Genomic DNA, 72,089 nt, shown 5'->3' on the forward strand with positions numbered 1-72,089 from the left:
CCAGAGTGACACCGTATTTAAAATTTTAATGGACAGTCGTAATGAGAATCTTAGACTCATCAGAAGCTCTCGAATTACGAGGCTAGGTGGCTGGATCGGCAGAGTGTGGCGCTTAGTTTTGAAGGTCTTCAGTTCGAGGCTCGAAGCCGACAAATATTTTTATATGTATATTTTTTTCCTTTTTTTTTTAAAATTTATTTTATCCAGATTTCTCCATCATTCCCAGAAATAAATTGAATAATTCCAAATCATATACGTCAAAAATAGAATTTAATATAAAATATTTCTATATTTATTCGAAATTTTACGAGTCTTCACGCACATGCGCAGAATTCATTCGTATTCTTAGCATTGTGCATTTAGACCAGAGTGACACCGTATTTAAAATTTTAATGGACAGTCGTAATGAGAATCTTAGACTCATCAGAAGCTCTCGAATTACGAGGCTAGGTGGTTGGATCGGCAGAGTGTGGCGCTTAGTTTTGAAGGTCTTCAGTTCGAGGCTCGAAGCCGACAAATATTTTTATATATATTTTTTTTTTTCCTTTTTTTTAAAAATTTATTTTAGCCAGATTTCTCCATCATTCCCAGAAATAAATTGAATAATTCCAAATCATATACGTCAAAAATAGAATTTAATATAAAATATTTCTATATTTATTCGAAATTTTACGAGTCTTCACGCACATGCGCAGAATTCATTCGTATTCTTAGCATTCTGCATTTAGACCAGAGTGACACCGTATTTAAAATTTTAATGGACAGTCGTAATGAGAATCTTAGACTCATCAGAAGCTCTCGAATTACGAGGCTAGGTGGCTGGATCGGCAGAGTGTGGCGTTTAGTTTTGAAGGTCTTCAGTTCGAGGCTCGAAGCCGACAAATATTTTTATATGTATATTTTTTTCCTTTTTTTTTTAAATTTATTTTAGCCAGATTTCTCCATCATTCCCAGAAATAAATTGAATAATTCCAAATCATATACTTCAAAAATAGAATTTAATATAAAATATTTCTATATTTATTCGAAATTTTACGAGTCTTCACGCACATGCGCAGAATTCATTCGTATTCTTAGCATTGTGCATTTAGACCAGAGTGACACCGTATTTAAAATTTTAATGGACAGTCGTAATGAGAATCTTAGACTCATCAGAAGCTCTCGAATTACGAGGCTAGGTGGCTGGATCGGCAGAGTGTGGCGTTTAGTTTTGAAGGTCTTCAGTTCGAGGCTCGAAGCCGACAAATATTTTTATATGTATATTTTTTTCCTTTTTTTTTAAAAAATTTATTTTAGCCAGATTTCTCCATCATTCCCAGAAATAAATTGAATAATTCCAAATCATATACGTCAAAAATAGAATTTAATATAAAATATTTCTATATTTATTCGAAATTTTACGAGTCTTCACGCACATGCCCAGAATTCATTCGTATTCTTAGCATTGTGCATTTAGACCAGAGTGACACCGTATTTAAAATTTTAATGGACAGTCGTAATGAGAATCTTAGACTCATCAGAAGCTCTCGAATTACGAGGCTAGGTGGCTGGATCGGCAGAGTGTGGCGCTTAGTTTTGAAGGTCTTCAGTTCGAGGCTCGAAGCCGACAAATATTTTTATATGTATATTTTTTTCCTTTTTTTTTTTTAAATTTATTTTATCCAGATTTCTCCATCATTCCCAGAAATAAATTGAATAATTCCAAATCATATACTTCAAAAATAGAATTTAATATAAAATATTTCTATATTTATTCGAAATTTTACGAGTCTTCACGCACATGCGCAGAATTCATTCGTATTCTTAGCATTCTGCATTTAGACCAGAGTGACACCGTATTTAAAATTTTAATGGACAGTCGTAATGAGAATCTTAGACTCATCAGAAGCTCTCGAATTACGAGGCTAGGTGGCTGGATCGGCAGAGTGTGGCGTTTAGTTTTGAAGGTCTTCAGTTCGAGGCTCGAAGCCGACAAATATTTTTATATGTATATTTTTTTCCTTTTTTTTTTTAAATTTATTTTAGCCAGATTTCTCCATCATTCCCAGAAATAAATTGAATAATTCCAAATCATATACGTCAAAAATAGAATTTAATATAAAATATTTCTATATTTATTCGAAATTTTACGAGTCTTCACGCACATGCGCAGAATTCATTCGTATTCTTAGCATTGTGCATTTAGACCAGAGTGACACCGTATTTAAAATTTTAATGGACAGTCGTAATGAGAATCTTAGACTCATCAGAAGCTCTCGAATTACGAGGCTAGGTGGCTGGATCGGCAGAGTGTGGCGCTTAGTTTTGAAGGTCTTCAGTTCGAGGCTCGAAGCCGACAAATATTTTTATATGTATATTTTTTTCCTTTTTTTTTTAAATTTATTTTATCCAGATTTCTCCATCATTCCCAGAAATAAATTGAATAATTCCAAATCATATACGTCAAAAATAGAATTTAATATAAAATATTTCTATATTTATTCGAAATTTTACGAGTCTTCACGCACATGCGCAGAATTCATTCGTATTCTTAGCATTGTGCATTTAGACCAGAGTGACACCGTATTTAAAATTTTAATGGACAGTCGTAATGAGAATCTTAGACTCATCAGAAGCTCTCGAATTACGAGGCTAGGTGGTTGGATCGGCAGAGTGTGGCGCTTAGTTTTGAAGGTCTTCAGTTCGAGGCTCGAAGCCGACAAATATTTTTATATATATTTTTTTTTTTCCTTTTTTTTTAAAAATTTATTTTAGCCAGATTTCTCCATCATTCCCAGAAATAAATTGAATAATTCCAAATCATATACGTCAAAAATAGAATTTAATATAAAATATTTCTATATTTATTCGAAATTTTACGAGTCTTCACGCACATGCGCAGAATTCATTCGTATTCTTAGCATTCTGCATTTAGACCAGAGTGACACCGTATTTAAAATTTTAATGGACAGTCGTAATGAGAATCTTAGACTCATCAGAAGCTCTCGAATTACGAGGCTAGGTGGCTGGATCGGCAGAGTGTGGCGTTTAGTTTTGAAGGTCTTCAGTTCGAGGCTCGAAGCCGACAAATATTTTTATATGTATATTTTTTTCCTTTTTTTTTTAAATTTATTTTAGCCAGATTTCTCCATCATTCCCAGAAATAAATTGAATAATTCCAAATCATATACTTCAAAAATAGAATTTAATATAAAATATTTCTATATTTATTCGAAATTTTACGAGTCTTCACGCACATGCGCAGAATTCATTCGTATTCTTAGCATTGTGCATTTAGACCAGAGTGACACCGTATTTAAAATTTTAATGGACAGTCGTAATGAGAATCTTAGACTCATCAGAAGCTCTCGAATTACGAGGCTAGGTGGCTGGATCGGCAGAGTGTGGCGTTTAGTTTTGAAGGTCTTCAGTTCGAGGCTCGAAGCCGACAAATATTTTTATATGTATATTTTTTTCCTTTTTTTTTTAAAAATTTATTTTAGCCAGATTTCTCCATCATTCCCAGAAATAAATTGAATAATTCCAAATCATATACGTCAAAAATAGAATTTAATATAAAATATTTCTATATTTATTCGAAATTTTACGAGTCTTCACGCACATGCCCAGAATTCATTCGTATTCTTAGCATTGTGCATTTAGACCAGAGTGACACCGTATTTAAAATTTTAATGGACAGTCGTAATGAGAATCTTAGACTCATCAGAAGCTCTCGAATTACGAGGCTAGGTGGCTGGATCGGCAGAGTGTGGCGCTTAGTTTTGAAGGTCTTCAGTTCGAGGCTCGAAGCCGACAAATATTTTTATATGTATATTTTTTTCCTTTTTTTTTTTAAATTTATTTTATCCAGATTTCTCCATCATTCCCAGAAATAAATTGAATAATTCCAAATCATATACGTCAAAAATAGAATTTAATATAAAATATTTCTATATTTATTCGAAATTTTACGAGTCTTCACGCACATGCGCAGAATTCATTCGTATTCTTAGCATTGTGCATTTAGACCAGAGTGACACCGTATTTAAAATTTTAATGGACAGTCGTAATGAGAATCTTAGACTCATCAGAAGCTCTCGAATTACGAGGCTAGGTGGTTGGATCGGCAGAGTGTGGCGCTTAGTTTTGAAGGTCTTCAGTTCGAGGCTCGAAGCCGACAAATATTTTTATATATATATTTTTTTCCTTTTTATTAAAAAATTTATTTTAGCCAGATTTCTCCATCATTCCCAGAAATAAATTGAATAATTCCAAATCATATACGTCAAAAATAGAATTTAATATAAAATATTTCTATATTTATTCGAAATTTTACGAGTCTTCACGCACATGCGCAGAATTCATTCGTATTCTTAGCATTGTGCATTTAGACCAGAGTGACACCGTATTTAAAATTTTAATGGACAGTCGTAATGAGAATCTTAGACTCATCAGAAGCTCTCGAATTACGAGGCTAGGTGGCTGGATCGGCAGAGTGTGGCGCTTAGTTTTGAAGGTCTTCAGTTCGAGTCTCGAAGCCGACAAATATTTTTATATGTATATTTTTTTCCTTTTTTTTTTAAAATTTATTTTAGCCAGATTTCTCCATCATTCCCAGAAATAAATTGAATAATTCCAAATCATATACGTCAAAAATAGAATTTAATATAAAATATTTCTATATTTATTCGAAATTTTACGAGTCTTCACGCACATGCGCAGAATTCATTCGTATTCTTAGCATTGCGCATTTAGACCAGAGTGACACCGTATTTAAAATTTTAATGGACAGTCGTAATGAGAATCTTAGACTCATCAGAAGCTCTCGAATTACGAGGCTAGGTGGCTGGATCGGCAGAGTGTGGCGCTTAGTTTTGAAGGTCTTCAGTTCGAGGCTCGAAGCCGACAAATATTTTTATATGTATATTTTTTTCCTTTTTTTTTAAATTTATTTTAGCCAGATTTCTCCATCATTCCCTGAAATAAATTGAATAATTCCAAATCATATACGTCAAAAATAGAATTTAATATAAAATATTTCTATATTTATTCGAAATTTTACGAGTCTTCACGCACATGCGCAGAATTCATTCGTATTCTTAGCATTGCGCATTTAGACGAGAGTGACACCGTATTTAAAATTTTAATGGACAGTCGTAATGAGAATCTTAGACTCATCAGAAGCTCTCGAATTACGAGGCTAGGTGGCTGGATCGGCAGAGTGTGGCGCTTAGTTTTGAAGGTCTTCAGTTCGAGGCTCGAAGCCGACAAATATTTTTATATGTATATTTTTTTCCTTTTTTTTTTTTAAATTTATTTTAGCCAGATTTCTCCATCATTCCCAGAAATAAATTGAATAATTCCAAATCATATACGTCAAAAATAGAATTTAATATAAAATATTTCTATATTTATTCGAAATTTTACGAGTCTTCACGCACATGCGCAGAATTCATTCGTATTCTTAGCATTGTGCATTTAGACCAGAGTGACACCGTATTTAAAATTTTAATGGACAGTCGTAATGAGAATCTTAGACTCATCAGAAGCTCTCGAATTACGAGGCTAGGTGGCTGGATCGGCAGAGTGTGGCGTTTAGTTTTGAAGGTCTTCAGTTCGAGGCTCGAAGCCGACAAATATTTTTATATGTATATTTTTTTCCTTTTTTTTTTAAATTTATTTTAGCCAGATTTCTCCATCATTCCCAGAAATAAATTGAATAATTCCAAATCATATACTTCAAAAATAGAATTTAATATAAAATATTTCTATATTTATTCGAAATTTTACGAGTCTTCACGCACATGCGCAGAATTCATTCGTATTCTTAGCATTGTGCATTTAGACCAGAGTGACACCGTATTTAAAATTTTAATGGACAGTCGTAATGAGAATCTTAGACTCATCAGAAGCTCTCGAATTACGAGGCTAGGTGGCTGGATCGGCAGAGTGTGGCGTTTAGTTTTGAAGGTCTTCAGTTCGAGGCTCGAAGCCGACAAATATTTTTATATGTATATTTTTTTCCTTTTTTTTTTTTAAATTTATTTTAGCCAGATTTCTCCATCATTCCCAGAAATAAATTGAATAATTCCAAATCATATACGTCAAAAATAGAATTTAATATAAAATATTTCTATATTTATTCGAAATTTTACGAGTCTTCACGCACATGCGCAGAATTCATTCGTATTCTTAGCATTGTGCATTTAGACCAGAGTGACACCGTATTTAAAATTTTAATGGACAGTCGTAATGAGAATCTTAGACTCATCAGAAGCTCTCGAATTACGAGGCTAGGTGGCTGGATCGGCAGAGTGTGGCGCTTAGTTTTGAAGGTCTTCAGTTCGAGGCTCGAAGCCGACAAATATTTTTATATGTATATTTTTTTCCTTTTTTTTTTAAATTTATTTTATCCAGATTTCTCCATCATTCCCAGAAATAAATTGAATAATTCCAAATCATATACGTCAAAAATAGAATTTAATATAAAATATTTCTATATTTATTCGAAATTTTACGAGTCTTCACGCACATGCGCAGAATTCATTCGTATTCTTAGCATTGTGCATTTAGACCAGAGTGACACCGTATTTAAAATTTTAATGGACAGTCGTAATGAGAATCTTAGACTCATCAGAAGCTCTCGAATTACGAGGCTAGGTGGTTGGATCGGCAGAGTGTGGCGCTTAGTTTTGAAGGTCTTCAGTTCGAGGCTCGAAGCCGACAAATATTTTTATATATATATTTTTTTCCTTTTTATTAAAAAATTTATTTTAGCCAGATTTCTCCATCATTCCCAGAAATAAATTGAATAATTCCAAATCATATACGTCAAAAATAGAATTTAATATAAAATATTTCTATATTTATTCGAAATTTTACGAGTCTTCACGCACATGCGCAGAATTCATTCGTATTCTTAGCATTGTGCATTTAGACCAGAGTGACACCGTATTTAAAATTTTAATGGACAGTCGTAATGAGAATCTTAGACTCATCAGAAGCTCTCGAATTACGAGGCTAGGTGGCTGGATCGGCAGAGTGTGGCGCTTAGTTTTGAAGGTCTTCAGTTCGAGTCTCGAAGCCGACAAATATTTTTATATGTATATTTTTTTCCTTTTTTTTTAAAATTTATTTTAGCCAGATTTCTCCATCATTCCCAGAAATAAATTGAATAATTCCAAATCATATACGTCAAAAATAGAATTTAATATAAAATATTTCTATATTTATTCGAAATTTTACGAGTCTTCACGCACATGCGCAGAATTCATTCGTATTCTTAGCATTGCGCATTTAGACCAGAGTGACACCGTATTTAAAATTTTAATGGACAGTCGTAATGAGAATCTTAGACTCATCAGAAGCTCTCGAATTACGAGGCTAGGTGGCTGGATCGGCAGAGTGTGGCGCTTAGTTTTGAAGGTCTTCAGTTCGAGGCTCGAAGCCGACAAATATTTTTATATGTATATTTTTTTCCTTTTTTTTTTAAATTTATTTTAGCCAGATTTCTCCATCATTCCCTGAAATAAATTGAATAATTCCAAATCATATACGTCAAAAATAGAATTTAATATAAAATATTTCTATATTTATTCGAAATTTTACGAGTCTTCACGCACATGCGCAGAATTCATTCGTATTCTTAGCATTGCGCATTTAGACCAGAGTGACACCGTATTTAAAATTTTAATGGACAGTCGTAATGAGAATCTTAGACTCATCAGAAGCTCTCGAATTACGAGGCTAGGTGGCTGGATCGGCAGAGTGTGGCGCTTAGTTTTGAAGGTCTTCAGTTCGAGGCTCGAAGCCGACAAATATTTTTATATGTATATTTTTTTCCTTTTTTTTTTTTAAATTTATTTTAGCCAGATTTCTCCATCATTCCCAGAAATAAATTGAATAATTCCAAATCATATACGTCAAAAATAGAATTTAATATAAAATATTTCTATATTTATTCGAAATTTTACGAGTCTTCACGCACATGCGCAGAATTCATTCGTATTCTTAGCATTGTGCATTTAGACCAGAGTGACACCGTATTTAAAATTTTAATGGACAGTCGTAATGAGAATCTTAGACTCATCAGAAGCTCTCGAATTACGAGGCTAGGTGGCTGGATCGGCAGAGTGTGGCGTTTAGTTTTGAAGGTCTTCAGTTCGAGGCTCGAAGCCGACAAATATTTTTATATGTATATTTTTTTCCTTTTTTTTTTAAATTTATTTTAGCCAGATTTCTCCATCATTCCCAGAAATAAATTGAATAATTCCAAATCATATACTTCAAAAATAGAATTTAATATAAAATATTTCTATATTTATTCGAAATTTTACGAGTCTTCACGCACATGCGCAGAATTCATTCGTATTCTTAGCATTGTGCATTTAGACCAGAGTGACACCGTATTTAAAATTTTAATGGACAGTCGTAATGAGAATCTTAGACTCATCAGAAGCTCTCGAATTACGAGGCTAGGTGGCTGGATCGGCAGAGTGTGGCGTTTAGTTTTGAAGGTCTTCAGTTCGAGGCTCGAAGCCGACAAATATTTTTATATGTATATTTTTTTCCTTTTTTTTTTTAAATTTATTTTAGCCAGATTTCTCCATCATTCCCAGAAATAAATTGAATAATTCCAAATCATATACGTCAAAAATAGAATTTAATATAAAATATTTCTATATTTATTCGAAATTTTACGAGTCTTCACGCACATGCGCAGAATTCATTCGTATTCTTAGCATTGTGCATTTAGACCAGAGTGACACCGTATTTAAAATTTTAATGGACAGTCGTAATGAGAATCTTAGACTCATCAGAAGCTCTCGAATTACGAGGCTAGGTGGCTGGATCGGCAGAGTGTGGCGCTTAGTTTTGAAGGTCTTCAGTTCGAGGCTCGAAGCCGACAAATATTTTTATATGTATATTTTTTTCCTTTTTTTTTTAAATTTATTTTAGCCAGATTTCTCCATCATTCCCAGAAATAAATTGAATAATTCCAAATCATATACGTCAAAAATAGAATTTAATATAAAATATTTCTATATTTATTCGAAATTTTACGAGTCTTCACGCACATGCGCAGAATTCATTCGTATTCTTAGCATTGTGCATTTAGACCAGAGTGACACCGTATTTAAAATTTTAATGGACAGTCGTAATGAGAATCTTAGACTCATCAGAAGCTCTCGAATTACGAGGCTAGGTGGTTGGATCGGCAGAGTGTGGCGCTTAGTTTTGAAGGTCTTCAGTTCGAGGCTCGAAGCCGACAAATATTTTTATATATATATTTTTTTCCTTTTTATTAAAAAATTTATTTTAGCCAGATTTCTCCATCATTCCCAGAAATAAATTGAATAATTCCAAATCATATACGTCAAAAATAGAATTTAATATAAAATATTTCTATATTTATTCGAAATTTTACGAGTCTTCACGCACATGCGCAGAATTCATTCGTATTCTTAGCATTGTGCATTTAGACCAGAGTGACACCGTATTTAAAATTTTAATGGACAGTCGTAATGAGAATCTTAGACTCATCAGAAGCTCTCGAATTACGAGGCTAGGTGGTTGGATCGGCAGAGTGTGGCGCTTAGTTTTGAAGGTCTTCAGTTCGAGGCTCGAAGCCGACAAATATTTTTATATATATATTTTTTTCCTTTTTATTAAAAAATTTATTTTAGCCAGATTTCTCCATCATTCCCAGAAATAAATTGAATAATTCCAAATCATATACGTCAAAAATAGAATTTAATATAAAATATTTCTATATTTATTCGAAATTTTACGAGTCTTCACGCACATGCGCAGAATTCATTCGTATTCTTAGCATTGTGCATTTAGACCAGAGTGACACCGTATTTAAAATTTTAATGGACAGTCGTAATGAGAATCTTAGACTCATCAGAAGCTCTCGAATTACGAGGCTAGGTGGCTGGATCGGCAGAGTGTGGCGCTTAGTTTTGAAGGTCTTCAGTTCGAGTCTCGAAGCCGACAAATATTTTTATATGTATATTTTTTTCCTTTTTTTTTTAAATTTATTTTAGCCAGATTTCTCCATCATTCCCAGAAATAAATTGAATAATTCCAAATCATATACGTCAAAAATAGAATTTAATATAAAATATTTCTATATTTATTCGAAATTTTACGAGTCTTCACGCACATGCGCAGAATTCATTCGTATTCTTAGCATTGCGCATTTAGACCAGAGTGACACCGTATTTAAAATTTTAATGGACAGTCGTAATGAGAATCTTAGACTCATCAGAAGGTCTCGAATTACGAGGCTAGGTGGCTGGATCGGCAGAGTGTGGCGCTTAGTTTTGAAGGTCTTCAGTTCGAGGCTCGAAGCCGACAAATATTTTTATATGTATATTTTTTTCCTTTTTTTTTTAAATTTATTTTAGCCAGATTTCTCCATCATTCCCTGAAATAAATTGAATAATTCCAAATCATATACGTCAAAAATAGAATTTAATATAAAATATTTCTATATTTATTCGAAATTTTACGAGTCTTCACGCACATGCGCAGAATTCATTCGTATTCTTAGCATTGCGCATTTAGACCAGAGTGACACCGTATTTAAAATTTTAATGGACAGTCGTAATGAGAATCTTAGACTCATCAGAAGCTCTCGAATTACGAGGCTAGGTGGCTGGATCGGCAGAGTGTGGCGCTTAGTTTTGAAGGTCTTCAGTTCGAGGCTCGAAGCCGACAAATATTTTTATATGTATATTTTTTTCCTTTTTTTTTTTTAATTTATTTTAGCCAGATTTCTCTATCATTCCCAGAAATAAATTGAATAATTCCAAATCATATACGTCAAAAATAGAATTTAATATAAAATATTTCTATATTTATTCGAAATTTTACGAGTCTTCACGCACATGCGCAGAATTCATTCGTATTCTTAGCATTGTGCATTTAGACCAGAGTGACACCGTATTTAAAATTTTAATGGACAGTCGTAATGAGAATCTTAGACTCATCAGAAGCTCTCGAATTACGAGGCTAGGTGGCTGGATCGGCAGAGTGTGGCGTTTAGTTTTGAAGGTCTTCAGTTCGAGGCTCGAAGCCGACAAATATTTTTATATGTATATTTTTTTCCTTTTTTTTTAAAATTTATTTTAGCCAGATTTCTCCATCATTCCCAGAAATAAATTGAATAATTCCAAATCATATACGTCAAAAATAGAATTTAATATAAAATATTTCTATATTTATTCGAAATTTTACGAGTCTTCACGCACATGCGCAGAATTCATTCGTATTCTTAGCATTGTGCATTTAGACCAGAGTGACACCGTATTTAAAATTTTAATGGACAGTCGTAATGAGAATCTTAGACTCATCAGAAGCTCTCGAATTACGAGGCTAGGTGGCTGGATCGGCAGAGTGTGGCGTTTAGTTTTGAAGGTCTTCAGTTCGAGGCTCGAAGCCGACAAATATTTTTATATGTATATTTTTTTCCTTTTTTTTTAAAATTTATTTTAGCCAGATTTCTCCATCATTCCCAGAAATAAATTGAATAATTCCAAATCATATACGTCAAAAATAGAATTTAATATAAAATATTTCTATATTTATTCGAAATTTTACGAGTCTTCACGCACATGCGCAGAATTCATTCGTATTCTTAGCATTGTGCATTTAGACCAGAGTGACACCGTATTTAAAATTTTAATGGACAGTCGTAATGAGAATCTTAGACTCATCAGAAGCTCTCGAATTACGAGGCTAGGTGGCTGGATCGGCAGAGTGTGGCGCTTAGTTTTGAAGGTCTTCAGTTCGAGGCTCGAAGCCGACAAATATTTTTATATGTATATTTTTTTCCTTTTTTTTTTTAAATTTATTTTAGCCAGATTTCTCCATCATTCCCAGAAATAAATTGAATAATTCCAAATCATATACGTCAAAAATAGAATTTAATATAAAATATTTCTATATTTATTCGAAATTTTACGAGTCTTCACGCACATGCGCAGAATTCATTCGTATTCTTAGCATTGTGCATTTAGACCAGAGTGACACCGTATTTAAAATTTTAATGGACAGTCGTAATGAGAATCTTAGACTCATCAGAAGCTCTCGAATTACGAGGCTAGGTGGTTGGATCGGCAGAGTGTGGCGCTTAGTTTTGAAGGTCTTCAGTTCGAGGCTCGAAGCCGACAAATATTTTTATATATATTTTTTTTTCCTTTTTTTTAAAAAATTTATTTTAGCCAGATTTCTCCATCATTCCCAGAAATAAATTGAATAATTCCAAATCATATACGTCAAAAATAGAATTTAATATAAAATATTTCTATATTTATTCGAAATTTTACGAGTCTTCACGCACATGCGCAGAATTCATTCGTATTCTTAGCATTGTGCATTTAGACCAGAGTGACACCGTATTTAAAATTTTAATGGACAGTCGTAATGAGAATCTTAGACTCATCAGAAGCTCTCGAATTACGAGGCTAGGTGGCTGGATCGGCAGAGTGTGGCGTTTAGTTTTGAAGGTCTTCAGTTCGAGGCTCGAAGCCGACAAATATTTTTATATGTATATTTTTTTCCTTTTTTTTTTTAAATTTATTTTAGCCAGATTTCTCCATCATTCCCAGAAATAAATTGAATAATTCCAAATCATATACGTCAAAAATAGATTTTAATATAAAATATTTCTATATTTATTCGAAATTTTACGAGTCTTCACGCACATGCGCAGAATTCATTCGTATTCTTAGCATTGTGCATTTAGACCAGAGTGACACCGTATTTAAAATTTTAATGGACAGTCGTAATGAGAATCTTAGACTCATCAGAAGCTCTCGAATTACGAGGCTAGGTGGCTGGATCGGCAGAGTGTGGCGCTTAGTTTTGAAGGTCTTCAGTTCGAGGCTCGAAGCCGACAAATATTTTTATATATATATTTTTTTTTTCCTTTTTTTTAAAAAATTTATTTTAGCCAGATTTCTCCATCATTCCCAGAAATAAATTGAATAATTCCAAATCATATACGTCAAAAATAGAATTTAATATAAAATATTTCTATATTTATTCGAAATTTTACGAGTCTTCACGCACATGCGCAGAATTCATTCGTATTCTTAGCATTGTGCATTTAGACCAGAGTGACACCGTATTTAAAATTTTAATGGACAGTCGTAATGAGAATCTTAGACTCATCAGAAGCTCTCGAATTACGAGGCTAGGTGGCTGGATCGGCAGAGTGTGGCGCTTAGTTTTGAAGGTCTTCAGTTCGAGGCTCGAAGCCGACAAATATTTTTATATGTATATTTTTTTCCTTTTTTTTTTAAATTTATTTTAGCCAGATTTCTCCATCATTCCCTGAAATAAATTGAATAATTCCAAATCATATACGTCAAAAATAGAATTTAATATAAAATATTTCTATATTTATTCGAAATTTTACGAGTCTTCACGCACATGCGCAGAATTCATTCGTATTCTTAGCATTGTGCATTTAGACCAGAGTGACACCGTATTTAAAATTTTAATGGACAGTCGTAATGAGAATCTTAGACTCATCAGAAGCTCTCGAATTACGAGGCTAGGTGGTTGGATCGGCAGAGTGTGGCGCTTAGTTTTGAAGGTCTTCAGTTCGAGGCTCGAAGCCGACAAATATTTTTATATATATTTTTTTTTCCTTTTTTTTAAAAAATTTATTTTAGCCAGATTTCTCCATCATTCCCAGAAATAAATTGAATAATTCCAAATCATATACGTCAAAAATAGAATTTAATATAAAATATTTCTATATTTATTCGAAATTTTACGAGTCTTCACGCACATGCGCAGAATTCATTCGTATTCTTAGCATTGTGCATTTAGACCAGAGTGACACCGTATTTAAAATTTTAATGGACAGTCGTAATGAGAATCTTAGACTCATCAGAAGCTCTCGAATTACGAGGCTAGGTGGCTGGATCGGCAGAGTGTGGCGTTTAGTTTTGAAGGTCTTCAGTTCGAGGCTCGAAGCCGACAAATATTTTTATATGTATATTTTTTTCCTTTTTTTTTTTAAATTTATTTTAGCCAGATTTCTCCATCATTCCCAGAAATAAATTGAATAATTCCAAATCATATACGTCAAAAATAGATTTTAATATAAAATATTTCTATATTTATTCGAAATTTTACGAGTCTTCACGCACATGCGCAGAATTCATTCGTATTCTTAGCATTGTGCATTTAGACCAGAGTGACACCGTATTTAAAATTTTAATGGACAGTCGTAATGAGAATCTTAGACTCATCAGAAGCTCTCGAATTACGAGGCTAGGTGGCTGGATCGGCAGAGTGTGGCGCTTAGTTTTGAAGGTCTTCAGTTCGAGGCTCGAAGCCGACAAATATTTTTATATATATATTTTTTTTTTCCTTTTTTTTAAAAAATTTATTTTAGCCAGATTTCTCCATCATTCCCAGAAATAAATTGAATAATTCCAAATCATATACGTCAAAAATAGAATTTAATATAAAATATTTCTATATTTATTCGAAATTTTACGAGTCTTCACGCACATGCGCAGAATTCATTCGTATTCTTAGCATTGTGCATTTAGACCAGAGTGACACCGTATTTAAAATTTTAATGGACAGTCGTAATGAGAATCTTAGACTCATCAGAAGCTCTCGAATTACGAGGCTAGGTGGCTGGATCGGCAGAGTGTGGCGCTTAGTTTTGAAGGTCTTCAGTTCGAGGCTCGAAGCCGACAAATATTTTTATATGTATATTTTTTTCCTTTTTTTTTTAAATTTATTTTAGCCAGATTTCTCCATCATTCCCTGAAATAAATTGAATAATTCCAAATCATATACGTCAAAAATAGAATTTAATATAAAATATTTCTATATTTATTCGAAATTTTACGAGTCTTCACGCACATGCGCAGAATTCATTCGTATTCTTAGCATTGCGCATTTAGACCAGAGTGACACCGTATTTAAAATTTTAATGGACAGTCGTAATGAGAATCTTAGACTCATCAGAAGCTCTCGAATTACGAGGCTAGGTGGCTGGATCGGCAGAGTGTGGCGCTTAGTTTTGAAGGTCTTCAGTTCGAGGCTCGAAGCCGACAAATATTTTTATATGTATATTTTTTTCCTTTTTTTTTTTAAATTTATTTTAGCCAGATTTCTCCATCATTCCCAGAAATAAATTGAATAATTCCAAATCATATACGTCAAAAATAGAATTTAATATAAAATATTTCTATATTTATTCGAAATTTTACGAGTCTTCACGCACATGCGCAGAATTCATTCGTATTCTTAGCATTGTGCATTTAGACCAGAGTGACACCGTATTTAAAATTTTAATGGACAGTCGTAATGAGAATCTTAGACTCATTAGAAGCTCTCGAATTACGAGGCTAGGTGGCTGGATCGGCAGAGTGTGGCGTTTAGTTTTGAAGGTCTTCAGTTCGAGGCTCGAAGCCGACAAATATTTTTATATGTATATTTTTTTCCTTTTTTTTTTAAATTTATTTTAGCCAGATTTCTCCATCATTCCCAGAAATAAATTGAATAATTCCAAATCATATACTTCAAAAATAGAATTTAATATAAAATATTTCTATATTTATTCGAAATTTTACGAGTCTTCACGCACATGCGCAGAATTCATTCGTATTCTTAGCATTGTGCATTTAGACCAGAGTGACACCGTATTTAAAATTTTAATGGACAGTCGTAATGAGAATCTTAGACTCATCAGAAGCTCTCGAATTACGAGGCTAGGTGGCTGGATCGGCAGAGTGTGGCGTTTAGTTTTGAAGGTCTTCAGTTCGAGGCTCGAAGCCGACAAATATTTTTATATGTATATTTTTTTCCTTTTTTTTTTAAATTTATTTTAGCCAGATTTCTCCATCATTCCCAGAAATAAATTGAATAATTCCAAATCATATACGTCAAAAATAGAATTTAATATAAAATATTTCTATATTTATTCGAAATTTTACGAGTCTTCACGCACATGCGCAGAATTCATTCGTATTCTTAGCATTGTGCATTTAGACCAGAGTGACACCGTATTTAAAATTTTAATGGACAGTCGTAATGAGAATCTTAGACTCATCAGAAGCTCTCGAATTACGAGGCTAGGTGGCTGGATCGGCAGAGTGTGGCGCTTAGTTTTGAAGGTCTTCAGTTCGAGGCTCGAAGCCGACAAATATTTTTATATGTATATTTTTTTCCTTTTTTTTTTAAATTTATTTTAGCCAGATTTCTCCATCATTCCCAGAAATAAATTGAATAATTCCAAATCATATACGTCAAAAATAGAATTTAATATAAAATATTTCTATATTTATTCGAAATTTTACGAGTCTTCACGCACATGCGCAGAATTCATTCGTATTCTTAGCATTGTGCATTTAGACCAGAGTGACACCGTATTTAAAATTTTAATGGACAGTCGTAATGAGAATCTTAGACTCATCAGAAGCTCTCGAATTACGAGGCTAGGTGGTTGGATCGGCAGAGTGTGGCGCTTAGTTTTGAAGGTCTTCAGTTCGAGGCTCGAAGCCGACAAATATTTTTATATATATTTTTTTTTCCTTTTTTTGAAAAAATTTATTTTAGCCAGATTTCTCCATCATTCCCAGAAATAAATTGAATAATTCCAAATCATATACGTCAAAAATAGAATTTAATATAAAATATTTCTATATTTATTCGAAATTTTACGAGTCTTCACGCACATGCGCAGAATTCATTCGTATTCTTAGCATTGTGCATTTAGACCAGAGTGACACCGTATTTAAAATTTTAATGGACAGTCGTAATGAGAATCTTAGACTCATCAGAAGCTCTCGAATTACGAGGCTAGGTGGCTGGATCGGCAGAGTGTGGCGTTTAGTTTTGAAGGTCTTCAGTTCGAGGCTCGAAGCCGACAAATATTTTTATATGTATATTTTTTTCCTTTTTTTTTTTAAATTTATTTTAGCCAGATTTCTCCATCATTCCCAGAAATAAATTGAATAATTCCAAATCATATACGTCAAAAATAGATTTTAATATAAAATATTTCTATATTTATTCGAAATTTTACGAGTCTTCACGCACATGCGCAGAATTCATTCGTATTCTTAGCATTGTGCATTTAGACCAGAGTGACACCGTATTTAAAATTTTAATGGACAGTCGTAATGAGAATCTTAGACTCATCAGAAGCTCTCGAATTACGAGGCTAGGTGGCTGGATCGGCAGAGTGTGGCGTTTAGTTTTGAAGGTCTTCAGTTCGAGGCTCGAAGCCGACAAATATTTTTATATGTATATTTTTTTCCTTTTTTTTTAAAATTTATTTTAGCCAGATTTCTCCATCATTCCCAGAAATAAATTGAATAATTCCAAATCATATACGTCAAAAATAGAATTTAATATAAAATATTTCTATATTTATTCGAAATTTTACGAGTCTTCACGCACATGCGCAGAATTCATTCGTATTCTTAGCATTGTGCATTTAGACCAGAGTGACACCGTATTTAAAATTTTAATGGACAGTCGTAATGAGAATCTTAGACTCATCAGAAGCTCTCGAATTACGAGGCTAGGTGGCTGGATCGGCAGAGTGTGGCGCTTAGTTTTGAAGGTCTTCAGTTCGAGGCTCGAAGCCGACAAATATTTTTATATGTATATTTTTTTCCTTTTTTTTTTAAATTTATTTTAGCCAGATTTCTCCATCATTCCCAGAAATAAATTGAATAATTCCAAATCATATACGTCAAAAATAGAATTTAATATAAAATATTTCTATATTTATTCGAAATTTTACGAGTCTTCACGCACATGCGCAGAATTCATTCGTATTCTTAGCATTGTGCATTTAGACCAGAGTGACACCGTATTTAAAATTTTAATGGACAGTCGTAATGAGAATCTTAGACTCATCAGAAGCTCTCGAATTACGAGGCTAGGTGGTTGGATCGGCAGAGTGTGGCGCTTAGTTTTGAAGGTCTTCAGTTCGAGGCTCGAAGCCGACAAATATTTTTATATATATTTTTTTTTCCTTTTTTTGAAAAAATTTATTTTAGCCAGATTTCTCCATCATTCCCAGAAATAAATTGAATAATTCCAAATCATATACGTCAAAAATAGAATTTAATATAAAATATTTCTATATTTATTCGAAATTTTACGAGTCTTCACGCACATGCGCAGAATTCATTCGTATTCTTAGCATTGTGCATTTAGACCAGAGTGACACCGTATTTAAAATTTTAATGGACAGTCGTAATGAGAATCTTAGACTCATCAGAAGCTCTCGAATTACGAGGCTAGGTGGCTGGATCGGCAGAGTGTGGCGTTTAGTTTTGAAGGTCTTCAGTTCGAGGCTCGAAGCCGACAAATATTTTTATATGTATATTTTTTTCCTTTTTTTTTTTAAATTTATTTTAGCCAGATTTCTCCATCATTCCCAGAAATAAATTGAATAATTCCAAATCATATACGTCAAAAATAGATTTTAATATAAAATATTTCTATATTTATTCGAAATTTTACGAGTCTTCACGCACATGCGCAGAATTCATTCGTATTCTTAGCATTGTGCATTTAGACCAGAGTGACACCGTATTTAAAATTTTAATGGACAGTCGTAATGAGAATCTTAGACTCATCAGAAGCTCTCGAATTACGAGGCTAGGTGGCTGGATCGGCAGAGTGTGGCGCTTAGTTTTGAAGGTCTTCAGTTCGAGGCTCGAAGCCGACAAATATTTTTATATGTATATTTTTTTCCTTTTTTTTTTTAAATTTATTTTAGCCAGATTTCTCCATCATTCCCAGAAATAAATTGAATAATTCCAAATCATATACGTCAAAAATAGAATTTAATATAAAATATTTCTATATTTATTCGAAATTTTACGAGTCTTCACGCACATGCGCAGAATTCATTCGTATTCTTAGCATTGTGCATTTAGACCAGAGTGACACCGTATTTAAAATTTTAATGGACATTCGTAATGAGAATCTTAGACTCATCAGAAGCTCTCGAATTACGAGGCTAGGTGGTTGGAACGGCAGAGTGTGGCGCTTAGTTTTGAAGGTCTTCAGTTCGAGGCTCGAAGCCGACAAATATTTTTATATATATATTTTTTTTTTCTTTTTTTTAAAAAATTTATTTTAGCCAGATTTCTCCATCATTCCCAGAAATAAATTGAATAATTCCAAATCATATACGTCAAAAATAGAATTTAATATAAAATATTTCTATATTTATTCGAAATTTTACGAGTCTTCACGCACATGCGCAGAATTCATTCGTATTCTTAGCATTGTGCATTTAGACCAGAGTGACACCGTATTTAAAATTTTAATGGACAGTCGTAATGAGAATCTTAGACTCATCAGAAGCTCTCGAATTACGAGGCTAGGTGGCTGGATCGGCAGAGTGTGGCGCTTAGTTTTGAAGGTCTTCAGTTCGAGGCTCGAAGCCGACAAATATTTTTATATGTATATTTTTTTCCTTTTTTTTTTAAATTTATTTTAGCCAGATTTCTCCATCATTCCCTGAAATAAATTGAATAATTCCAAATCATATACGTCAAAAATAGAATTTAATATAAAATATTTCTATATTTATTCGAAATTTTACGAGTCTTCACGCACATGCGCAGAATTCATTCGTATTCTTAGCATTGCGCATTTAGACCAGAGTGACACCGTATTTAAAATTTTAATGGACAGTCGTAATGAGAATCTTAGACTCATCAGAAGCTCTCGAATTACGAGGCTAGGTGGCTGGATCGGCAGAGTGTGGCGCTTAGTTTTGAAGGTCTTCAGTTCGAGGCTCGAAGCCGACAAATATTTTTATATGTATATTTTTTTCCTTTTTTTTTTTAAATTTATTTTAGCCAGATTTCTCCATCATTCCCAGAAATAAATTGAATAATTCCAAATCATATACGTCAAAAATAGAATTTAATATAAAATATTTCTATATTTATTCGAAATTTTACGAGTCTTCACGCACATGCGCAGAATTCATTCGTATTCTTAGCATTGTGCATTTAGACCAGAGTGACACCGTATTTAAAATTTTAATGGACAGTCGTAATGAGAATCTTAGACTCATCAGAAGCTCTCGAATTATGAGGCTAGGTGGCTGGATCGGCAGAGTGTGGCGTTTAGTTTTGAAGGTCTTCAGTTCGAGGCTCGAAGCCGACAAATATTTTTATATGTATATTTTTTTCCTTTTTTTTTTAAATTTATTTTAGCCAGATTTCTCCACCATTCCCAGAAATAAATTGAATAATTCCAAATCATATACTTCAAAAATAGAATTTAATATAAAATATTTCTATATTTATTCGAAATTTTACGAGTCTTCACGCACATGCGCAGAATTCATTCGTATTCTTAGCATTGTGCATTTAGACCAGAGTGACACCGTATTTAAAATTTTAATGGACAGTCGTAATGAGAACTTAGACTCATCAGAAGCTCTCGAATTACGAGGCTAGGTGGCTGGATCGGCAGAGTGTGGCGTTTAGTTTTGAAGGTCTTCAGTTCGAGGCTCGAAGCCGACAAATATTTTGATATGTATATTTTTTTCCTTTTTTTTTAAAAAATTTATTTTAGCCAGATTTCTCCATCATTCCCAGAAATAAATTGAATAATTCCAAATCATATACGTCAAAAATAGAATTTAATATAAAATATTTCTATATTTATTCGAAATTTTACGAGTCTTCACGCACATGCGCAGAATTCATTCGTATTCTTAGCATTGTGCATTTAGACCAGAGTGACACCGTATTTAAAATTTTAATGGACAGTCGTAATGAGAATCTTAGACTCATCAGAAGCTCTCGAATTACGAGGCTAGGTGGCTGGATCGGCAGAGTGTGGCGCTTAGTTTTGAAGGTCTTCAGTTAGAGGCTCGAAGCCGACAAATATTTTTATATGTATATTTTTTTCCTTTTTTTTTTTAAATTTATTTTAGCCAGATTTCTCCATCATTCCCAGAAATAAATTGAATAATTCCAAATCATATACGTCAAAAATAGAATTTAATATAAAATATTTCTATATTTATTCGAAATTTTACGAGTCTTCACGCACATGCGCAGAATTCATTCGTATTCTTAGCATTGTGCATTTAGACCAGAGTGACACCGTATTTAAAATTTTAATGGACAGTCGTAATGAGAATCTTAGACTCATCAGAAGCTCTCGAATTACGAGGCTAGGTGGTTGGATCGGCAGAGTGTGGCGCTTAGTTTTGAAGGTCTTCAGTTCGAGGCTCGAAGCCGACAAATATTTTTATATATATTTTTTTTTTTCCTTTTTTTTAAAAAATTTATTTTAGCCAGATTTCTCCATCATTCCCAGAAATAAATTGAATAATTCCAAATCATATACGTCAAAAATAGAATTTAATATAAAATATTTCTATATTTATTCGAAATTTTACGAGTCTTCACGCACATGCGCAGAATTCATTCGTATTCTTAGCATTGTGCATTTAGACCAGAGTGACACCGTATTTAAAATTTTAATGGACAGTCGTAATGAGAATCTTAGACTCATCAGAAGCTCTCGAATTACGAGGCTAGGTGGCTGGATCGGCAGAGTGTGGCGTTTAGTTTTGAAGGTCTTCAGTTCGAGGCTCGAAGCCGACAAATATTTTTATATGTATATTTTTTTCCTTTTTTTTTTAAATTTATTTTAGCCAGATTTCTCCACCATTCCCAGAAATAAATTGAATAATTCCAAATCATATACTTCAAAAATAGAATTTAATATAAAATATTTCTATATTTATTCGAAATTTTACGAGTCTTCACGCACATGCGCAGAATTCATTCGTATTCTTAGCATTGTGCATTTAGACCAGAGTGACACCGTATTTAAAATTTTAGTGGACAGTCGTAATGAGAACTTAGACTCATCAGAAGCTCTCGAATTACGAGGCTAGGTGGCTGGATCGGCAGAGTGTGGCGTTTAGTTTTGAAGGTCTTCAGTTCGAGGCTCGAAGCCGACAAATATTTTGATATGTATATTTTTTTCCTTTTTTTTTTAAAAATTTATTTTAGCCAGATTTCTCCATCATTCCCAGAAATAAATTGAATAATTCCAAATCATATACGTCAAAAATAGAATTTAATATAAAATATTTCTATATTTATTCGAAATTTTACGAGTCTTCACGCACATGCGCAGAATTCATTCGTATTCTTAGCATTGTGCATTTAGACCAGAGTGACACCGTATTTAAAATTTTAATGGACAGTCGTAATGAGAATCTTAGACTCATCAGAAGCTCTCGAATTACGAGGCTAGGTGGCTGGATCGGCAGAGTGTGACGCTTAGTTTTGAAGGTCTTCAGTTCGAGGCTCGAAGCCGACAAATATTTTTATATGTATATTTTTTTCCTTTTTTTTTTAAATTTATTTTATCCAGATTTCTCCATCATTCCCAGAAATAAATTGAATAATTCCAAATCATATACGTCAAAAATAGAATTTAATATAAAATATTTCTATATTTATTCGAAATTTTACGAGTCTTCACGCACATGCGCAGAATTCATTCGTATTCTTAGCATTGTGCATTTAGACCAGAGTGACACCGTATTTAAAATTTTAATGGACAGTCGTAATGAGAATCTTAGACTCATCAGAAGCTCTCGAATTACGAGGCTAGGTGGTTGGATCGGCAGAGTGTGGCGCTTAGTTTTGAATGTCTTCAGTTCGAGGCTCGAAGCCGACAAATATTTTTATATATATATTTTTTTCCTTTTTATTAAAAAATTTATTTTAGCCAGATTTCTCCATCATTCCCAGAAATAAATTGAATAATTCCAAATCATATACGTCAAAAATAGAATTTAATATAAAATATTTCTATATTTATTCGAAATTTTACGAGTCTTCACGCACAAGCGCAGAATTCATTCGTATTCTTAGCATTGCGCATTTAGACCAGAGTGACACAGTATTTAAAATTTTAATGGACAGTCGTAATGAGAATCTTAGACTCATCAGAAGCTCTCGAATTACGAGGCTAAGTGGCTGGATCTGCAGAGTGTGGCGCTTAGTTTTGAAGGTCTTCAGCTCGAGGCTCGAAGCCGACAAATATTTTTATATGTATATTTTTTTCCTTTTTTTTTAAATTTATTTTAGCCAGATTTCTCCATCATTCCCAGAAATAAATTGAATAATTCCAAATCATATACGTCAAAAATAGAATTTAATATAAAATATTTCTATATTTATTCGAAATTTTACGAGTCTTCACGCACATGTGCAGAATTCATTCGTATTCTTAGCATTGTGCATTTAGACCAGAGTGACACCGTATTTAAAATTTTAATGGACAGTCGTAATGAGAATCTTAGACTCATCAGAAGCTCTCGAATTACGAGGCTAGGTGGCTGGATCGGCAGAGTGTGGCGCTTAGTTTTGAAGGTCTTCAGTTAGAGGCTCGAATCCGACAAATATTTTTATATGTATATTTTTTTCCTTTTTTTTTTTAAATTTATTTTAGCCAGATTTCTCCATCATTCCCAGAAATAAATTGAATAATTCCAAATCATATACGTCAAAAATAGAATTTAATATAAAATATTTCTATATTTATTCGAAATTTTACGAGTCTTCACGCACATGCGCAGAATTCATTCGTATTCTTAGCATTGTGCATTTAGACCAGAGTGACACCGTATTTAAAATTTTAATGGACAGTCGTAATGAGAATCTTAGACTCATCAGAAGCTCTCGAATTACGAGGCTAGGTGGTTGGATCGGCAGAGTGTGGCGCTTAGTTTTGAAGGTCTTCAGTTCGAGGCTCGAAGCCGACAAATATTTTTATATATATTTTTTTTTTCCTTTTTTTTTAAAAATTTATTTTAGCCAGATTTCTCCATCATTCCCAGAAATAAATTGAATAATTCCAAATCATATACGTCAAAAATAGAATTTAATATAAAATATTTCTATATTTATTCGAAATTTTACGAGTCTTCACGCACATGCGCAGAATTCATTCGTATTCTTAGCATTGTGCATTTAGACCAGAGTGACACCGTATTTAAAATTTTAATGGACAGTCGTAATGAGAATCTTAGACTCATCAGAAGCTCTCGAATTACGAGGCTAGGTGGCTGGATCGGCAGAGTGTGGCGCTTAGTTTTGAAGGTCTTCAGTTCGAGGCTCGAAGCCGACAAATATTTTTATATGTATATTTTTTTCCTTTTTTTTAAAAAATTTATTTTAGCCAGATTTCTCCATCATTCCCAGAAATAAATTGAATAATTCCAAATCATATACGTCAAAAATAGAATTTAATATAAAATATTTCTATATTTATTCGAAATTTTACGAGTCTTCACGCACATGCGCAGAATTCATTCGTATTCTTAGCATTGCGCATTTAGACCAGAGTGACACAGTATTTAAAATTTTAATGGACAGTCGTAATGAGAATCTTAGACTCATCAGAAGCTCTCGAATTACGAGGCTAAGTGGCTGGATCTGCAGAGTGTGGCGCTTAGTTTTGAAGGTCTTCAGTTCGAGGCTCGAAGCCGACAAATATTTTTATATGTATATTTTTTTCCTTTTTTTTTTAAATTTATTTTAGCCAGATTTCTCCATCATTCCCTGAAATAAATTGAATAATTCCAAATCATATACGTCAAAAATAGAATTTAATATAAAATATTTCTATATTTATTCGAAATTTTACGAGTCTTCACGCACATGCGCAGAATTCATTCGTATTCTTAGCATTGCGCATTTAGACCAGAGTGACACCGTATTTAAAATTTTAATGGACAGTCGTAATGAGAATCTTAGACTCATCAGAAGCTCTCGAATTACGAGGCTAGGTGGCTGGATCGGCAGAGTGTGGCGCTTAGTTTTGAAGGTCTTCAGTTCGAGGCTCGAAGCCGACAAATATTTTTATATGTATATTTTTTTCCTTTTTTTTTTTAAATTTATTTTAGCCAGATTTCTCCATCATTCCCAGAAATAAATTGAATAATTCCAAATCATATACGTCAAAAATAGAATTTAATATAAAATATTTCTATATTTATTCGAAATTTTACGAGTCTTCACGCACATGCGCAGAATTCATTCGTATTCTTAGCATTGTGCATTTAGACCAGAGTGACACCGTATTTAAAATTTTAATGGACAGTCGTAATGAGAATCTTAGACTCATCAGAAGCTCTCGAATTATGAGGCTAGGTGGCTGGATCGGCAGAGTGTGGCGTTTAGTTTTGAAGGTCTTCAGTTCGAGGCTCGAAGCCGACAAATATTTTTATATGTATATTTTTTTCCTTTTTTTTTTAAATTTATTTTAGCCAGATTTCTCCACCATTCCCAGAAATAAATTGAATAATTCCAAATCATATACTTCAAAAATAGAATTTAATATAAAATATTTCTATATTTATTCGAAATTTTACGAGTCTTCACGCACATGCGCAGAATTCATTCGTATTCTTAGCATTGTGCATTTAGACCAGAGTGACACCGTATTTAAAATTTTAATGGACAGTCGTAATGAGAACTTAGACTCATCAGAAGCTCTCGAATTACGAGGCTAGGTGGCTGGATCGGCAGAGTGTGGCGTTTAGTTTTGAAGGTCTTCAGTTCGAGGCTCGAAGCCGACAAATATTTTGATATGTATATTTTTTTCCTTTTTTTTTAAAAAATTTATTTTAGCCAGATTTCTCCATCATTCCCAGAAATAAATTGAATAATTCCAAATCATATACGTCAAAAATAGAATTTAATATAAAATATTTCTATATTTATTCGAAATTTTACGAGTCTTCACGCACATGCGCAGAATTCATTCGTATTCTTAGCATTGTGCATTTAGACCAGAGTGACACCGTATTTAAAATTTTAATGGACAGTCGTAATGAGAATCTTAGACTCATCAGAAGCTCTCGAATTACGAGGCTAGGTGGCTGGATCGGCAGAGTGTGGCGCTTAGTTTTGAAGGTCTTCAGTTCGAGGCTCGAAGCCGACAAATATTTTTATATGTATATTTTTTTCCTTTTTTTTTTAAATTTATTTTATCCAGATTTCTCCATCATTCCCAGAAATAAATTGAATAATTCCAAATCATATACGTCAAAAATAGAATTTACTATAAAATATTTCTATATTTATTCGAAATTTTACGAGTCTTCACGCACATGCGCAGAATTCATTCGTATTCTTAGCATTGTGCATTTAGACCAGAGTGACACCGTATTTAAAATTTTAATGGACAGTCGTAATGAGAATCTTAGACTCATCAGAAGCTCTCGAATTACGAGGCTAGGTGGTTGGATCGGCAGAGTGTGGCGCTTAGTTTTGAATGTCTTCAGTTCGAGGCTCGAAGCCGACAAATATTTTTATATATATATTTTTTTCCTTTTTATTAAAAAATTTATTTTAGCCAGATTTCTCCATCATTCCCAGAAATAAATTGAATAATTCCAAATCATATACGTCAAAAATAGAATTTAATATAAAATATTTCTATATTTATTCGAAATTTTACGAGTCTTCACGCACATGCGCAGAATTCATTCGTATTCTTAGCATTGTGCATTTAGACCAGAGTGACACCGTATTTAAAATTTTAATGGACAGTCGTAATGAGAATCTTAGACTCATCAGAAGCTCTCGAATTACGAGGCTAGGTGGCTGGATCGGCAGAGTGTGGCGCTTAGTTTTGAAGGTCTTCAGTTAGAGGCTCGAAGCCGACAAATATTTTTATATGTATATTTTTTTCCTTTTTTTTTTTAAATTTATTTTAGCCAGATTTCTCCATCATTCCCAGAAATAAATTGAATAATTCCAAATCATATACGTCAAAAATAGAATTTAATATAAAATATTTCTATATTTATTCGAAATTTTACGAGTCTTCACGCACATGCGCAGAATTCATTCGTATTCTTAGCATTGTGCATTTAGACCAGAGTGACACCGTATTTAAAATTTTAATGGACAGTCGTAATGAGAATCTTAGACTCATCAGAAGCTCTCGAATTACGAGGCTAGGTGGTTGGATCGGCAGAGTGTGGCGCTTAGTTTTGAAGGTCTTCAGTTCGAGGCTCGAAGCCGACAAATATTTTTATATATATTTTTTTTTTTCCTTTTTTTTAAAAAATTTATTTTAGCCAGATTTCTCCATCATTCCCAGAAATAAATTGAATAATTCCAAATCATATACGTCAAAAATAGAATTTAATATAAAATATTTCTATATTTATTCGAAATTTTACGAGTCTTCACGCACATGCGCAGAATTCATTCGTATTCTTAGCATTGTGCATTTAGACCAGAGTGACACCGTATTTAAAATTTTAATGGACAGTCGTAATGAGAATCTTAGACTCATCAGAAGCTCTCGAATTACGAGGCTAGGTGGCTGGATCGGCAGAGTGTGGCGTTTAGTTTTGAAGGTCTTCAGTTCGAGGCTCGAAGCCGACAAATATTTTTATATGTATATTTTTTTCCTTTTTTTTTTAAATTTATTTTAGCCAGATTTCTCCACCATTCCCAGAAATAAATTGAATAATTCCAAATCATATACTTCAAAAATAGAATTTAATATAAAATATTTCTATATTTATTCGAAATTTTACGAGTCTTCACGCACATGCGCAGAATTCATTCGTATTCTTAGCATTGTGCATTTAGACCAGAGTGACACCGTATTTAAAATTTTAGTGGACAGTCGTAATGAGAACTTAGACTCATCAGAAGCTCTCGAATTACGAGGCTAGGTGGCTGGATCGGCAGAGTGTGGCGTTTAGTTTTGAAGGTCTTCAGTTCGAGGCTCGAAGCCGACAAATATTTTGATATGTATATTTTTTTCCTTTTTTTTTTTAAAATTTATTTTAGCCAGATTTCTCCATCATTCCCAGAAATAAATTGAATAATTCCAAATCATATACGTCAAAAATAGAATTTAATATAAAATATTTCTATATTTATTCGAAATTTTACGAGTCTTCACGCACATGCGCAGAATTCATTCGTATTCTTAGCATTGTGCATTTAGACCAGAGTGACACCGTATTTAAAATTTTAATGGACAGTCGTAATGAGAATCTTAGACTCATCAGAAGCTCTCGAATTACGAGGCTAGGTGGCTGGATCGGCAGAGTGTGACGCTTAGTTTTGAAGGTCTTCAGTTCGAGGCTCGAAGCCGACAAATATTTTTATATGTATATTTTTTTCCTTTTTTTTTTAAATTTATTTTATCCAGATTTCTCCATCATTCCCAGAAATAAATTGAATAATTCCAAATCATATACGTCAAAAATAGAATTTAATATAAAATATTTCTATATTTATTCGAAATTTTACGAGTCTTCACGCACATGCGCAGAATTCATTCGTATTCTTAGCATTGTGCATTTAGACCAGAGTGACACCGTATTTAAAATTTTAATGGACAGTCGTAATGAGAATCTTAGACTCATCAGAAGCTCTCGAATTACGAGGCTAGGTGGTTGGATCGGCAGAGTGTGGCGCTTAGTTTTGAATGTCTTCAGTTCGAGGCTCGAAGCCGACAAATATTTTTATATATATATTTTTTTCCTTTTTATTAAAAAATTTATTTTAGCCAGATTTCTCCATCATTCCCAGAAATAAATTGAATAATTCCAAATCATATACGTCAAAAATAGAATTTAATATAAAATATTTCTATATTTATTCGAAATTTTACGAGTCTTCACGCACAAGCGCAGAATTCATTCGTATTCTTAGCATTGCGCATTTAGACCAGAGTGACACAGTATTTAAAATTTTAATGGACAGTCGTAATGAGAATCTTAGACTCATCAGAAGCTCTCGAATTACGAGGCTAAGTGGCTGGATCTGCAGAGTGTGGCGCTTAGTTTTGAAGGTCTTCAGCTCGAGGCTCGAAGCCGACAAATATTTTTATATGTATATTTTTTTCCTTTTTTTTTAAATTTATTTTAGCCAGATTTCTCCATCATTCCCAGAAATAAATTGAATAATTCCAAATCATATACGTCAAAAATAGAATTTAATATAAAATATTTCTATATTTATTCGAAATTTTACGAGTCTTCACGCACATGTGCAGAATTCATTCGTATTCTTAGCATTGTGCATTTAGACCAGAGTGACACCGTATTTAAAATTTTAATGGACAGTCGTAATGAGAATCTTAGACTCATCAGAAGCTCTCGAATTACGAGGCTAGGTGGCTGGATCGGCAGAGTGTGGCGCTTAGTTTTGAAGGTCTTCAGTTAGAGGCTCGAATCCGACAAATATTTTTATATGTATATTTTTTTCCTTTTTTTTTTTAAATTTATTTTAGCCAGATTTCTCCATCATTCCCAGAAATAAATTGAATAATTCCAAATCATATACGTCAAAAATAGAATTTAATATAAAATATTTCTATATTTATTCGAAATTTTACGAGTCTTCACGCACATGCGCAGAATTCATTCGTATTCTTAGCATTGTGCATTTAGACCAGAGTGACACCGTATTTAAAATTTTAATGGACAGTCGTAATGAGAATCTTAGACTCATCAGAAGCTCTCGAATTACGAGGCTAGGTGGTTGGATCGGCAGAGTGTGGCGCTTAGTTTTGAAGGTCTTCAGTTCGAGGCTCGAAGCCGACAAATATTTTTATATATATTTTTTTTTTCCTTTTTTTTTAAAAATTTATTTTAGCCAGATTTCTCCATCATTCCCAGAAATAAATTGAATAATTCCAAATCATATACGTCAAAAATAGAATTTAATATAAAATATTTCTATATTTATTCGAAATTTTACGAGTCTTCACGCACATGCGCAGAATTCATTCGTATTCTTAGCATTGTGCATTTAGACCAGAGTGACACCGTATTTAAAATTTTAATGGACAGTCGTAATGAGAATCTTAGACTCATCAGAAGCTCTCGAATTACGAGGCTAGGTGGCTGGATCGGCAGAGTGTGGCGCTTAGTTTTGAAGGTCTTCAGTTCGAGGCTCGAAGCCGACAAATATTTTTATATGTATATTTTTTTCCTTTTTTTTAAAAAATTTATTTTAGCCAGATTTCTCCATCATTCCCAGAAATAAATTGAATAATTCCAAATCATATACGTCAAAAATAGAATTTAATATAAAATATTTCTATATTTATTCGAAATTTTACGAGTCTTCACGCACATGCGCAGAATTCATTCGTATTCTTAGCATTGCGCATTTAGACCAGAGTGACACAGTATTTAAAATTTTAATGGACAGTCGTAATGAGAATCTTAGACTCATCAGAAGCTCTCGAATTACGAGGCTAAGTGGCTGGATCTGCAGAGTGTGGCGCTTAGTTTTGAAGGTCTTCAGTTCGAGGCTCGAAGCCGACAAATATTTTTATATGTATATTTTTTTCCTTTTTTTTTTAAATTTATTTTAGCCAGATTTCTCCATCATTCCCAGAAATAAATTGAATAATTCCAAATCATATACGTCAAAAATAGAATTTAATATAAAATATTTCTATATTTATTCGAAATTTTACGAGTCTTCACGCACATGCGCAGAATTCATTCGTATTCTTAGCATTGTGCATTTAGACCAGAGTGACACCGTATTTAAAATTTTAATGGACAGTCGTAATGAGAATCTTAGACTCATCAGAAGCTCTCGAATTACGAGGCTAGGTGGCTGGATCGGCAGAGTGTGGCGCTTAGTTTTGAAGGTCTTCAGTTCGAGGCTCGAAGCCGACAAATATTTTTATATGTATATTTTTTTCCTTTTTTTTTTAAATTTATTTTAGCCAGATTTCTCCATCATTCCCTGAAATAAATTGAATAATTCCAAATCATATACGTCAAAAATAGAATTTAATATAAAATATTTCTATATTTATTCGAAATTTTACGAGTCTTCACGCACATGCGCAGAATTCATTCGTATTCTTAGCATTGCGCATTTAGACCAGAGTGACACCGTATTTAAAATTTTAATGGACAGTCGTAATGAGAATCTTGGACTCATCAGAAGCTCTCGAATTACGAGGCTAGGTGGCTGGATCGGCAGAGTGTGGCGCTTAGTTTTGAAGGTCTTCAGTTCGAGGCTCGAAGCCGACAAATATTTTTATATGTATATTTATTTCCTTTTTTTTTTTAAATTTATTTTAGCCAGATTTCTCCATCATTCCCAGAAATAAATTGAATAATTCCAAATCATATACGTCAAAAATAGAATTTAATATAAAATATTTCTATATTTATTCGAAATTTTACGAGTCTTCACGCACATGCGCAGAATTCATTCGTATTCTTAGCATTGTGCATTTAGACCAGAGTGACACCGTATTTAAAATTTTAATGGACAGTCGTAATGAGAATCTTAGACTCATCAGAAGCTGTCGAATTACGAGGCTAGGTGGCTGGATCGGCAGAGTGTGGCGCTTAGTTTTGAAGGTCTTCAGTTCGAGGCTCGAAGCCGACAAATATTTTTATATGTATATTTTTTTCCTTTTTTTTTTAAATTTATTTTAGCCAGATTTCTCCATCATTCCCAGAAATAAATTGAATAATTCCAAATCATATACGTCAAAAATAGAATTTAATATAAAATATTTCTATATTTATTCGAAATTTTACGAGTCTTCACGCACATGCGCAGAATTCATTCGTATTCTTAGCATTGTGCATTTAGACCAGAGTGACACCGTATTTAAAATTTTAATGGACAGTCGTAATGAGAATCTTAGACTCATCAGAAGCTCTCGAATTACGAGGCTAGGTGGCTGGATCGGCAGAGTGTGGCGTTTAGTTTTGAAGGTCTTCAGTTCGAGGCTCGAAGCCGACAAATATTTTTATATGTATATTTTTTTCCTTTTTTTTTAAATTTATTTTAGCCAGATTTCTCCATCATTCCCAGAAATAAATTGAATAATTCCAAATCATATACTTCAAAAATAGAATTTAATATAAAATATTTCTATATTTATTCGAAATTTTACGAGTCTTCACGCACATGCGCAGAATTCATTCGTATTCTTAGCATTGTGCATTTAGACCAGAGTGACACCGTATTTAAAATTTTAATGGACAGTCGTAATGAGAATCTTAGACTCATCAGAAGCTCTCGAATTACGAGGCTAGGTGGCAGGATCGGCAGAGTGTGGCGTTTAGTTTTGAAGGTCTTCAGTTCGAGGCTCGAAGCCGACAAATATTTTTATATGTATATTTTTTTCCTTTTTTTTTTTTAAATTTATTTTAGCCAGATTTCTCCATCATTCCCAGAAATAAATTGAATAATTCCAAATCATATACGTCAAAAATAGAATTTAATATAAAATATTTCTATATTTATTCGAAATTTTACGAGTCTTCACGCACATGCGCAGAATTCATTCGTATTCTTAGCATTGTGCATTTAGACCAGAGTGACACCGTATTTAAAATTTTAATGGACAGTCGTAATGAGAATCTTAGACTCATCAGAAGCTCTCGAATTACGAGGCTAGGTGGTTGGATCGGCAGAGTGTGGCGCTTAGTTTTGAAGGTCTTCAGTTCGAGGCTCGAAGCCGACAAATATTTTTATATATATTTTTTTTTCCTTTTTTTAAAAAAATTTATTTTAGCCAGATTTCTCCATCATTCCCAGAAATAAATTGAATAATTCCAAATCATATACGTCAAAAATAGAATTTAATATAAAATATTTCTATATTTATTCGAAATTTTACGAGTCTTCACGCACATGCGCAGAATTCATTCGTATTCTTAGCATTGTGCATTTAGACCAGAGTGACACCGTATTTAAAATTTTAATGGACAGTCGTAATGAGAATCTTAGACTCATCAGAAGCTCTCGAATTACGAGGCTAAGTGGCTTGATCTGCAGAGTGTGGCGCTTAGATTTGAAGGTCTTCAGTTCGAGGCTCGAAGCCGACAAATATTTCTATATATATTTTTTTTTCCTTTTTTTTAAAAAATTTATTTTAGCCAGATTTCTCCATCATTCCCAGAAATAAATTGAATAATTCCAAATCATATACGTCAAAAATAGAATTTAATATAAAATATTTCTATATTTATTCGAAATTTTACGAGTCTTCACGCACATGCGCAGAATTCATTCGTATTCTTAGCATTCTGCATTTAGACCAGAGTGACACCGTATTTAAAATTTTAATGGACAGTCGTAATGAGAATCTTAGACTCATCAGAAGCTCTCGAATTACGAGGCTAGGTGGCTGGATCGGCAGAGTGTGGCGCTTAGTTTTGAAGGTCTTCAGTTCGAGGCTCGAAGCCGACAAATATTTTTATATGTATATTTTTTTCCTTTTTTTTTTTAAATTTATTTTAGCCAGATTTCTCCATCATTCCCAGAAATAAATTGAATAATTCCAAATCATATACGTCAAAAATAGAATTTAATATAAAATATTTCTATATTTATTCGAAATTTTACGAGTCTTCACGCACATGCGCAGAATTCATTCGTATTCTTAGCATTGTGCATTTAGACCAGAGTGACACCGTATTTAAAATTTTAATGGACAGTCGTAATGAGAATCTTAGACTCATCAGAAGCTCTCGAATTACGAGGCTAGGTTGCTGGATCGGCAGAGTGTGGCGCTTAGTTTTGAAGGTCTTCAGTTCGAGGCTCGAAGCCGACAAATATTTTTATATATATTTTTTTTTTCCTTTTTTTAAAAAAATTTATTTTAGCCAGATTTCTCCATCATTCCCAGAAATAAATTGAATAATTCCAAATCATATACGTCAAAAATAGAATTTAATATAAAATATTTCTATATTTATTCGAAATTTTACGAGTCTTCACGCACATGCGCAGAATTCATTCGTATTCTTAGCATTCTGCATTTAGACCAGAGTGACACCGTATTTAAAATTTTAATGGACAGTCGTAATGAGAATCTTAGACTCATCAGAAGCTCTCGAATTACGAGGCTAGGTGGCTGGATCGGCAGAGTGTGGCGCTTAGTTTTGAAGGTCTTCAGTTCGAGGCTCGAAGCCGACAAATATTTTTATATGTATATTTTTTTCCTTTTTTTTTTTAAATTTATTTTAGCCAGATTTCTCCATCATTCCCAGAAATAAATTGAATAATTCCAAATCATATACGTCAAAAATAGAATTTAATATAAAATATTTCTATATTTATTCGAAATTTTACGAGTCTTCACGCACATGCGCAGAATTCATTCGTATTCTTAGCATTGTGCATTTAGACCAGAGTGACACCGTATTTAAAATTTTAATGGACAGTCGTAATGAGAATCTTAGACTCATCAGAAGCTCTCGAATTACGAGGCTAGGTGGCTGGATCGGCAGAGTGTGGCGCTTAGTTTTGAAGGTCTTCAGTTCGAGGCTCGAAGCCGACAAATATTTTTATATATATTTTTTTTTCCTTTTTTTTTAAAAATTTATTTTAGCCAGATTTCTCCATCATTCCCAGAAATAAATTGAATAATTCCAAATCATATACGTCAAAAATAGAATTTAATATAAAATATTTCTATATTTATTCGAAATTTTACGAGTCTTCACGCACATGCGCAGAATTCATTCGTATTCTTAGCATTCTGCATTTAGACCAGAGTGACACCGTATTTAAAATTTTAATGGACAGTCGTAATGAGAATCTTAGACTCATCAGAAGCTCTCGAATTACGAGGCTAGGTGGCTGGATCGGCAGAGTGTGGCGTTTAGTTTTGAAGGTCTTCAGTTCGAGGCTCGAAGCCGACAAATATTTTTGTATGTATATTTTTTTCCTTTTTTTTTAATTTATTTTAGCCAGATTTCTCCATCATTCCCAGAAATAAATTGAATAATTCCAAATCATATACGTCAAAAATAGAATTTAATATAAAATATTTCTATATTTATTCGAAATTTTACGAGTCTTCAAGCACATGCGCAGAATTCATTCGCATTCTTAGCATTGTGCATTTAGACCAGAGTGACACCGTATTTAAAATTTTAATGGACAGTCGTAATGAGAATCTTAGACTCATCAGAAGCTCTCGAATTACGAGGCTAGGTGGTTGGATCGGCAGAGTGTGGCGCTTAGTTTTGAAGGTCTTCAGTTCGAGGCTCGAAGCCGACAAATATTTTTATATATATATTTTTTTTTCCTTTTTTTTAAAAAATTTATTTTAGCCAGATTTCTCCATCATTCCCAGAAATAAATTGAATAATTCCAAATCATATACGTCAAAAATAGAATTTAATATAAAATATTTCTATATTTATTCGAAATTTTACGAGTCTTCACGCACATGCGCAGAATTCATTCGTATTCTTAGCATTGTGCATTTAGACCAGAGTGACACCGTATTTAAAATTTTAATGGACAGTCGTAATGAGAATCTTAGACTCATCAGAAGCTCTCGAATTACGAGGCTAGGTGGCTGGATCGGCAGAGTGTGGCGCTTAGTTTTGAAGGTCTTCAGTTCGAGGCTCGAAGCCGACAAATATTTTTATATGTATATTTTTTTCCTTTTTTTAAAAAAATTTATTTTAGCCAGATTTCTCCATCATTCCCAGAAATAAATTGAATAATTCCAAATCATATACGTCAAAAATAGAATTTAATATTAAATATTTCTATATTTATTCGAAATTTTACGAGTCTTCACGCACATGCGCAGAATTCATTCGTATTCTTAGCATTGTGCATTTAGACCAGAGTGACACCGTATTTAAAATTTTAATGGACAGTCGTAATGAGAATCTTAGACTCATCAGAAGCTCTCGAATTACGACGCTAGGTGGCTGGATCGGCAGAGTGTGGCGCTTAGTTTTGAAGGTCTTCAGTTCGAGGCTCGAAGCCGACAAATATTTTTATATGTATATTTTTTTCCTTTTTTTTTTAAATTTATTTTAGCCAGATTTCTCCATCATTCCCAGAAATAAATTGAATAATTCCAAATCATATACGTCAAAAATAGAATTTACTATAAAATATTTCTATATTTATTCGAAATTTTACGAGTCTTCACGCACATGCGCAGAATTCATTCGTATTCTTAGCATTGCGCATTTAGACCAGAGTGACACCGTATTTAAAATTTTAATGGACAGTCGTAATGAGAATCTTAGACTCATCAGAAGCTCTCGAATTACGAGGCTAAGTGGCTGGATCTGCAGAGTGTGGCGCTTAGTTTTGAATGTCTTCAGTTCGAGGCTCGAAGCCGACAAATATTTTTATATGTATATTTTTTTCCTTTTTTTTTTAAATTTATTTTAGCCAGATTTCTCCATCATTCCTAGAGATAAATTGGATAATTTCAAATCATATACGTCAAAAATAGAATTTAATATCAAAATATTTCGATATTTATTCGAAATTTTACGAGCCCAGTTCAGGGCTCGTATTTAAAATGCCTTTTTATTATGAAGTTATTCCAAATCATGCCCTTTCTTGTTCCTAGAAATCTTCTGTTTCGTGATTTAAATATAGAAACTAATTTTTTGCCAGTTTCATGTAATGCTTCACAATTTTTTTTCTTTTTATACAGTTTCAAATAAATAGAGAGAAATTCAAATAACTGAGCAGGAAATACAAACCTTATTTCAGAAAAACAAAACTTAAATTCCTGTTTTAGGAAAGAAATCTGATACAAACAAATTCCCAGAAAATTTCTTTTCATTTTAAAAATCTTTTTTTGCTTACGAAGGACATGGAGTGGGAGGGTGGGGGGAGGATTCACGAAAATATTTCTTTGAATCCTATGGAATTGTTAGATTTAGTCAGAGATAGAATAAACTTTTCGGAAGTTTGAAATCTCATATTTTCCTTAAGGACCACATAAAAACAAGAAGTTAAAATAAATATGCAAAAAACTATTTTCAACGATTTTCGGAAAATATTTTTTGATAATAAAGATTTGTCAAAAATAAACAGAGTTTTTCAAAATAAAGTATTGAATTTCAGTAGAGTGAAAATTATTTGAATAATAAAATAAAAAGAAAGTGAAAGATAATTCAATTTTGCATTTTTCCAGGAAAAGATGCAAAGCAACAGTTTTATTGGTTTAAGTTGTTGAGTTGGTTATCCAAAAAAAAGTTTGCAACCAGATATGTTTTTGGATATATGATGAAGAATGGTGAAAATTTTTACATCGATTTTTCGCATTTAAATAAAAAGATAATCATCCCAGCAGAAAAATGTAAAATAAACATTTGTATCTATTTAAAATGCCAATATAATGAACTATAAAACATTATTACAACTTATCGAAATTAGGAATAAATTTTAAACCATCAGGAATGTTCTCTTAAAAACTTTCTCGCAATAATGGTGTTACTTTGAGAAGGCTTTGCAATGCATGGCGTAGAATTGTTACGAAATATTAACATTTGGCGTGAATTTAGCATTTTTACTGAATCTATACTACTATCCTTGGCGAGTAATTTGGCGATTAAACCCTGGTCTGCGGTTAATAGTATCCGGAAAAAGAATTTGTGTTTTAGATGCGTTTTTCCAACCCGATTGAAACAAAAATTTGACCCAAAACTCACAAAATCTCATACCGAATTTGATACATTTAAGTCATTGCGTTTTTGAATTATCACGTTTATAAATGTTTGAAAGTACAGACCGACAGACGGTCAACCCCTCTTTGGATTTGACTCAAAGTTTGATAAGTGTCTACAATATAGATGTTAATTCTGTTTACCGAATTTTATCCATTTAGATCTCTTCGTTTCGTAATTATAGTGTCAATATATTCATATTCTTATATTCATATATATATATATATATATATATATATATATATATATATATATATATATATATATATATATATATATATATATATATATTATATTCGAACAGTCGGACAGACAGACTGGCAATGAATAGAATTTAATCAAATTTTAAATGAAATCTACAAATTCAATATTCAAACCGTATACCAAATTACATCCGCCTATCTCAAATTATTTATAGTTATCTTTGAAACAGATGGATGAACATTTTTCAAAAACGTGTTTTCAAATTCAAGAAGGTCTAAAACGTGCAAAGTCGTAAAATGCTATTTTAATAAACAAAGATATAATAAGAAATTATTCATTGAAATTGATATGACTAAATTAATGTAATTAATATCATGGACGAATAATTAGTCATCGAAAGTTGTTAGTAGATTTTTAATTTCATAAAGTGTCCGTTTTAAATTATGTTGATTCTTACCACTTTAGGAAAATACTTTTTTGCAATAAAATTATTATTATTTTTTAATTTTTAAGCATTGGCTAAATATAAAGTTTAGAAAATAAATTTCAATATCAGAATTTCAATTCTATTTTATCATAAGTAAAGTATTTTTCAGAAAAAAAGATGTTACATTTCATCTGATCAAATCCAAAACATTTGAAAAAGATTACTGAAAAACATTTGAAAATATTAAAGAAATTTTTTTTAAAAAAATAAGTTTATTTCTGATAAAAAAATTTAGCATTGGTTTTAAATATTGCTTCAATATTTTAATAATTTAAAAACTCTGAATTTAATAAAATCGGCCTTTCAGAAAATTTGTGATTAAAAAAAAGCGCTTTTCATTTTTTTTTTCTTTTTATATTTTCATAATCAATCGAAAGTAAAAAAATAAAAAAAAAAGATACAATAGAATTCAAAATGTTATTTTTAATTGCGATTAATCCATTTCAATCATATATATTTTCGTTATGATTGTAATAATGTCATTCAAATTGCTTCACTGAATTTCTTTAATGATTGAAATTAATCTCTTGACACAAAACTGAATCCTTGAGTTTTCGTTTTTAAAGACTAATTAGTGTCAGAAAAGATACACAGGAAACATAAAGAAATTCGACTCTTCAAAGTAAATGTTTTTTCCCTTAGAAAAAAAAAAAAGAAAGGGAAAAAATCACCTCAAAAAAATTGGTTCATTATTTCCTTTTTTTCAAACGATAAATATTTTTTTTTTAATGTGTAATGGGAATTGCATTCATATTAATGAGATTTTCCTATTCTATTTTTGAAACCATCAAGTGTAATCTCCTCAACTTTCTCACATATTCTTTAATAAAAGTGCTATACCCTTCTAACCTCCCCCCCCCCGCAAAAAATGGTGGTTCTAGGGTAGAGTAGAGAGTGTCTTGCATTGCATTGTAGTACTATAGTTACAAAATATTAACCTTTGGCGCGAATTTACAGCTTTTACTGAATCTATCGTGCCATACTTGGTGAGTTCCTGAGTGAATACCCCCTGATTTTGCTCAAAGTTTGATGGAAATCTACAAATTGGTGAAAATAATATATACCAAATTTCATCCACCTAGCTCAAAGCATTTTTTTGGAGGTGCGTTATTTTTGTCACAGACAGACATATATTTTTTAATGTGTTTTTTGAACTCATAGAGGTCTAAAACGTAGAAATTCGTCAAAAGCTCAAGTTCCTTTTTTTTTTTTTTTTTTGACGATTACAATATTTTCTCTGTACTATGTAAGCGAGAAAGTAAAAAAAAAGAATAAAGTTGATAATTATTCAAATTAGTAATATTTATAGAATGCATAAGAAATTGTTAACTGCAGAAACGCAGTTTTGACTATCTATTTTTTAAATTAAGAATATTAATAAAAATAAAGAAGAATTTATTCAAAATGTTACAAATTTGTAAAGTTGCTTCCCAGTACGATTAATTCAATCGCTGGAAAGACCGTTTTACGATCAGTTCTGTTGGATGAAGATCGGGTGCTGAGTGTGTGATCCCATAGCTTGGTGACGAATTTAGAGACTATGACGACATTATTGGAAACTTCCAGAATTTTAGCGATTGAGCCAACAGGAACCGAGATATGCCTGATTGTTTCAGAACCTTCTCTGTCCGCCTCCTTGAGCTATAAAAGGCGTCAGTCTCAAGCCGCAGTCAATCGTGTACTGTCGTGTATCGAATCGTGGAAAGAGTCAACGGCGAAATGTGGAATATGTTCAGTGAAGAGCAAGTGTTGTGTGGAGCTCAAGCGATTGCTGAATTGAGCTGTGTGCTGAATCCTGGTGTAGAAGCAGCATCGAATCGTGTGTGGAGTAGCCAGTCGTGTGGTAGTGAGTCAGCAGTTGGATACAGCTAAAGCGAGGAGACACTGGTGAATCGCAGACGTTTGGAGAGACCGTAGAGTGAAACTACGAAGATTCCCTCTTTCTGTTGAATTCTGTCTGATCGCTTTGTGTGCTGCTGTAGTGTGCTGCTGTGTGTAATTCGTATGTTCGTCTCGGTTATATATTTATCGTCTTTGTATTAGTCTTCATGTTTAATAAACGTAGACGTTGTTTTCGACTGAGGCCTCCTGATTATGTTTCTTAATCGACCAACAAATCGAGAGAAAAAAAACCGGAAGAATCTGTAACAATAACATAATTTAAGATGGTCAGACCATTTTAATGGTTCTCTCGTAAAATATCAACCAACCAACTTTGCTTTTGCTTAAGACAATCAGTAAGTGGCTTTAAATAATAAAAATATCAAATCTTCATAATTTGGTTCAATTTAGTCATAGAAGTTTGGAAGTTTTTTTCTTCTTTAAAATTTTGGTACCCTTAGAATATTTTACTAGATGATCAGGAGAGTATATTGGTTGGTCTGTTTATATTAATATATTAATATCAAGGCATTATAATTTGTTTTGACTTATTCAATTGAGTTCATGTTTATCAAATAAAAAGTCATTTTTTAAAAAAAAAACTTTTTATTTAAACATATTAACATTTTATTTTTTTTAACATATTAACATTTAAAACTTAAAAAGTCAATAATATGGCCAAATATTCTAATCGCCAAAGGCAGCTAATTTATTATAAAATTCAATAAGAATTCAGAAATAGCATGGAAAAAAGTCTTTAAATCTAATATCATGAGTAAACTTGCAAATACATTTCTATAAGTTACTCATAAACTAGTTCGAAGGAGAATGCATTGCCTATACTATATTAAAATGATAAATTATGATTTTTATATGTAGATTAGTGAAAAAAAATTCTTGGTGGAGTCCATCTTGTTCCATAGGTCTCTGTCCATCAGAGTTCTAAATACAGAGCATGGCTCTTATTAAAGTTTCACTTTAAAAAATGTTGCAATTAAGAACCATTAGTTGGTTAGGTGGTTGATTTGGATTTTTATGGCGCAAGAACCGGAGTTGGCTATGCTTCGCCAAAGAACCATTGGTCAGAATGACTTGAGATTTGACCTGATACACGCAAAGAAAAACGGAAAAGTCGCCAGGAAAAAGAAATCGCTCAAAATTTTAGTAAGATTTTACATGTAATAAAACGGATGTGTGTTCGAGCACCTGGTAACCCAATGTGACGACCATTGTGTGGGTTGTAGTTTAAACTGACTGTTCTATTCAATTGCATTGTTTTTTAACCGGAAAATTCATTGAAAAACAATAACTTATTCGTCAGTTGTAGCATTCTAAGTTGGATGCCCATTGTAACGTCTCGATCCAATAAAAGGTAGCGTTATGATCAAATTCTTTATTTACATAAAATTACAGTTCATCATCTAGGTTAAATGATTTCTTATTCGACACAATAAGGATAGTTCCTCGAATACTTTCGGAGAAACCTCCTAAGGAAACAGCTAGCCGACTCTTTAGCGTTGTCGCAAACAGGCCGTAGCTCCAGGGATCCACTGAATCTTCTCGGGTGGAATTCTCGTCGGACCCTCCGCTCTCTGACTCCTTCTCCACAATCCTCCTCTTCCAATCTCCTCGCACTTTTATCCTGTTCCCACCCTCATTCACATCGGACCATTTTCCCGGTTATCCAATAATCGTTCAGCAACAACTTCACTGGTCTACCGTCGACAGTGGGAATGCGTTGGGGAGCCACCCTCCACATTGTAAAGAATGCAGGTTTACATCTGTTTCAAATACAATGCAGGTGGGGTCCCTTATCTGGACTCGCACTAATTGCCCAGATATCCTTACTTTAAAGGAATTGACCACCTGGCACTTCTGGAAGCACTTACACTGCGGTAGGGCGTCGCCATTGCTGATATTGCTGTCTGGATGCTAATTATGGAGCGTGGGAAAAGAACGTCACCATGGTCAAACAGGGAAGAAGCTGAATCATTACACCATCCACCAAGATAAGGTTAAATATCAACTATTATTTTCCAGCAAACTTGCATTCAAGATCATCAGATCTTAAACCTTATGATTTCTAGTTGTCGGATTATTTGAAACATGATGTACTCAGGGGTCTGATTGCTAATTTAGCTAAACTGAAGACACACATTTCGCAACGCATTCACTGCATCAGCACATATATACTCTAATCTGTTGCGGGACATGTTATTTCTGTATTTGAACTTGCAGCAGAAACCGGTGGTTGACATATTGAAAATTTCTTGATAAAATCTCGCAATAATTATAAATTGATTTCACTGTTGTATTTTTTGCGGTTTTTAGCTTTCGGACAAACAAAATCAATTTCAATTTCCTATGTGGCAGCACCTTGTCATGGGGGATGGATTTGTAAAAGAGTGCCATATATGCCAATTGACGTGGAAGTCATCGATTTATTTATTGAATTTTTCAGTAAAAAATCCATTATAGCATCTTAAAGAAATGGTACTGATGATTCAACCTGCAACCCACTGAATGACCGTTGCATTGTGTTACCAGTGACGAACCAGAATTCATTTGATAACGTATCAAGCGCCATCTATAATTAAAATGACAAACCTTTTCTCACCTTCTACCGTGCTTTTTACCCTTTCTTCACGTGTATTCATTTCAAATTTCAAATCATTCTGGGATTTTTTTTTCCCACAGTTTTTTCAAAGTTGAACTTTAATTATAATAATAACATAAATGTTTTCAAAAATTTAACAGAAACATTTGTATTGACGACAGTAATTGAAGATGAATCTTATTTTAAATCAAATGGCATTAAACAAACTGTTTAGAATAAAATACATCATAATTATTTTAACCAAAGCTAATTAAGAAATACAAAATATTCTTATACAAACAAAAAAAACAGACGTTTGCTAATTAGTGAAATCATTTTTTCTTTTTAAATCTTCTAATTGAAGAAATCCTCTAAGAAACAATTTGCCATAAAAAATATAAGCAGATATTTTAAGACCGTTTCTTATTTTATTTCGCATTCTATCAACAGCTTTGTTTAGACATTAAATCTAACACGCTAGTTTTTCAAAACATGAAAGACAATTAACCAAAGGCTTTCAAACGCATTCATTTTTTTCTAATGTTTTCTGACACGGTTTTTTTATTGTATTTACAACTGACAAGTCTGGAATTTACTTTTTAAAAAGGCTTAAAAACTTGTTATGTTTAAGTTTTTTGAAGTCTATCTGTAAATGCGTAGAAATCCAGAGTGACAAAATATTATTATTCTTTAATTGATAAAAAAATTCATTAAAAATATCATGCAATTAGCAGCATTTGATAATCAGTTTGTTCGTCAGGAATATCGGTTTTCTTGGCTGTTACAATATAAATATGCAATGTATTTATTTAAAATTGTACCTTATTATTGGATAAAACTGAAAAATATGAGTTCAATGGAATCGGTATACTACAAATGATTCCTCGTGTAATTTAAAAATACTATGTAATATATAAAATACTATATTAATACTATAAAATAAAAGCGGAAGTGATAGAAAAAAAGCTAAAAATCGAAAGAAAGCAAATTTTTATCTTAAATAGCTGCCTTCTATTTCTTACTTCAAGCAGCTTATTCAAACTGCTTGATTTTTTTGGCTGTTTAAAAAATAATTCGGAAGAAAATTTATTCATTTCACTTTGTTATTAAATAAAATAGAAAAAATTGAATTTAATTGGACCAATTAAAAAACTACTGCACGTGCAACTTAAAAAAAGTATGTACTACAAAATAAAGCAGGATAAATTTTTTTTAATTTCAATTTGTTATTTAGTAAAATTGAAAAACATGAGTTTAATTGAATCATTTAAAAAACCTAATGCTTGTTAAAATAAAAGAGGATATACTACGAAAAAACGCGGAAATGAATATTCTGTTTTGGAATTAGTATTTTAAAAAAACTGTTATTTTATCGTAATTTAAACATTAGCAAAAGCGCGCGATTGAATGTTCTGAAAGATAAGTTTGAATTTCATCACAGCATTAGAAACTGCATATTAAATAAAATTAAAAAATTTATTAAAAATAAAAAATACATACAAAAATGAAATGGATGTCTAAAAAGTTTATCCATTTTTGTTTGAAGATAATGCGAAAATAATTTTTTGAGAAAATAGTTTAGGAGAATTATGGCCATCGATTTGAATTTGCAAGTCATGGGATTACCCATATGGTGACAGTATGGTTTGGCGCTCGATTAAACGTTCCATTTGACTTTTATTTCTTTTATATCTGCTTTCCTATGACTGAATGGAGTTTTTGATGATATAAACATTTCTAGAAATTCTAGAAATTTCTCTAGAACATAATTTGCAACTTCATTTAATACAGAGGTGTTGAATTAAGTGTAGCTGCAAAACCGTTCATTGAAACAACATGAAAGTTCGTATGGCAATTTGTTTACGCTGAACTGTTGCCATTCGTCAATAAGTAATATGAGAGATTTCTATGCCATACACGTTAACATTTGATATATATAGATTTTAGCTTTGTTAAAAACTCCATAATGAATAATTGAGTGGAGCTATAAAATTAATTTGAGTTAGATCATAACAATAAAGGAATTGTTATAAATTCCAAAATTAAATCGTATATTATATCCGTATACATTATATCTTTATCAAAGGATTGTTACAAACTCCAAAATTAAATATGCCACATGTCATATTCGTATGCATATCTTTATCAAAGGATTGTTACAAACTCCAAAATTAAATATGCCACATGTCATATTCATATACATATCTTTATCAAAGGATTGTTATAAATTCCAAAATTAAATATCCATATGTCATATTCGTTTACATTGCATCTTTATCAAAGAATTGTTAAAACCTCCAAAATTAAATATGCCATATATCATATTCGTATACATTGTATCTTTATGAAACGATTGTTACAAATTCCAAAATTAAATATGCCATATGTCATATGCGTACACATTGAATATTGTTACAAATTCCAAAATTAAATACAGCATATATCATATGCGTACATATTGTATCTTTATCAAAGGATTGCTGCAAACTCCAAAATTAAATATGCCATATATCATATGCGCACACATTGTATCTTTATCAAAGGATTGTTACAAACTCCAAAATTAAATGGACCATATGTCATATTCGTATATATTGTATCTTTTTCAAAGGACGGTTACATACTCTAAAATTAAATATGCCATATGTCATATTCGTGTACATTGTATTTTTATAAAAGGATTGAACAAATTCCAAAATTAAATATGCCATATGTCATATTCGTATACATATTTTTATCAAAGGAGTGTTACAAATTCCAAAATTAAATATGTCATATATCATATGTGTAAACATTATTTCTTCATCGAAAGATTGTTACAAATTCCAAAATTAAGAATGTCATATGCGTACACATTGTGTCTTTATCAAAGGATTCAATCAGTTCTCAGGTTCGTCACTATGCGAAGGAAATTAGCAATCTGTCAGAACACTTAAATTGATAACTTAAATCTCTAAAATGAGTAGGTTTAATATTAAGGTGCCCCATAAGTGTTTTTATTTGAATGAATTTATATTGTAATGTCTTGATCCTGATAGATCAAATAAGAGGCCATGCCAGCTTAGCTATTAGCTGTCTATGGCATGGATTTCAGATTCCCTGTGTTTTTCATTTGCTCGTATATAAAGTATTGAGAAAATATTGTAATCGTCAAAAAAATCGATTTCGAGATTTTGACATATCTACACGTTTTAGAACACCCTGAGCTCGAAAAATTCATTTTTGGAAAACGTCTGTCTGTTTGTCTGTGACAAAGACAACTCAAAAACGCTTTGAACTAGGCAGGTAGACTTTGGTATATAATCTTTACACCAAATTTGTAGATTTTTATTAAATTTTGAAGGAAATCTGTCTGACCGACTGTTCGAATATAAATTAGCAAGATAACTACAAAACGAAAAGAGATAGATAAATGAAAATCTATGCCTCGACTTAATATCTCTAGTGTAGATACTGATCAAATTTTGAATAAAATCCAACGAGAAGTTGACTAATTGTAGGTCTATATTTTTAAATATTATATTTCAAAAGGCATACAATTATCTTTTATTTTAATTATATAATTTATTAAGCAGGCGATTTTTTTTCTTAATATTAAAATTTTTTATAAAATATTCTTTTGCATGATTTTTAACAACGTTTATCATTGTTGACGATTTTATTATTACATTTAATTACGTGTTATCCTTTCATTATTGAAAGCTAAGGAAAATGATTTTGTTTAATATATGTACAGTGTATATGAAGAGTAAGAAAGAGAAGTTACATTCTTCGAAAGACAACAAGCAATTTAAAATAGAATACTCCAACAATTTAGTTTCAAAGGTCACTATAATGTCATGGCACTATTATTATATCTATTAAGAAAATTGATGTTTACAATAAGCAGAACAGGTGTAAGGCTAATTAAAATTATACTGTTTTAATAATTATAAAAAATGTATGCTTAAAAATGTTGAAGGAATAAGGAAAATGATTTTGTTTAATATATGTACGATGTATATGAAGAGTAAGAACAAGAAATTACATTCCTCAAAAGACAACAATCAATTTAAAATAGAATACTCCAACAAATTAGCTTCAAAGGCCACTATAACGTCATGGCATTTGACTCGATTAAGAAAATTGACAATAAGCAGAGCAAGTTTTAGTTTAGTTTAGTTACATTAACGTTACTAGGGCTATTTTTTGACGGATCTCCTAATTTCGAACTGCAGTCAGATGACGAGGACGACAATGAACAGAACAGATAAAATAGTATTGAAATAATATTATGTTCATGTCTAACAGTTTGACGAAATCCCGCGCATGTTATGTTTAAGCGATTTTATTGAAAAAAAAAATACAATTGATATCGCCGGTGGATCAGTTGGTCACTAAAGATGTTTAGCTATAAATATAGTGAAAATTAAGTCAAGTTTTTTCAAACACTCTTTAGATGACCATAAAAACAAGTAATATATAAAAAAATTTAAGTCAATTCCTACTTAGGTCAACAAAAAAATTCTTTTAGTTAATTTTTATTAAATAATTATAATTAATATAAATATATATATACATATGACAGAATTACAATATTAAGTGGCAAAATAGAGCTTGGAAAAGTTGACGACCATTTAGCGACATGGCGATAGATTTGGCGACTCTGGCGACCAAAAAAAAATTTCTGGACAAATTTAATTAATTGATTAATATTTGGAAAAAAACTGTATTAACAAGTGTCATCCACTACAAGTTTAAAAAAATGTATTTGAACTTGAGTGGATGAATAAAGAGTATTTTATTAACAATTGAAAATTTGAACAAGATATATATATATATATAAGGAGAGTGTGAGCTAATAATAGGAATTGAATGACATGGAAATTTTATAAAATGTATCCATTAACAGATCACAAAGTGCTGAAAATCTTATAACTTCAAAAGAGCAATTCTTGTATATATATATATAAATTTATTCCGTGTATCTCGGAAATGGCTCTAACGATTTGGATCATTTTTTGTATTTAGATAAGATTTTGCGTTTTAAGTTTATCTATGTAAATGTCTTTCCTGAAAAATGTTATTTTCAGGAAGAAATGTTATTTTATTAAATATAAAAAAAAAAACATTTTTTATAACTAACTATTAGAGCATTTTTCTATCTGCTGTCAGGCTGACAATGTCATATAACGCCATCTCGTCACTTTTTGTGTGTACTTGCATGTTGCCACAAGATGATAACCTACTGATACCTCGACATTTTGTGAGATAGTGGTATATGACAGTAGGAATACGTTCGACTGACAGCCAATAACAGCAATGCAATTAAACCAAATATATTAACCAATTCGAATAACATCTTAAATGAAGTGCATTCATGATTCTTTTATTTTAAGCTCTTATTCAGTGCGTATGTAGGAAAGATTGAAAAATATTCATATGTAATCACTATGTAATCCTTATATAAATATTTTCCTTGAAAAAACACGATTTAAAAAAAAACCGGCCGAGCGAAGTTTGGTTTCCCAGGTACTATTAAAATAGTTCATTGTCATCCAGAACATAGATGTACACAAAAATTTTAACGAGCCAGGAAAGGAGTGAAAAGTCGATTTCAAAATACACGTATTGCAATCATGTAAAAAAATATCAAGTGAAGTCAGAGTGTGTAAGAAAGCTCTTTTCCTGTTCTAGATTAAAGAGAGATGTTGAAAAACAAAAAGATTTATTACTTAATCGTGTAGCCCAAATACGGGTGAGCGCTAACCACAAACTGATGAGCTGATTTAATTTTCCATAAAAGGTCACGATTATTTGCTCAGCTTTTATACAATAGCTCCATTCATAGGGGAAAAAAAATGGTACACTCGCGTTTGTTCATTACTTTCTCGTATAAATAGTATAGAGAAAGTATAACAACCGTAAAAACACTCAAACTCGAGAATTTAACGAATTTCGAATGTTTAGACCACCCTAAATTCGAACAACACATTAAAAAAAATATCCGGCTGCCTATCTATGACAAAGATAACTGAAAAACGCTTTGAGCTAAATGGTTGAAATTCGGTATAAAGTTTTTATACCAAATTTGCATCTGTGTATCAAATTTTGGGTAAAATCTGTCCAGAGGAAGTTCGTCTGTCCGGTTCCTCGAATATAAGTTAACACGATAATTGCAAAACGAAGAGAACTATATAGATAAGATTCGGTACAAATATTTAACGTCTATAGTGCAGACACCTGTCATAGTTTAATCCAAGACCAATTACAGGCTGACTGTCTCTCGGTCCATACTTTCAGAAGCCTGTTAACGAGATCATTCAAAAATGCAATGATTTAAATACATCAAAATGAGGTATATGATTTTGAGCCTACAAGTGCAGTTTTGCTTCAATTCTTTGTTTCAAACGATTGAGGAAAACGTCTTTAAAGCACAAATTTGAATTTAGGGTACTATGAACGGCATACCAAGGATTGATCGCCAAAAATCTCGCCAAGGATGGCTGAATAGATTCAGTAAAAATGCTCAATTCACGCCAAATGGTAATATTTCGCAATTATTGTACTCCAATGTTATACAAGGTATTCTCTGACATGACAAGTTTATTGGAGGATATGCGAGAAAGTTTGAAGAAGACCACTCTCGCTGGTTTCTATGGTGACCAGGTGTCATAAATTTGATGGTTAAGCAAGATTCTATCCATATTTCTCGGATTGAAAAAATGCTCCCGTTTTTTGTGCCTCAATTAGGCTTAATTAATTTCACTAAAAATTTTAATTTTAACTTTCATTTTAAATCAAACAATTTAAATTATATACTTTTATTTTAAATTAGTCAATTTTAATTACTTTTATTTTATAATAGACGCATTTGTCACTTACCTAGTTCACCAGAGAAATGAGTTATGTTTATTTTCGACTAATCACCTTTGGCGAAACGCTGGTTTGTAGAAGATATTGGTTATATTTGATTTCATTCGAACCATTTCAATACAATCTTTATAATCCCAATTTCAATGCAATCTTCAATACAATGAAATTGTCAGACATTAAAGATGTGTTATTTGAAATGCCTTGCATAGGTTCTGTTCATCATCTACATGAATCTTTTTTTAATGGAGGCCGGTCCCATGACGTCATAGAGCTATTAAAAACGTAAATGTCCGTTTCATCTGTCCATCAACTTCGGCAGTATTCTAATTTCACCTTTTCATTCGTCTTGTAAACTGAGCAGATATTAAAATGAATCCTCCTTCTTTAAATTTCATCAATGGAAAAAAAAAATATCGTAATTAAGTATTTGATGAAACAATGAACAAAAAATGAATTTCAAGGCAAGAATATAAACTATTGACGGAAATTAGGCAAAAAAAAAAAAAAAAAAAAAATACTTATAAAAAATTTTGAAGCTAAAAAAAATAACTAATAAATAATAAATAAAGTAAATTTATATAAAACAAAATAAAAAAAATTAAATTTTAAAATAATGCAAAAAATTAGTTTTGTGAAGTAATATTTTCGGGAGTTATAGTGGAAAAATTACAATATTACATTCAATTTCTAATTAATAAAAACTCTAATTAAAATTGTCTAAACTCTAATTCTTAGATGTCTATTTTCAACTTCAAATGGTATCCGTGCCAAATTTGGCGTGGAACCTTGATGACCTACGCTAAAGGTCTTGGACTAGGAACCGGACGGTTTTAGGTTCGAAACCCGGTTCGATGGATGAACCATGGTGTAAGTGGGTCTGATGCTCGTCGGGGTCAAGGATCTTCTCACTGCTGTGGTGCGGAAGTTAGGAAAGGGAGAATGCCAGCTCAGACATCATCCTCATCATCTGACCGTGGTTCAAAATTACGAGGTTAGCCCCAAAGTAGCCCTAGTATTTTTTTTTAAAACGGGACGTTAATATACCCGAACTGCTCGAAATCTAGCAGTTATGAGTTAAAAGGGATATGTGAAACACTAATATGCACAAAAAAATATACAGGCATACATTCCCCACTGTTATTAGTAGAGATTAGTATTTTATCGGAACAAAAGAATAAGTTTTCAAATATTGGTAGCAGGAAATTTATTAAGCTTGAATCTATGTCAGAATGGGTTATTTTTAGTTAATCTTGCGCAAATCGTCGCACGTGTCTTTTGGATTTGATTCGACAGAAACTTGTTTACTAAAATAATGTCTTTATTAGATGTTGGCAGAGGATTACATTTTCATTTCCAAAATAGAACGCTTTAGCGAAAGATCAGAAAATTCATTAACTTTCTTTATCCAATTAACTTAATGCTGGCTTTGTTTTCAATATTCGGTCAAGTCTAATCAAAAGGTGGGGCTTTATTTTTCATTTTTATTGAGAAACCCGAGGATAAGAATTTAACACCAAAAAATGATTTAATAAAAAGCTAAGAAAATTCCTTAACTTTCTTTATTCAATTAAAATAATACTCTTTTTTTATGTTGTTGATGAATTAATTAATGTTCCTAAATGATAAAAATTTGGAAACTTTCTAGAAGATTTGTAGGATTAAACGTGTTTTCTTAGTAATTGAATCTACAAATAAATGATTTTTAATTATATACTTTTGTGAATCATGGAATATTTCTGAAAATATTCGTGAAAACATGGCGTTTTTGCTGTAAATATACTAAAGAAATCGAGCTTTTTTTTCCAAGCATTTATAAAAATGAAAAACAATTTTTCATGTACTTTTAAAATTTGTTATTGATTTTTGATGACTTGTTTCATCATTTGGCGAATACTATTGGAAAGTTTGGCTTCATTTCTTCAGTTTTATTTCAAAATTGAGGATTAGAACTTGTTTTCAAAATCGAATCGAAGCCTAATCAAAAGATAGAATTTTACTTCTAATTTCTAATGAAAAACGGAGGATTACAATTTAATATTAAAACTTTAGTAAACAATAAGAAAATTCATTAATTTTCTTTAAATTAAATTAAATTAAAGCTCGTTTTCTTATATTATTTAGGAATTAATTCATTATCATGAATTATATGGATTTCAAAATATTGTAAAGGATCAGTAGTATTAAAGGGTTTTTTAGTAATTGAATTAATAAATAATTAGTTATTACTATTAATAATTAAATATTATAAATATTATTTAATACTACTATTTTGAAATATTTTTGAGATTTATATAATATTTTTGAGAAACTAATAGCCAAAATGAAAAAATAGGACTTTTTTGCTGTAAATGTACCAAAGAAACGAAATTAAAAAAACGCCTTATTTTTCCAATCTTTCTAAATATGAGAAAAAAGCAATTATTTAAAGTATAAAACTTTCTTTACTAATCTTAATAAATATATGACTAAACCTAATCAAAATGTGAGCTTGAATTCTTTATTGTTATTGAAAAATTAGGGATTAGAAACTATTTTTGAACAGATTAACTCTTATTTAAAAAAATTTCAAATTAGATTTGATTATGATTAGCAAACAGTTAATTAGTTCCTAAAAATAATATAGCTACTTAAGACAACTTATACTCAATTTTTAATCCTGTTAATTCTTTAACTATCTTTCTAAATAGTGTAAAATTTTAAAATGTTGAGAGCAAGTTTTTATTTTCTGAATTCATGTAATAAGGCATATGTTTCCAGAAGCAGATTTTCATCCAATAACGCACACAAATGTATGAAAATATTTTGGTCTCTGTAGATAAAAATAATAAAAAGATTTTAACAAATTAACTTTTTATACGACCCCCAAAGCGAAATACTGTCACTGAGTAAAATGTTTTTCTTGTACACATCACATCTAAATGAACAAAACGTTTCATGTTTCTATCTGTAAAATTTGCTGAAAAATCCTACCCCTCCTCGGTTTCAGCCAGTAGTGAAGCATTTTATGTTTCATAAAATGATGAAGAAAACTAATTGTGCACTTCGAACACTTTTCTTTCCTTCGATTTTAAAAAATTTTGTGACAATTATCTTCAGAACTTTATTTATCGAAATCTTTGCGTTTTTAAATTATAACTTTTGCATACATATTAATATACAGTGAACAAACGTGACAAACCGTTTGATGGAATGAATGCAAATTCTAATGTACATCTACAGTTTTAAAGATAAAAATGCATACTATATTTCATTGATCAAGCTTCTTACGATTTTGAGTTATTGCATTTTCATGTTGATAGATAAATATATAAACTTCCATGGTGCCACATACAATATTTCATTCTTCTAGCTAAAAGCATTTTTGAATCACGACTTTCACAGATACAAACATAGACAAAGCAACTGTCATAATTCCAAAAATGAATTTTCAAACTCAGGAAAGTCTTAAATGTAAAAATTCGTCAAAATCTCGAATTCGGAAATTTTTATTGTTATTATAATTTTTTCTCTTTGTATACGAGGAAGTAAAAAAGGAAGAAAAACGAAGCATATAAGTTTCCATAAATTTACCTATTCAATTTCACAAGTTTCATTGCTAAGTTGTTTATTACTTTGCATTGAAAGCTTATAAACCAGTTAACAGCTACGCTACCCCAGCAATTGCTTTTGTATCGTGGTCATGTTACTGGACTGCAAACCACAAGGTCCCAGGTTCTATCCCCGCTCCTAATAAACCGCCACATTGGTGACCCGGACTTGATTTGAACACGCAGCCTTCTGATGTTCTTCCACACTCTCTAATGATGAAGTTATTCCACAGAATGCCCAGCATTGTATCAGTGTACAATAAACAAGAAATATAAACCGTTGGCGTGAATATAGCATTTTTACTGAACCTGTCGTGTCATCTTTGGCGAGTTATTTGGCGATAAATCTCTGGAATGCGATAATAATATCCAACAATCGAATTTCTGCTTTAGACATGTTTTTTCCAATCGATTGGGACAAAAATGTGACACAGAGCTTCATTTGTAGTCACAAAATCCCAGCCAAAGTTGATATAATTAATTCATTGAATGATCGCATTTACCTGCTTCTGAAAGTACAGAACGACAGACAGTCAATCCCTCGTTGGATTTGGCTTAAAATTTGAAAGGTGTCTAGACTATAGATGTTAATTCTGCATATCGAACTTTATCTGTCTAGTGTAGTGAAAGTGTATAAGCCAGTTAACAGCTACGCTGCACGAGCAATTGCTTTTGTATCGTGGTCATGTTACTGGGCTGCGAACCACAAGGACCCAGGTTCTATCCTCGCGCATCACAATCCGCCACACTAGCTCTCTACGTTTTGTAGTAATTGTGTTAAATTATATTCAAAAAGTCGGAGGGACAGACTAACTCTGACCGGACTTTATTCAAAATTTGATAGAAATATGCAAATTTGGTGTAAGGACCTTATACCAAATTTCATTCATCTTTATTAGTGTTTTTGAGTTATTTTTGTCACAAACAGATAGAAGTACATTTTCTATTTATTTATTTTTTTAAACTCAGGGAGATCTAAAACGAGGAATTTTGTCAAAATCTCGGGATCGAATTCTTTTACGATTATTATACTTTCTCTATATTACTTATAGGATAAAGTAAAAACATATTTTTCTAATTACATTTGTCTGTCTGTGACAGAAATAACTCAAAAATGCATTCAATCAAATTGGTGAAAATTGATATGCGGATTTTAGAACATTTAGAATGAAATTATACATAAGAAGTTTGTTTGTCTGAGAACAGTTGAAAATATATGATAACTAGAAAACATAAATAACCAGATTAATAAAAATTATTACACAGATTTGACATCTAAACTATAAATCTTTACCAAATTTGACAATTGACATCTAAACTATAAATCTTTACCAAATTTGACAATTGACATCTAAACTATAAATCTTTACCAAATTTGACAATTGACATCTAAACTATAAATCTTTACCAAATTTGACAATTGACATCTAAACTATAAATCTTTACCAAATTTGACAATTGACATCTAAACTATAAATCTTTACCAAATTTGACAATTGACATCTAAACTATAAATCTTTACCAAATTTGACAATTGGTTGAACATCTATAAACGTGTACTATCGCACATAAGTAAACACGAAAACTCAGAAAAGTTACTATTTAGATTAATGAATTTTTTTGTTATTATGTTATTAAAATTGTCTCTATCAAATGTTTGTTTCAGTCGGTTATAAAGAAGGTATCCAAAATATATATTCAGGGTTTTTTCCCCACTTATCTACGAAGCACAAAACACTCATATACGTTTAAAATCTTTCCTAGAAAGTTTCTTATCCAAGATCCATATTTTTTTTTCCAGTAGCGGAAGGAAAGACAACATCTTTATTAAGGTATGTGTGAGAAAGTTTCGGGGAAACCACTGAAAGATGACCTGATATATAACAGTTCTAAAACTGATCGAATTTATTAAAAAGCACTATTTTAAAATAGGAATAAAAAATGTCTAAGTGCCGTGTCTATGGTAGTGAAATATTTGGGAAAATTTAATTAATCAATAAAGCGAAAACAATTCATTTGCTGAATTATCTTTACTTCTTGAATACCAGTAACGTTATTAAGCTTCTAGTAAAGATTTTTATTAGAATAAAAATTCTCACATTTTATGTCAAAGCAAAAAAAAAAAAAAAAAAAAAAAAAAAAAATTATTTTCGCCTGCATGCCCCTATTACAGTTAATGAACTGAATGACGAAAGACCAACAGAAAAGATCAAAAGAATTGAGATTGTACATGACGCCATCTAGTGGATGTAAAGCGAAACCATATTTTTTTTCTACATCTATCGAGTGCTATAAAATACTACAATTTCTCACTTAGTTGTGGACATTTATTTATTTTTCTTTTGTTGAAAAATTATTTCAGTAAATCAGAATGAAAATATTGAATCAAATCACTCATCTTTTTTTTAATAATTTTCTTTTTAAATTGAAATATTATTTGCATTTTTGTTCGAAAGAAATAAAACAAGACAACAATTTATTCCTTTCCGACTAAATAATATTTTATGCTTTATTTTTATTTTTTGATCCCTCCATAATCCACATTTTAATTTTTTATATATGTCTGAATTTTAATTAAAATGTTCAAAATAAAAGTATCTACTTACTTAGCTTTCAAAATAATGATTGTAAGCAAAATCTGAAATAGTTAAAATCGAAAACCGTTAAAAATTTTTATAAATTTAAAACAAAACTAAGATGGAAATTTTTTAAACGCAACAAACTTTTAAATATTATTTCCGAATCCTACAAGAAGATATTTTTTTCAAGTCCCTAGTCAATTTTGGAGACCATCTGATTCAACGAGAATGTTGACTGTTATGTCTTTGATAGTTATAAGTTGCATACAAATACTGAAATTGTAATGCAAAATTTTCTTTACAAATAATAAACACAATACTAGCTTCAGTACAAATTTTTCAACAATTATATAATTACTTTTATATTAATGAACTAGCCACTTTTCTGTTTAATTTCAATTAAATCTTTTATGCATCGGCATTAGAAAGGCTTTAATATCTGGCAATTTGACAGAATCATGGACACGATTTAAATAAAAATGAAATGTAAACAATATTCCCGCAGACGAATGGGTTCCTAAAGTCTACTAGTGTTTATAGAGGTAAAATTTAACAGAGTACTTTCTTTTATTCCGTTAACATTGTGGAAAAAAATCTGATAGTGAAAGATGGTTAGTTCTAAATTAAGATTTAAAAAAAATTTGTTAAGGTAACCATTAATTTCAAGTACGTATAGGAAATTCAATCCAAACTATTCTGATCAAAAGATCAGAGAACAAGTTGGTTACTTTAAATATAATTTCATACAAAGTAATCAGAGATTTTAATTAACATATTAGATAAAGACCAATTAATAAATATATGTTAGCTTTTTAATTTCTCATATATTTAGTATAAAATATAGTAATCGTCAAAAATTTTCACTCTCGAGATTTTGACGAATCTCCTCGATTTAGACTTTTTAAGTTCGAATAGCAAATTTTTGGAAAATATTCGACTATCTGTCTGCGGTATATAACAGGGCCATGGTGGCCTGATGGTAAGGTCTCGGCTCGTGAGCCGTAGGGTCTCAGGTTCGAGACCCGATTCCACCGAAGAGCCATCATGTAAGAGGGTCTGTTGCACGTTAAAACCGTCAGGGCCAAATGTCCTACCGCTGTTGTGAATAGGGGGTGCCAGCTCAAGTGTCGTCCTCGTCATCTGATCGTGGTTCAAAGTTACGAGGTCCGTCCCAAAATAACCCTAGTGTTGCTTTACAGCGGGACGTTAATATAACTAAACTAAACTGACAAGGATAGCTGAAACGTTCTTTGAGCTAGACATTTGAAATTAGATGTTCAGTCTTTACATTAAATTTATAGATTTCTATTAATTTTTGAGCAAAATCCGTTTAGAAGAAGTCTAGTTCTCAGGCTGTTCAAATATAATAACTACTACGATAACTACTAAACGAAGAAAGCTAGATAGATAAAGTTCGGCATACATATTTAACGTCTATAGTTTAGATACCGTCAAATTTTGAACTAAATATAATGACAGGTTGGCCGTCTATACTTTTAGAAATATCTAATGACTTAGATATATCAAATACGGTATGTGATTTTATGACTACAAGTATAGTTTTGTGTCAAATATTTATTTCAATCAATTGGGGAAACACACTTCTAAAGCACAAATTCTATTTTTGGATACTGTTTTCCACATGCCAGGGATTAATCATGAAAAAATTCGCCAAGGATGACACGATAGGTTCCTTAAAAATGTGAAATTCACGCGAAAAGTTATTATTTCGTATCTATTGTACGCCAGTCTCATGTAAAGCGTTCGCTGGCACGACAAATTTATTAGAGATTATGCGAGAACATTTAGAGGAGACTATGCCCACTGTTTAAATTAATATTATTAATATGACGTCCAAATAACTAATCACAAAATATAACATATCTAATGTGCACCAGGCCACTGGCATGAACGATCTTTACTAGACGAACCAAAATCTTTTTGTTTAGTTTTCTTTGCTGTATTTCTTGGTCGCCTAAGGCCCCAGTCAATAACCTTTTACACTGCTTTATTTAACTTACTAGCCGCCTTTGGAGATCAGTCGGTTCGCCAATCTTAATGTTCCTTTAAATTTTAATAATTAAATATTTTACGCAATTCCTACTTTAATAGCTTCTTCATCAAAATATTTTAAAACAAATTTTGATAGTCATATAATTTACTCATAATATTATAAAAGCCTTCAGTCATAACGTAATATGTATCTCTCTCATTTTCTGTTAGCACCCGTAGAATTTATGCTTTAAATTAAAGTGGAAAGAATAAATCTGCAATTGATCTAATAATATTTTTTACTGAAACAAAGCATTTTTTTATAATATGATTACTGATAACAGAGTCACTGAGCGTTTAAACTTTATGGGCACTAAAGAATATCTTTCTTAATTTATGTAATATCTCAAGAATTTGTCAACAAAATTTTCTCAGATTCATCATGAACAGATCGATTCATTAACAATGTTTCATTTTAAATACATCAAACACTAAGAAAATAAAATGAATCATTTAAAATAATCGGTCTAAAACAGGTTTAAAAAACTACTTAAAAAACGATGTACTTAAAACTATAAGCATATACAAAAAATATATAACTAACATAAATACAATTTAATTACAAAAGTATGCAACTAACCTAAAAATAATTTAAATCAAGAATCATCTGTTGATAATATTGTCAACAGAACACAATGCGCATGCGTGAATTTTCAACGCCAGTTACGGTAACGCAAATGCGTGAATTTTTCTACGCCAGTTGGGGTAACGCTATGCAGATTAGAAATATTTAATTTCCTTTATTCGGTGTTATTTTAATTCAAAAGTACTTCAGAATGAATCTGAAAGATCGATTAATTAACAATGTTTAATTTTAAATGCATAAAACATTAAAAAAATAAACAGAATCGTTTGAAATAATCGGCCGAAAAATGTTAACCCTAGCCTCATTACTGTTGGGAAAAAAAACTGAAGCCTTACTCATTTGGCATTGGGGAAAATGAAAAGATTTTTTGGCGGGAAAGTTAGTTTTTAATTAATAACTAAAATTCTAATAAAAAATTCAAAAAAAGGGACCCCAGGTACACATTCCCGACCGACCTCCAAAGTATACATGTACCAAATTTGGTAGCTGTAGGTCAAATGGTCTTTTCTGTAGAGCGCCAATACACACACACACACACATACATTGAGCTTTATATATAAGTATAGATATAGATTTATATTTATTCTTTATCCAACTTCATATTTCCTCTCTCTTCTTTAAATATTATGGATTAAAATTTTTTATAAAGTGTATTGTCATCGAGAATACAGTATTTTAATTTTTTTTCAAGGCTAAATTATCAATTAATTAATTAAATTTTGATACCGCATGTCGTCGTGTATCAAAATTGCAAGATTTTATTATATATATTAAATAATAATTATATAATAAAATAAAGATTATTATTTAAAATAAGCTTAAAGTAGATTACATGGAAATAAATAAAGTAAATAAGCGATACAAATAGAAAAAAAGAAATTTTTAAATAAATAATAACTAAAAATATTGCTAGATTATAAATTAAAAAATTATAAAAATTGTTAATTAATTAATTAAATTAATAATTTATTAAAATAGAAAATGATGAAAATCAAAATAATTTTCAATTTTTAATAAACAGCTAAATGTGTGTTGTTTTAAAAATTATTTTATTATTTTTTAGAACATTTGGAGCCATAAAGCTCAAATTGAAACCTTATTTAATGCAATTTACGATTAAGGAATCCATTAAGTAAATAATTAAGTTACTATTACAAGAGATAAAAGGCAATAGTTAAAATTGCATTTCAAGTTTCAAGTTTTATCTAATCCTTTTAACATTTTATCACTGTGAAATAAGCAGTGCATATTTTATCGAAATAGCCATTAAAGCAGTTGTTCTTAATTAAAAACAATACTTTATTGTCTATCCACTACTTGACACAAACAAGCTCTTATTACCGAAAATATGATCACAATTAATTGAATCTCCCCACCTACGCTTGAAATATTCTTAGGATCTCATTAACTTGAATAGCGCATATTTTCGAAAGCAAAAATGTAATTCATTTAGTAGCTCACATACGGAATAAATATTCTGCAGTTTTGTACTTGTCAACAAATAAGTAATGCAATAGTTTACTAAGAATATAAAATATGTAATAGGATATTCAATTTATGAATTTAGTTGCACTCAAAAATATCAAAATGATCGTTTGCTTAAATTTAATGAGTTAAACTAGGAAAATCAATAGATAGTGAACCATTTTCTTCTTTTTATTAACTAATTGGATATTATTTGTTTGATATTTTTGAATGAATTTTTTAATTCGACTTTCTGATTTCTACTCATAATAAAAGCGAATGTGTGTGTCGGTGTGTTTAAGTGCGTATTGACTCTCGACTTAACAGATAATGTTGTCTAGAGCTTCAAATTTGACACTATTTATTTAAGAAGAAAATTAAAATGTGCACAATTGGATAAGTTTCTTTTTTTTATATTTATTAATTTAAAACTAAATTATATTTATTGTTTTTTGTGGTAAAACTCCCGAAAGTAATATTGTACAAATCACATTTCTACTGTGGTGAAAGCTTATAAGCCAGTTAACAGGTACGCTACACGAGCAATTGCTTTTGTATTATGGTCATGTTACTGGGCTGCGAGCCCCAAGGTTCCAGGTTCTATCATCGCTCGTAATAATTCGCTGCACTACGCTGCGGCTTGCATTACTTTTGCTTGTTATTACACAACATTACATGCTTTTTTTTAATGATAGTAGTTATAGTAGGGCTGGCTTTCTACTGCGCCCCAATTGTTGGCCCCAGCAGTGTATATTCGAGGTCAAATATTGCAGGCAATAGAAGGTCACGTCTACATCAGGAAGATCACGTGCCCAGAACAGGACAATGGCAAATAGTTATTCATTTGCAGTGATCCCAATTGATGGGTCAAATGGCAGACAACCATCTGCCATTGTCCTATTGGGATCACGTGGTCTTCCCATTGTAGGCGTGACCTTCCATTGCGCCATTTGATTATACGTCCACATTCCAAGTTTTATCTATGAAAATATTTGTGTTTTTGAATTAATGCATTCACATGTTAGTGAATTTACAATCCAACAGCTAACACTTTGATGGATTTAATCCACAATTTAAGACAGACGAATTCTTATGATAGAGTTGTGCATCTGGTTTTAATTATCTAGAGTTTCACATTTTTTTTAAAGTTATCTATTTATGCATGCTCAAACGAACACACAGACTTCCCTTCGATGTATTATTTCTAAACTTTGAAAGAAATCTAGAATCTGGTATTGCTAACACTAAAAGCAAATTTCATTGCTCTAGGAATCGTGTTTTTGAGGTTACGGATTAACAAAAAGGCAGATTAGAACGACAGACAGACAGACAGACTCCTAAAAATGTATTTTTTGAACTCGGGGTGATCTAAAACTTGTAGATTTATTGAAGCATCGAGACCGAGGTTTCGACGTTTTCAATGATTAAATACTTTTTTCTCATATGTTTCTTAAGCCAAAGAATAAAAAGTAAAGAGATTCAAACCTCTGCTGTTCGTTTCAGTATCCTGAGACGACCACTTTTGGACGATTCTATCTCACTTAGGGGCGAAACGTGGAAGGGTGAGCATATTTCCGGAATTCTTCATCACTCTTTGACCTTGATTGCCACCTATTAGATACTTTTTCGTTTAATTTCTTTTGCATGTGTATCAGGGTATCATGTCGTTTCTTAAATTATTCTTTTACTTTACTTTAATTTAGTCCGCGAGTAATCCGAGTTTATTGTTAAATGTAAATATCTCCTATTTTCAACTTTCCTCTCACCCCTATTTTGATGAATTAAACCCAACCTAACGCAAGCGCAAAAGCGTGGAGGATTTTAGAAATCCGTCGGCCAACAGTACTCTGAAGGAACTAATAATACAATGTTGTTGTAAGTAATCGAAATTTATAACGCTGTGATTTTTCTTAGCTCGTCTCCGCCTGGCTTGATTGCATCAGCCATTTCATTACGTGTGTAACGAGTTTTATATCCGCAATTAATAAGCAGAAAGCTATGATAAAAGCACTGTCATTTAAAAAAACTTATAATGTTAGGAAATATGCTAAAACTTCTACTTAGATACAATTGATATTTATTTTTAGCTTAATTTAAAATAAATTATTGAAGTAATCACATGAATGCTCAAGACCTCACTATTTTATTGTATGCTGTTTTGTAAAGGAAATACATTGATATTTAAAATTAACATTAAAAATTATGTTTAAAAATAATTTTTTAAAAATATTAATTAAAGAAAAAAATAACATTAAAAATTATGTTTAAAAATAATTTTAAAAAAATATTAATTAAAGAAAAAAATAACATTAAAAATTATGTTTAAAAATAATTTTAAAAAAATAATTAATTAAAGAAAAAAATAACATTAAAAATTATGTTTAAAAATAATTTTAAAAAAATAATTAATTAAAGAAAAAAATTGCATAGAAGTATAAAATTGATATTACTGAAAAAAATATTTTTATAAAATTTAAAATTCGTGTAAAAATGGTTTTTGTGCATTTTTTAATGATCCTTGACATCATCTCTTTATGTTAAAGGAATTAAAAATCAGAAATATTTTACAAAAAATGCAGAAATTTTCCATTACACAATAATTTGATATCATTAAGAAAAAAATAGAATTCATAGAAAAAAAGAAAATCAGATTTCTTAGATGTACATTTTTAAAAAAGTGGTTAAAAGAACAATAAAGAATACGATTTCCATATTTTTACAATTTTGGAAAAAAAACAATAGCTATAATTTCATAATGTTATTTTAAGTGCTTGAAACTCATACTTTAAAACAACATAATCTTTCCTGCAATAAAATTTGAATTGTAAAGGATTATAATATCTACGCGTAGTTTTCCGTGATATTACAACGTTTTTCACAGAATATTGAAAAAAGGTTAGAAATGTTTTTGCTGATTTTTGAAATTTTGAACATTTTATCTTTAGAATTTTTTAAAAAATGAATTGTTATTAATGTTTTTATTAAAATTTCATTACTATATACACAATTTTTTTTTAAAAAATTTGTTCATCAAAGAAATATCTAACAAATTAATTTGCTTTTTCTAATATCTTTTAGGAAATTCTTTGAAAAAAATTATAATGTTATTCTGTATTAAAGTATTAAATATTATAAAAAATATAAACTTCTATCATAAAATATTATTATATAAATCATCTGCTGATTTTTGAACATTTCTTCTATGGAATTCGTTTAAAAAACGAATCACTATTCTTGCTTTTATTGAATGTAATATCTCTATGTAACTATTTTGAAAATAAATTTTTCTTTAAAAAAAATCTAACAAAACAGTTTTTATTTTCTAATAATTTTTTAAGAAGTTTTTCCACAAATTATATTACTATCCTATTAAAATGAATAGCAATTATATGTTTCAATAATTAAATAATTGTATAAAATCCATTTGCTAATTTTTAAATTTTTGAACATTCCATCTTTGGAATACTTCAAAACTGAATCACTATTCATGCTTTTATTTAACTAACTTTTGGTGACCAGATTGCCCACCCCCTCTATTTTTTACTTCTTTTGTTTTTTAAATTCAACTTGTTATTTCAAACGACAGACAGACTCTAATCTGATTGAACCCTTATGTTAGAAAGGACTGCAGGAGCTAATTAAAAATGTATATACAACGAAACAAAAGCAGAAAGGAAAATCTTATTTCGAAGTGGATCCCAAATCAATGCACCTTTTCTTATCTTAATTTTATCATTGGCAAAAGCGCGCGTTTGAATGCTTTGATGGATGTGTTTGAATTTAATCACAACGTAAAAAACTTTGTTAGATTTAAAAATATCTATTAAATTTAAATTATTTAAAAAAATCTATTAAAAATAAAGAAAAAAATTATACGGAAATTAAACTATCATAAAATGGTAATTCATTGAGTTTGTAATATCATTTTTTAGATAATTTTATAAGATACAGTCATCAATTTCTATGGGTGCGTCATTGCGATTCCCCATCTAGCGACGGTTAAGCCTATTTTTTGCGCTCGATTAAACTTTCTATTTGACATTTATGTCTTGATTTCTTTTACATCCTGTTGTGTTTGAGTAAATGGATATTTGAAACTCTCCACAGAGTATTTTCTAACAATAATTTGCAGATCCATTATTTTACGCAACATTGAAATTTAAAATCTATTGTTTTACAAAACGTTCAATGAAGCAGTTTGGAACATTCGTAAAACGATTGGTTTATATTTGACTGTTGCCATTCGGCAATAAGTAATATTAGAGACTACTGTGCCAAGTACATTAATGTTATATAGATATAGGTAGATGGATTTGATTACTCTCTGTAAATTCTTTGAAAGTAAATTTGCATTCTTCAAATTAATATTTAACAAATCATTTTTCTTTTTTTTTTAATGTTTTTCAAAAATCTTAATATTATTAGACTAAAATTATTAAATATCATACCAATTATAAATATCTAAAAGAAAATATTATTATATAATTTTTAAATATAATAACAATCATACAAAATGTTTCAGCACGAAGGTCATAAGCTTTGAGAAAAAGGCAGGATATACCTAGACAATTCGAATCAGAAAATGGATTGAAATACTTACTAGACACGATAGATGGCGTTGCACGGGTGTCTCCCAAGATGTTGTTCATTTTAGCATTGCGTTACAAGATTCAACAATTATGAAAAGATATAAAATAAGAAAGTCCATTAAACGAAAGTATAAAGTTCTTAAGATCATAATAAGAAAAAAAAATCTATAAAAATATTTTTATATATTTTTTATTTATATACTTTTTGTAATAAAATGAAGAAAATCGAGTGCGTATTTTGAAAAATTTATTAGATATTAAATTATATTTAAAAATACAATTTTAAAAGCAAGATCACATACTAAATTACATTTATCTAGGTCGCTGCGTTTTCGTACATAAATATATACACACCGATGGATAATTAACTCATTGAAGGATTTGACTCAAAATTTAATAAGCGTATAGATACTAAAATTGTGCGAAAATGTGGTCCATTACTTTTTATCGCGGGAATTTGTATTCTTACAGACAAACTTCCTATATATGGATTTCGCTCAAAATTAATAAAATCCGGCAAATTTGTCATAAAGACATATATCTAATTTTATCCATTTAACCCAAAACGTTTTTGAGTTATCCTGTTCATAGACAGACAGACAAACATAATTTTAAAAAATCATTCAGGGAAATCTGAGCCATGGATTCATTAAAATATGGAGGTCGGAATTTTAGATAATTGCAAATTTTTCATTATATAAAAGATAGTAAATACATGAATTTAAATAATATTTTTTATGCTGTCTAATGCCGAGTTTACACTCGGCCAGTTATAAACGGCCAGTAGGCAACGCATGCGTAGAGAGGCTGAAAGATGCTGTTCGGTCAATGGCAAGTAATTGTCCTGTTTCGACAATAACATGCCGTTGTATTGTATTTTTTTCTCACGGTGCATCTATGTAGAATTAGGCGGTTTTTTTGGCCGTGAAATAATGGATCACTTATCATAGATTAATTCTGACAGTTTTTGCTCTTTTAGTCCAATGCAAGCTTATTGTTATTTTTTTTTTTTTCATTTTATCTGCCTTTTTTTTTTCTGTAGTTTTCCAAATTTAGGTATGTTGAACTTTTTATTTTTATTTTATCATACTTCTTTGTAAATATCCATCATTTTAATACGATACACAGTAAAAAGGGGAAATTCAGCGACTTCCAAACAGTAATTTATGGTCAAGTAGGGGAACGCCAGAATTTTTCTTACGAAATTGTGGCAAACAAAAATCATTACGAGAAATCGTGGCAAAAGAAATCATAAACATAAATCTGTGCATGCGCTGCCTACTGTTCGCCTTGTAACTGACCCAATGTAAATTCAGCATAAGTCAGTAAATGTGCTGTTAGAAAAGTTGCGAATTTTAAATTTTTTTGCAATTTGTAGTGATCCTGATACCATCAAGATGACGTCGCGGTTTAAGCTGCGTGCTCATGCCAGCGGATTAATCATGCGATGCATGAGCGAACTGTACTTTTTTCTGTGTTCACGAGAATTATATATCTACTATGTATTCCATTAACTAGCAAAACAAAACCTTTGTTTTCTTAATATTTTCTTTTTAAATAAAAATGTTATTTTTTACACTGTTGGCGAATTGAATGTGTGGACAAACATCCATATTGGTGACCCTATCAATGAATGAACATCGTTTCCTGTTTTGATGTACTGTTAAATGGAGTTATCAGAAATTTCTTCAAAATGGCAAACCTGACTGTTTAACGTTAAAAAATGCATTCTAACCGAAGCTTTCAAACTCCTACAAAACTTTATACCAACTTCAAAAATTATATGGTATTCTACAAGAATAACTTTTTCTGCTTAAGGTGGTGAAAACATTTTGAAAATCCGTCCACTATTTCAAAAGTTATTAGCAAGTATAGATCCATCAAAACCCCATAAACTGTAATACTAACACTCTCCATTAAAGCAATTCAAGTAAAAAGATGGAAAATACAATAACAGGACTTTTTCATTGCTCAAAACCTCTCTGCATCAAATGAAAACAATATATGTTGCCTTATAAAAATTAGAAAGAATTATAATCATTTTTAGTGTTTCATGATCCCATTTAATCTTTAACATTACTGCTATGAGACTTTCAAAAGTCCCCCTATAGCGCCAATGTTTACTTTTGTCTCAAGCCAAAACTGAAATTTCTCCATAGACTCAATATTAAAAATTTGGTGCTGTTGAACTATTATTTGGCGATTTCTTCGAATTTACATCAAATGTGGCCAAAATTTTGGCGACATTTTGATTTTTTAAATTCCAAAAATCTAAGAGATTTAGTAAATAGTTAATGAGCTACAGTGATTTTGATAAATGTCGCTAAATTCAAACATTCAAGATAAACAAGAAACAACAAGATAATCAAGATTCCATCATTAATGACGCCACAGTTTCTCGTGTTGGCATCCAATTACCGCCTTTTTGGAAGGCTAATCCTGCATTGTGATTTGTGCAGCTTGGGACACAATTTGCCTTGTACGGAATTCGTGATGATAGTAAATTTAACTACGTTATTTCTGCAGTTGATTCTGATATTTTAAATTCTGTTTGTGACATAATCTTGAAACTCTCCGATAGTAATTAATATATTACTTTAAAAAACATTTGATTGAATTACATTCCGAGAGCGGGGCTTCAAAAATTCGTACACTCTTATAAGGACTGGAGCTTCGCGACCAGAGGCCATCTTAGTTGTTAATACGCAGGAAGGCTTTGGTTGGTGATACTGTTGGTGAACCACTATTAAAATCTCTTTGGCCTGGTAGACTTCTAAACTATCTTTGGAGCCTACCAAGCCGATTCTGCTGCTTTAAGCTAAGATTTGGGTGGTTTGGCAACTATTGAAGATAAAATTAGTGACTTGACAAACAATTCAAGCATTAATACAATTCAGAGCACACCTTGAACTTCCGATATCCAAGATACTCAACTTGAACAGCAAGTCATTCAGTTAACTACACTAATTGGCGAGCTTATTTCAACAATACGCCAGACACAATCGCCAAATAGAAATAGACAGTTTAACTACGAATGCAATCTCTCTCGAGAACGATTGCGGAGATATAAAAAATCTTCAAATGGCATCTGATTTTATCATACTAGTTTTGGAAAAAAACGTTGAAAAAAGGTAATTTAACTTGTCGTTTCAACTCTGAAGGAAAACTAAATGGGTGATCGTCCACTGGCCTTGTCCACGATCGGCAAGTAAATCGAATTAAGTTGATCGATAAAATTAGTACATTCAAATTTTCGGGGAATACTGGGGCAGACGTATTGGTTTTGCCAAAACATTACGCTCTGCCGATTCTCCAAATGGCAGCTAATGGTACGAAAATATCGACTTTTGGTCGGAGGTACCTGACGCTATATTTGAATTTGCGTCGAACTTTCACTTGGTCTTTCATAATTGCAAATGTTAACCAACCAAAAAATGGCATTGACATTTCGAAACACTATAATCTTTTGGTGTATGTTAAGAGTGGATGTTTGACTGATGGCATAACTAAATTATCTACGCAAGGCAAATACGTTAACACTAATTCCTAATATACGCTAGTTAAATTTATAAGATGCCTTTTGTAAAAGTAAAATAGGAAAACTCATTACACAAGTTCAATTATATAGCAGTTTGGGAGAACTAATTAAATAAAATTACGCTTTCTTATTTAATTTTATTCGATTACGGAAGAAAGAAATTAATTCTTCGCATGTTGCAATTTTGAAATTTTGCGTGCGCGTTTTCAATGACATTACACTTTACTTTCATATTTGTTGTTATTTCTAATGGCACTAGTCATAGACAAGTCCTCTGACGAAGTCAGTGATTTTAGGCCGAAAGAGCGTCTCTTGTTTTTCAGAAACGCCATCTAGGGCCAAGAGTATATTAGCTACTCACGCGTCATAACCCATTTTACGGGGCGGACATCATTCATGCATTTTATTCGCTCAACCACAGATCGTAATTTAGACCTCAATCAGAGAATGATCACCTCCGAACCAGTAACCCCAGTGATATTACTCTCGACATGGTGGAATTTGTGACCACGACAGATTTATACGTGCGCCAACCACCATGCACACGGAGAGTCTTCGATCGGCAGGATTTGAACTCACAACTCAAGGGATGGGAATTCAACGCCCTACCAAATAAGCTATTCCGCCATCTTGCCAGGCTATCCAGGCCTTTCATATTCACGAAGGATAAGCAGAGTAAACATTGTAGTTGCTAAAAAAATAAAACCTCAAAATTTTTATGAATCTAAATATTGAGGTCAGATTGACAAGAGCTCCCATGTTTAATTTCTTAGTTTAAAAAAATACCCAGTGGGAGTGGACTTTCCAAAACTTTCTAACATACTTTTTAATAAATTTGCCATGCCAGAGAAAGCCTTACATGGGATTGGCGTACAATAGCTACGAAATATTAAACTTTGGCGTGACTTAGTGTCTTCCTTGCCGAGTTATTTGGCGATTAATTCCTGGCATGCGGTTAATAATATCCGAAAACTGAATTTGGGTTGTAAAACACGGTTTTCTCAACTGAATGAGAGAAAAAAAATCGACACCAAACTGCACTTGTAATCATAAAATCCTATACCAAAATTGATATAATTAAATCATGGCACTTTTGAATGATCGTGTTAACATGTTCTGAAAGTAAAGGCCGGCAAACAATTAACCCTTTGTTGGTTTTGTCTCAAACTTTGACAAATGCCTACACTATAAATATTAAATCTATGTACAGAATCTTATCTATCTAGCTCTCTTCGTTTTGTAGATATCGTATTAACTTATATTCGAACAGATGAACTTCCTCTGAACAAATTTTACTCAACATTCGACAGAAATCTGCAAATCTGGTGTAAAGTTCGTATATCAGATTTCAAAAGTCTAACTCGTAATGTTTTTGAATTATCTTTGTTAGAGACAGACGGACATTTTTTTGTTAAATTGTTTTCCGAAGTCAGGGAGGTCTAAAACGTGGCGATTCGTCAAAATCTCGAGTTCGAATTTTTTGACGATTACTACACTTTCTCTTTATTATGTTTAATAATAAATAAGTAATAAAAAAATGAACATATTTTATTCATATATTCATATTTTAAACATATTCATATTTAAAAGTCAGAGACAATTTTAAATCAAGATTTTCCTTAAAAATTACCTATAAACTTCAAACTTCTGTCATTTATTTTCATTTCATCTTCCATATAAATAATTGTTTAGCACAAGCAATAGGTTTTATAACGGTTAATCATGGTTTATACATACCATGTATATAGCAAACCAATATAAAACAATCACTTGAAGGCGAAATAATATTCTGTTAAATTATTGTTGACAAAAGAGTATCTAAAAAAATAACAAAATTCAAGAGCTTTCATCTTTTAAAATGTGGGGAAAGTTTTTAAAGCACGATTTCCAGGTTTGCATTCAATCCTCTTATAATTTTTATAATCGCTAAATTTCATCTTCCATATAAATAATTTTGTAACACAAAAAATTTAGAAATAATTTTTCTGATGGTTAGTCTTGGTAAAACCGGTTAAAGAAAAACGGATAAAAATTTATTTGCAACCGTAGACATATGCCTATTTATATGCTACTTTCTTTTTAATTTACCCCCATTTATTTCAAGCTGACTCAGAAGGAAGTGCATGATGTGTTAGGATTTTACGCTTTCGTAGACAGAGGAATAATGAGTTCTTTCTCTCTCTCTTTTTTAAATAAAAAGTATTGAAGTGGATGATGATGTTATGTTTATTGTTTCAGATTTAAAATATTATGGTGTTTTGAATGCTTAGTAAGCATTTTTGTATGTTTTTGTTTCTCTCAAATGGAGTATACAGAGAGAAAGCATTGCAACTGACAAAAAAAAATTGACTTCAAGATTTCGATGAATTTTTACATTTCAAACTTCCTTGACTCCGAAAAATGCATTTTGAAAGTACAGATGGACAGACAAATTGTTTATCCGTAAATGGATTTCGTTCAAAATGTGTCAAAAATCTAGAAATTTACTGTTCGTTTCACTATTCTGAGACGACCCTTTTTCGACGATTCTATCTCATTAAGGGGAGAGACGCGGAATGATGATCGCATTTCCGGAATTCTTCGTCATTTTTTTGACCTTGATTTTCGCCTATTAGATACTTTATTGTTCAAATTGTTTTTTAATCTGTATGTAAGTATCATGTCGTTTCTGGCAGTATTATTTTATTTTAATTCAGTCTGCGAGTAATCTGAGTTTATTTTATTGTTAAACTAGCCGCCTTTGGCGACCAGCCGGTTCGCCAATCTTAATGCTCGTTAAAATTTTAATAATTAAATATTTTATGTAATTCCTACTTTAATATCTTCTTCATCAAATATTTTATAGCTTCAAATTTTGATAGTCATGAAATTCACTCTAAACAATATAAAGTCCTTCAGCCATAACATAATATGTATCTCTCTAATTTTCTGTTAGTTTCGGTAGAATTCATGCTTAAAATTAAAATGGAAATGACTAAACTGCAATTAATATAATAATATTTTTTACTGAAACAAAGCATTTTTTTTAATAATATGATTACTGATAATAGGGTCACTGAGCGTTTAAACTTTATGGGCACTAAAGAATATCTTTCTTAAGTTATGTAATATCTCAAAAATTTGTCAACGAAATTTTCTCAGATTCATCATGAACAGATCGATTCATTAACAATGTTTAATTTTAAATGCATCAAACACTAAGAAAATAAAATGAATCGTTTAAAATAATCGGTCGAAAACAGGTTAAAAAAAAACTACTTAAAAAACGATGTACTTAAAACTATAAGCATATACAAAAAATATATAACTAACATAAATACAATTTACTTACAAAAGCATGCAACTAACCTAAAAATAATTTAAATCATCCGTTGATAACGGTTGTCATGGCAACAATCAGAACACAATGCGCAGGCGTGAATTTTCTTCGCCAGTTACGTTAACGCAGATGCGTGAATTTTTCTACGCCAGTTGGGGTAACGCTATGCAGGTTATAAATTTTTAATTTCCTTTATTCTGTGCTATTTTAATTCAAAAGTACTTCAGAATGAATCTGAAACATGGATTAATTAACAATGTTTAATTTTAAATGCATCAAACATTAAGAAAATAAACAGAATCGTTTGAAATAATCCGCCGAAAAATATTAACCCTAGCCTCATTACTGTTGGGAGAAAAAAAAATGAAGCCTTACTGATTTGGCGGTGGAGAAAATGGAAGATTTTTTTGGCGGGAAAGTTAGTTTTTAATTAATAATTAAAATTCTAATTAAAAATTCGAAAAAGGGAACGCCAGGTGCACATTTCCGACCTCCAAGGTATACATGTACCAAATTTGGTAGCTGTAGGTCAAACGGTCTGGCCTGTAGAGCGCCAACACACACACACACACACATTGAGCTTTATTATAAGTATATAGATGTAAACATCTCCTCCTTTCATTTCTCCCCTCACCGCTATTTTGACGAATTAAACTCATCCTAAAGCATGCACAAAATGCCGGAGGGTTTTAGAATCCGTTGTCATAGTATAACAGTACATCAAATTCTTATTTCGTTATTGTGTTCACAGAATGGCTTAATTCCAAAAAATGTGTTTTTCGGATTAAGAGAGGTCTGAAAACGTAGAATGATTCGTAAAAATCTAAAATTCAATTTTTATC

The sequence above is a fragment of the Argiope bruennichi genome, chromosome 2 (assembly GCF_947563725.1).
Source record: "Argiope bruennichi chromosome 2, qqArgBrue1.1, whole genome shotgun sequence".
NCBI lineage: Eukaryota > Metazoa > Arthropoda > Arachnida > Araneae > Araneidae > Argiope > Argiope bruennichi.